This window comes from Chenopodium album, chromosome 1 (assembly GCF_948465745.1).
Source record: "Chenopodium album chromosome 1, dcCheAlbu1.1, whole genome shotgun sequence".
NCBI lineage: Eukaryota > Viridiplantae > Streptophyta > Magnoliopsida > Caryophyllales > Amaranthaceae > Chenopodium > Chenopodium album.
In genome coordinates, this window is record NC_137834.1 from 67751872 (window position 1) to 67815800 (window position 63929).

Sequence of the window (63929 nt, forward strand, 5' to 3'; positions counted from 1 at the left end):
ACTCAAGTAAATCATTTGACTATAGGAGGATTATTAACAACATAAGTCTCGATTCAAGGTTTAGGTATCGATTGCTCAACCAATAGCCAAGAAGTATTGCATGATCCTAACTATTAGGCGATTTACTCTAAGCTCGTTAAACAATATAGATCAAGTACATTATAATCAATTGGTATTTAGGGATCTATCAAGTGTCCCATTAAAATACAGAATGTTTTAGGTGATCAATTGAACGTTATTCAATTAAATCAATTGAACGTTAGTCAAGTTAATCAAGCGCCGTACATTTTAATCACTAATCACTTGCTAATTAAGGGTCTATAAGGTATCTCGTTCCCTTGACTATGTTGTAGGTGATCATCTGAACGTTAATCAAGTTCAGATATAATAAGTTAAAATCAGATCCAAGCAAGCGGTTTTAGTAGTACTATTATGAAATCGGCAAGAGACCTTTAATTTTATTTTTGGTAACATAATATTATTATATTTAAATTGATTTTTGTAACATAATATTATTTATGACATTTTTTTGTTAAAATACGTTATTAATGGTTTATTTATTAACAAGTACTCAATTAATAAACAAATCAGTTTTGTATTTTTTAACAAATATAATTTTCAATTTTAAATTAAAAAAGCACAAATTCTGAATAATCGTGATTTATATGACATCGAAGGTTAATCTTAATTGAATAGTCGGTAAATACGCATTTTTCTTTGAATACATATGAAATTATGAAGTTTCGGCATAAAATTAATTATCATTTTTTAATAAACATTTATTAACTAATTTTTATATATTTTTTTAGGATAACATCTTGCTTATGTTCTTCTATTTTGTCTTTTCTGGTTAGCTAAATATTTGGACTACCACTTTGAAAACATAAGCAACTTTTACGTCAATTTATACAGCTCCATACCTGTTACTTTTACGTCCATTCATACTGACACACGCTTTATAGGTTGTAATAGGTATTTCCATCGGATATACCTTTGTTTACAACAAAATTGATTTGATATTACCAACAAAATTGTGCATGTTTACAGTATTTTTCAAGATGGGGTATTTTTTGCTCCAACTATTCGTTGACTATTTAAATGTCTTGAAGAATTATTTTATGATAATTGTGAATTGTCAACATCATATTTTAAGATACTTTAACAAATTTATGAATATTTTTTGCATTAAATATGATGTGATTATATCTTTTTTTCGAATTGTCAACATCATATTGTAAGATAATTTTATAAGATATTTATTTAGATTTATGAATATCTTTTTAAATTTATAAGATTGAATGCTATTTTCAATTTTATAAGATTGAATCAGGATTATTTTGAATTTTCAATTTTATAAGATTGAATTTTATCATAACTAAATAATTACATCACCAAAACATTTTAAGAGTTATAACTGATAACTAAAAAAACAGTAATTACATATCTTTATTTTTAAAAAAATAACTGTTTACGTTACTCGTACAAGGCAAAAATTGCAAAACTTGCATACCTTGCTAAATTTTTGAGAAGAATTTGAAAAAAAAAAATACCCTAAATGATTATCTTCATGTATTGGTAAATGGTTATCCAATATGATTTGGTAAATGATTTTTCTTCAGACTTTGAAAATATAAACTTACTTTTACAACCTCAAGAAATTCAACTTTGTGACAAGTCATAGTTATAGTAGCAAGTTAGATGAAGGATGAAGTAGGTGGAAAATACCATCAGTTTTGTGTTCATTACATCAAGAAATCAAAATTGCACCATCAAAACGAAATATACACGATTGCAAATGTTACTTTATACACATATATAAGTACTTTGACAATGACAATTCAGCGTTTTTTTTTCTTTTTAATAACCTTAACTATAATTTCATTCAGTGTATTTCAGGACGCATGCGGACTATTTGTGGTGCTTATAAACTAATTCAAATTAACAGTTATAAATTGCCCAATTTTGCTTACTGTAACGTCTCCACTGCAAACGGCGCATGCGCAAATATTAGCTGATAATAATAGGTTTGAGAGAGGTTTGAGACTAGTGACATGGATAACTTTATAAATTTGGATTTTTCGTAATTGTTTAAAAAAAAAATAATGATTTTTTCTAATTGTTTAAAAAAATAATGTTTTTTTCTAATTCTTTAAAAAATAAAATAATGATTTTTTGAGGCTAATGACAATGTTGCACTCCAAATTGTAATTTTTTTTAAAAAAATAATATAAAATTCGGGTGATAACTAACAAATAATGATTTGGTTATAAGTTTAGAGAATACCTTATCTAAAAAAGTAGCGTTAATTTATAGAGGTCCATTTACTTATCTTTTTTAAAATAAATTAATACATTGCTTAAATCTATATTAATTATTTCAAATCACAACTCGAATTTCTATTTCATTTCCTTTGTATGGTTTTACTTTAAATTTCTTCAATTACCATTTAGTAGTACATAATTTAATCACCTTAATTTATAGAGGTGTCAGTAGCTTATCTTTTTTTAAAATAAATTAATACATTGCTTAAATCTATATTAATTATTTCAAATCACAACTCTAATACCTTATAGTAGTAAATAATTTAATCACTTTTAGATAACACTTATATTAATCGAATAGTACTAATTAGATCGTCTGTCATACACATATCTGTAAGGTGTCTTAATATAATATTTGTATAATATAACACCACACCTAATGAAATGATGACACGTATGCACTAAAGAGGGTACAAGTTCGAATACTCTTCGTATTAGGGTTTTTGGTTTTCTCAGTGAACCAAAAAATCTTATAAATAAGTCCATTGATCACAACAGGTTCCTTATCCCTGTTCTATAGCAAACTCATCACCTCAACACCTTTTACTCATCTTTTACTCAGGTCGGTGGTGGAGACAAAAGCGACGCCACTTCACCCCCCAAAAAATGCTTAAAAACCCCTGACAACAAAAAAAAACCATGAAAAAGAAACATCACAACAAAAGCCAAACTCCTCAGGAGAAATGCTCTTTTCTTCACTACTACAAAAATGCTCAAAGAGACCCGACATAAGAGACCCGTTAACTAAATAACCGGTCTCTTTGCTTCAAGAGACCCAATGTCACAAATAACCGGTCTCTTTGATATTGTGTTATGAGGTAAAAATTTAAGAGAGACCATTTATCATTGATAACAGGTCTCTCGTAGTTTTTTTTATTTGAAATTTAATAGGGGAGAGATCTGTCTACAACTTAACCGGTCTCTCCTAAGTTTTTTTATTTGAAAATTAAAAAGGGAGATACCTATATGGAACTTAACTGGTCTCTCTTATTTTTTTTTTATTTGAAATTAAAAAAGGTAGAGACCCGTATGCAAGTTAACCGGTCTCCCTTACTCACAACAATAAAATAAATGAAACCCTAATACTTCACTATTCTTTGATCCGCCTCCAACATTCCATCTCCTTCATCTTCCTTTACCTTTCATTCTCTCTCATCCCTTTCCTCTTAATCAGATTTCCTCTCCTTCACCTTTGAATTCTCTTGTTCGGATCCTCGAAATTGTTTGATATGGATGTGTGGTTAAAGGGGAGTCACGTTTTGATTTTGCGATGAGTCTCTATGTTATTGCAGTGATTTATTGAAGTTTCAGAGGTTTGATAATGAAGCGATTCCAGTTCTCGAACGAGCGAATTAAGTTCTAGATGTTTCGAAAGGAGTTTTATCGTGGTTTAGCAGCTTTTTATGGGTTTATGCAGTTAGATGATACTCATTCTATGTTGGGTCATCTTGATAAATCGAACGATTGTTATAAATTAAGATGGGTTGAAGATCTAGATTCAAATTCTTGGGGATCTGATCCCAAATTTGCCTAAACTACTTGTAGGTCTCTTCTCCTTTGATTTTGTTTTTTTAATTGATTATTATTTATGTATTTTGGTTTATATTTCATCTTTTGTTTTGGTTTTAATGTTAGTTGATATTTGATCTGTTTGATGTATTTTGTTCTATAGCTTTTGCGGTTAGACTTTTTGGGTTGTGCGGTATTATCATTGTTTTCATTAGCAAATAAATGTGTTCATGAACAGTAGACTTGTAGAGTAGTGGATCTGTATTTAATTTACATGGATGGAAATATATTAGATTTGTTTTAGCAAATTTCATGTTCATCATTCGTTTAATTGCTACCATGAATTTACAGATTCTTGTTTTTGGATCAGTTGATCTTTTATTTTATTAGTTCATTTTTCAGTTAAGTTTTCTAAACGAATATTTAATTTTGTGGTTATTCTCAATTATTATGATTGATTCATTGTCGGCCTTTTGCTTTGACAGATTTGCTTGTTTTCACACAAGAATCTCAAAACAAAGGAGAGAGGAAGAAATTGGAGTACTCAAGCTACATGTTTGGAATAGTTATACGTATAGATCATATTACAATAATTCATGTATATATTTTTATTGGAATTTAATTAAAGTTTGTTAAAATTCTTTGTATCATAGTATAACATTAATGTGGCAATGTTATTCTCTTTTAATGTTATCGATTTAAATATAGCATAAATCAAATTAAATTAGCTATTTTTTTTAATTTTGAATGCGCCCAAAGAGACCTGTTAAGTGAAATAAGTGGTCTCAGTTTACTAAAAAAAGAGACTGCCTATCTTTAAGAGGTCGTCTCTTTTTTCCCAAAAAAAGAAACTGTCTATCTTAGATAGGCGGTCTCAGTTTTCTCAATATGGAGACCGCCTTAAATAAAGCAGTCTCTTTGCCAAAGAGACCGCTTAGCTAGAAACCGCCTCTAAGGCAGTCTCTTTGGATAATTTGGACGGGTCTCTTTGGCCATTTTTGTAGTAGTGCTTGTTAAGATATTCCTATTCATACAATTGCTCGACGTCTGCAGAAACGGATGGGTTTCCATGTCAACATACCAGGCGTCGAACGACCTATTGGTTCTACTTCTGCAACTAGTACCACTTCTGCAGCACAAATTGTTCCATATGAGAATCTTGATGCAGTCCATGAGGTGAACAACAACGTCAAACAGGAACAACCACAAGAGGGAAGGTCTGTTGATCAAGACAATGAGCAAAGTGATGGGGTTATTGACCTTAATGTTCAAGAGCAATCCACCTTTAACACCATCTTCTTCCTAGAAGGGAACGAGGATGACATGGACATCAATGCTGGTGATGATGTGCATAAGGTCATGGTCGACCTGGACATCAATGGAGCATACGAACCTCCTGCTAATGGTGAGGCTGTATTCGTTGTTACAGTCAAGAGCTAGAACAGCACAGACCACGGGGTCAAATATGCTATAAAGGAGTCCCAGAGTTTCAGAGTTATCTACAAAGACTACGCCAACAAAGTTGACTACAAAGTGGAAACGGATCTGACCATTAAGAAGAGCGGTGTTGTCAAACCACCTCATGCAACTGCATCCAAGGTAGGGATTGTTGGTGGGGATGTCTTGATCGTTCATGGGAAGGTAAACAATCATTTATGATATTTTTGCACGTGTATTATACTATTATCTTTATTATTATTTTTTTTTAAAATGCTCCAAAATAATACCACACATTGACTTTAGTTTTGTTCATTTGGCAATGTACATTTTTTAAAAAATAATTTTGGCAGAACCCCGAAGATAATATGAACACCCGTCGCAAGCTATTTTGGGTAATGGATGTGAAGACTGAACCAAGGAAGCGTAAAGTTTCTGCCAAGCTGAAGACTAAGCTTTGGAGGTTGTATGAGATGTGGGGTGCAATGACTGATGTCAAGCCAACCAAACTCATTCTCATGCACGAGAATTTCATGCTCACAGATAATCACACCGTTGGATCGGCAAAAATTAAGAATGAAGATGAGGTTTTGCATACCCAATGGCTGTGGAGATACCCCCAGAGATATGGGGTGAATTAAGTGCTTAGGTTACCATGAATCTCGTAAACCATGAAATATTTTGGATGATTTTCATGTCTACTATTATCTTGGGTATGATTTCATGGTTTAGTTGCAGTTATCTAGTCTAATTCGTGCTTATTGTGGATCGTTCATGTTTACTATCTGCACTTTAAGGTGCATATTTTGTACTCAGAACCTTGTTGTTAAATATTTGTAGTGGTTTTAGTTGTCTTTTGAAGCATCAATGGAGGTATGAAGGTATGAGATGCAATCGATGTAGTTGTTTGTTTACTGTAAGTATTGCCACATGAGGAGGTTATAATTCCCGCTTTTGTGTAATATATGAAAATCATTATGGTGGCAGATTGTTATTTTTTTTAGGGAAATTTCCATTGGTACACCCGTGGTTTTGACTTTTCCCATTGATACACACCAAAAATTTTGCCTTCCCATCGGTACACCCATAGTTTAGTCTTTTTCCCAACCGTGACTAACACCGTTAAAAAGTATTTCATTAAGTTAAAATAATTAAGCAAAAGACTATAATACCCCTTTTAAATATCTTATGTCTCGATTTGCGTGTCAAAATGAGTCCTAGTCGTTAAGGATCCAAATTAACCTCGAAATTAGCAAAAAAAAAATAACCACAAATGTCTCATATGCGTGTCAAAAAATGTCTCAATTTGCGTGTCATTATTTTTTTGTGATAATAATTGTTCGGTTAAATTTTTAGGAGTCATTTTGACCCTTTATGGATCTAAATCGAACTCGAAATTGTCAAAAAATTAACAAAAATATCTCATTTTGCACGTCATGATATTTCTTTTTTGTTTTGTCATGACACGCAAAACGAGACATTTTTGTTAATTTTTTTTTTTAGATTTTCGAGTTCGATTTAGACCCTTAAGGGCTCAAAATGACCCCTAAAACATTAACGGAACAATTACTATCACAAAAAAGTAATGGCACGCAAACCGAGACATTTTTGACACGCACATGAGACATTTGCTCTATTTTTTTTTTGCTAATTTCGAGGTTTAGATCTTTAAAGACTAACATGACTTCCAAAACTTTAACCGAACAATTTTCGTCACGCAAATCAAGACATTAGATATTTAAAAGGGGTATTATAGTCTTTTCCTTAATTATTTTAACTTAATGAAATACTTTTTAACGGTGTTAGTCACGGTTGGGAAAAAGACTAAACCTTGGGTGTACCGATGGCAAGGCAAAAATTTTGGAGTGTATCAATGGGAAAAGTCAAAACCACGGGTGTACCAATGGGAATTTCCCTTTTTTTATTTAGCTTACAATTATTTTTTCGTTGCATCTTAAAAATAAAAAAATAAAAAAATAAAAAAAAAACGAAAACATCAATTGAATAAATGCATTTGAACAAATAGAAAATTAATTTCAATTGCTTAATGTAGCCTAATATTGGGAAAAGTAAAAAAAAAAAATTCATTCGATTCCACTTTAAATTTTATGCAATTATAAATTCATAAATTCAATCTCCCAAACTTGTAAGTTAGTCAATTTAAATCATACAATTAATTAAGTATTGATCTTGCAAAACCGTGGACAAAAAGACCTCATGTTTCCTTTAATGTTAAACTATAATCCGTCTCGACCATAAAATAGTAGAAATTAACCTAACAATAGGTAATTATTTTTATGATAAATCAACAATTTTATGTGGCTAGAACTAAGCAATGTGACCGTCTAAATATAATGTATTAAGTAGTAAATAGTAGCACTGAAGGCGTGCCTGCCAATTTAGGTATGTTGAGTATGGACCTTGTGATAATGTAAGTGTTATTGTGTGTTGAATTCTGTATTTATGTGATTATAACAATCCATATAGCAACGATAACAACTTAATAAAAATAGAACAATCCAAACAAGAATTTTAATACAATAAGTAGAGTTACAAATTAATAAAAATAACAAGTCCAAGGATCATGTATTCAAAATACACAAACATAAGTCAATGATCCATAGAGTTACTAATTAATAATAATAAGAAGTCCAAGGATCATGTATTCAAAATACACAAACAAAAGTCAATGATCCATAGAGTTACTAATTATTAATAAAAACAAGTCCAAGGATTATGTATTCAAAATACACAAACAAAAGTCAATGATCCATAAAGTTACTAATTATTAATAAAAACAAGTCCAAGGATCATGCATTCAAAATACACAAACAAAAGTCAATGATCCATAGAGTTACTAATTATTAATAATAACAAGTCCAAGGATCATGTATTCAAAATACACAAACAAAAGTCAGTGATCCATATAGTCATATATTTGCAACTACACAAGCAATTGATTAAAACCACAACCACGTCACTTTGCTAACTTGAAAGGATCAAGTGAATGTAATGTTTAATAGCGGTGGTTCTATAACTTCTAATTCAACAAGAACCTTTTTACTGAGTTCAATCTCTTCACCCGCATACATTTCTGAAACTCCTTTTCGGATAGAGCACTCTACAATCTTCTTTTTGTTGTCGAACTTAAAGCGCATTGTTGCATGCCATTTCCGATGGACATACAGTACAACAGCAGTGGGGTCTTTAAGACCTTGGAAAGGTTCTCGAGCAAAGGGTACCGGAATGTTCAGTACCACATTCAACATCAAAATAAGATAGAATAGTTATACACCAACAAATAAGATATGATAAACAAAAATAATAAGATAGCATAAACATTATTAACCAAGATATGAAAAACATTGATAATCCATAACAAATAATAATAATTTCCTATAAACAGTGATGATATGAGTATCACAACCGATATGAATAATATTTATGAACTTACGATCTTTGGTTTGTCAATGTAACCTTTGGTGAATGTGAATTTGAAGGAGGGTGGCTTAAAAAAAAGCTCCGTGGGCACATACTCTGTTGAGTCGGCATCACTTATTGCATCGTCATTCTCTATGATTACACGAGGATCAACAACTGTAATTTCTTTTTCGGAACCCTAAATCCTAACCCGATACAACATTTCATCCTTGTCCTCTAACAGTAACTCAATGTGGTCGAGAACGCGTAACTTGTTAGAGGTGACAAACTCACTCCAGCCTTCACCTAAAAAACCCTTGAACTTCCCAGGACCCTTAAAGACATGTCTCAACCGCACGGGTACACTTTGTTCTCAGTACCGCGGTGAAGGTGTAACACACCTTTTGCACCATATTTCTTAGCCCATATATCTTGTAGTTCCTTATTCATTCGGTTTGGAATAGGCTGGTAACATATAAAATTGCCCCGGTTTAGTATTAGCAATCAAATAGCCATCGCGGTAATCTTATAATTGCATGGCAAACTCACCTCAATGTTAAACAATCGATGAGTATCGATTGTGAATTCAAATGTCCAAGCTGACATTCCTTTCCTATAGCACTTGCATTGTGTAGGAACATTAAGACAAGGTCAAATATTATTGAACTTATACTGTAATCGATAATGAATTGTAAATAGCCAAACAATAGGTACATTACATCATGAAAGAGATACTTAATATGGAGTGCATATAGCCAAAGTAATCCTAAACTAGGACAAAAATCACCCCTGGACTTTTATACTCACGAACAAAAAGACTGACTTGTTCTTTTTCCTGACATATGATTAATTTATACAATTCATTTCCATATTCAGATTAGTATGTACTCAAGGTTCTTGAATAGCTAGCCAACACACTTCTTATTGAGCTAGGGTTGTCAGAATTTAGATTTTTTACTTTTGTGGTAGATCTAAAACAATAACACCCCTTTCTTACTCGTTTAAATGGAGTTAAGGGTAACTAGGAGATGATTATACAAAATTGAGTAACACAAACAAACCCCGCAACCCAAAACCCGCTAAAAATAGAGTAAATACTACCCCCAATTTGCAATTAACAGTAATTCTCAACCATCATAAGTTAATGGGCACTTGAAACAACTGATTAGTGCACTAACTTTGGATAATTCGACAATCAATTGACAAATATAATTGTTAACAAGTTGCATGTATAGTTAAAGCATTTTCGAACAAGAGAGCAACCCTCTTTCACTATGAACATAAAAACCAAAATACTATCAAATTTCAACTGAATTATGTTATCAAATAGCAGAATAATACATTCTAGGAACAACCATAACGGAAGTGAAAGGAAATGTAAGGGAAACATACCTGATCAGAGCTGATAGTAATCAAATTTGAGCTGGGCAGGCAAAAGGGGAAGTGGAGAAAGTGCTTTTAGTAGATATTTGGGGTAAATTTGGTGGAGTTAGGGTTAGTTTAAAGTGAATCTAATAAATTAATAAAGAAAATTGCAAATTTATAAATAAAGATTAAAATTGGAACTTACTAGTGTAACTGATAAATTGTTTAATATATACAATACTAATATTGAGGATAAAAATTATTACCTTTAAATATTAATAAAGTGCATATTTAATCCTTCAAAATGTTAAAACATATTTTAACTCTTTAAGGATATAAATAATATTAGATAAGTATGAAGCAAGTAAAATAAGGAACTCAATAATATTTCTTCATGCTTAACTCACCAAATACACAAGCCAGATATAGAGGCTACCAAACAACAAATAATAAGCCTAAAAAAATTTAAATAAATGTCGTGATAAAACCCAGTAACAAACCCGTTAACTGCTAAATTCATTTGACTTAACGTAACATAATGTAACATAATACTCCTAAAATTACTGGACCAACTATGGACATTAGGGGTGAAAGTTCGGTTTGCGGTTTGGATTATAGCCAAAACCGAATCTAACCCAAATTAATTTAATTTCGGAAATCTTAATTCAATTCCAAACCGATTTAAGATTCAATCCAATCCAAACCAAACCGAATTAATTTGGTTTTTCAAATTAGGATCCAATCCAAACCGAAATTTGTTCCCTTCTTTTGCAACATTCAAACCCGAAACCCAAATTTCACCCACAAAATTCCTACAATTTTTTCTTGTTAACTACATTCTTTGTGACAGAGTAAGATATTGAGAAAGGAGAATTGAAAATTAGGTTTTTTTTATTTTTTTTATTTTTTTTATTTTTTTATTTTAAGTTTATATATTTGAAAGGATAAAATGGTTGGATACTTTGAAAAAAAAAATAATTGGCTTAAAGTAATGGGTCAAATTTGGTATGTAATTCGGATTTCGGTTTTTTAAACCCCAAATCAAATCCAATCCGTAGTCCATACTTTTAATTTATCCAAACCGATCCAATCCGAATTCTAAAAATATCCAAACCTCATTACTAGTTCGGTTTGGTTTTCGGTTGGATTCAGTTTTAATCCGAATTACTTACACCCCTAATGGACATACTCACGAAAAACAACATAAGAAATCGAAAGTAGTAAAAAAAAAATCATAACCAAAAAAATTAAAAAAACAAAACACAAGGCATGAAAAATGTGGTCAGGTGGTCTCGAACCCAAGATCCAAGAGAGGAGCCTCGTGCTCTATTAAACACTCCCTTACTTTGTTTGATAAAAAATTGTTGTCTAACTTAAATCACTAACAGCAGAAAAACCTCAAATAACTGTGTTTTATACCAAAATAATAATGATTTACTTTAAAAACAAACAATAATTAACTAAATCATGATCTGTTACTTGTTCACTATAGACACCCATTTGTGTCTCCCCAAAACCAAACCCAGTGATGAATACCTTTTGCGTCGAATCATAATCGAATGAAGTGAAAGTGTGAAAAGTCTAATGTTGCGGTTATTAGTTTTTATAAAAAATCTTTCTTTCTGTTTTCGAAAAACTACTCTATTTTATGAAAATAGCAGTTCAGTTTGGTCCATGACGAGGGTCGAATAATGGTGTAGTTGGATGGGGCTCGAAAAGAGCTTTCCAACGATATATTATAAGCCTAATTCCGATGATTAATGAGGAAATTATGGCCAAAATACTAAACTGGGCCCAGTTTAGTTCTTATATACGGCCCAATGATCTAGAGGAGGGCCTATTATTAATTATCATTCCTAAAACTATTAGGATTGATTATAGTCTTCTAGAATTGTCTAGAAAGTTCTTTTTTTTTTTTATCCTAGTAGGATTAGGATTGATAATTATGTATATGAGTTTTACTTGGAATAAATTAAGTGTTTTATGTGAAAATACGATTTTATCCTTCGTACGGATTTTACGACTCAATTTTATCGAGAAGTGGATTTCGCGTTGAAAACGCGTTGAAACCTCTTGCACCGCCTAACAACAGGTTCGTCGCCTGGCGCTGGTGACAAGTTTGTCGCCTAGCGATGAGCTCTGTCGTCGGCGACAGGATGTAATTTTATTCCTTTTCGAACTCTTGCTCTTTTCTATCAATTTCGGACTATTTTCTTATAAATAGGGTCCTTGGACCTCCGTTTTGAATCATCAATTCTCAACCAGAATTCTCTAATTCTTCTCTCTCTCTAAGCTAAAGCTTATTCTCTCCCTCTTTCTAACCAACCCTTTTACAAACACAATACCGCACTCATTAGCACTAGATACACCTAGCCAAGTTCGAAGTTGCATTCTCCCTAGACGTGAAAGGTTTGATATTTCTGAGGATCTGGTCCCAAATCCCTATTTTAATTATTTAATTTAATTGTTTGATTTATTATTTTCCTTGAAGTTACTAACGTGTGTATTTTGTTATTAGAAAGAGGTACGAGACACCGAAGTAAGTACTTTAATTGATTTATTGATCTTTAGATATAGCAAATCATATTTAGATTATTATTTTGATTCCTAGTATCATGTTAGGATGTTTTAATTTGTTGCTTCCTAGTATCATGTTTAGGGTAATAATTAAGTTTCTTATATCAATTATGATTTCTATGATGCTTCCTATTTTCTTTCCTAATTTCATGTCAGTATCATGTTAGGGCTAAAGCTTTGATTTTTATTGTTTAGTGACATGCTAGGGTTTGTTATTAATCTTGTTAGTATCATGCCTAGGATCTTGCCAATATTATGCTTTAACATGATTATTTTAATTATGATTATTATGTTGCTTGATATATATTTGTTGTTATTGCTTGATCACGCCTTTTATGCATGTTTAAAGGGAATTTTTACTTGTAATCACGCTTAATAAGATAATTAATAATCTTGTTTAGACTAACTTGATTATAATTCAAGTGATCGCCAATAATTGGTTTATTTGTACATTAAATTCAACCAACATAGATAAACAGGTTTAGGGTTAACTTATTGATTGCATGTTAGTCAGAAAGCGCACATGAATACGAGAAGAATAAAGTAGAGGCCTATTATTAGGGCAGGTTTAATCTCATTTAGGTTGGATTTGTACCTTCATTCCCGAACTTCCAGTCATGGTTCCAGACCTATTGAAGTTAACGATCTCCTGGATCGTTAAGGGGTGTAACCTTCACCCTGTGAACGGTTTACAAGTTCCTAAAACTTGTTGGCGACTCTTTTGCTCTAGCTTTTTTCTCTTTGGACGCCACCATGCTTAAGTGTATGATCACAGTGGGGTTCAACTTTGGGGTAATGCTTGAAATATTCTCTACATTCACTGATCAATGTTACATGAGTTTTCATGGCATAATTGTTTTATCTTTTAAATTAAAAAAATATAACAATATGATTTTTTAAAAAAGTAAAAAAAAAAATACATTTACTTTAAATTGGCGCCAAACATATTTATTTACTAATTAGTGGAGTTGGCGCCAAACCAATTCACTATTCCCGCCCATGTACAGACAACAATAATAAATGTTGTTATAAAAGGCAACATGCAACCCAGCACATACTCCATCAAACACAACCCTTTCATTAAGTAAAAATTCTCCCTTAAATTTCAGTATCTACTCATCAATTCTCAATATGGATCATACCTCCCACATACAAATAAATCCATCTTCCATCAAGCCTATCAAACACAAGTCAAATTTGCTCGAAACATCTAACAGCCAATGCACCAACAAAAAGCTTCGGGTCATTGCAGTACCAATTGTTTGATGTTAGCAACTAGAGCAAAGAGCACCTAATCAAGTGTTTGGTGTTAGCCAAATGGGGCGTGGTCTGGCAGGCGTGTTGCAGTCTAGAAGGGTAGGTCTTTGCTGGGGCCATAGATGTCAAGATTGTTGATAGCCAAACTGCAACATCTTGGATCGTAGAGGGAAAACATCCTACATCAGATGTCGTGGTTATCATGAAATCAAACAAAATCTGCCCGTGTTACATCCCCGATTTATCGGATTTGGCACTTCTACCATCTCCTCTAAAGATCGTTGTTCGTAGCATATTAAGGAATGAAGGGGGAATGCATGTAATTGGTATTTAACACACTATACAAAAGTCCATCATGTCCATTATTGATCCTCCTTTTGTGCTCCCAACTTGTACAGAAACCTGCAGCCTGGTTAAAGGAGAGAACATCATCTCTTTCAACAGTTACAGTAACGCGTTGAAGTTGTTCGTTACTAGCAAAGGGTGTTAGTTGTCGGTGGTCAAACATCGTTCTACACCGTTAACAAAAAAATGAGATGGATGGTAGAAACATACAAATAGCATTCAACGTCAAGAATGAGTACAAGTCTGATAGAGGGGAAAGATATGTTTTTATAGAATTGTAGGCACATGGCTCGCCAATCTTTTCTTCAAAACTTATGCAAGCTTATTGAGATGAATATGCCTGATACTATATTTCTAACAGAAACACGAGTCTCGGTTGAAATGGCTAGGGTGATTAGCCAAGATCTGAATCCATTCTGGATTTACGAAAAATCCATTGTAGGGTTGATTAAAGGTGTCGTGATAATAACTTTTACAAAGTCTCTGAAGTTCCAAATTTCAGAAGACGGTGGACTGAACCGTATATCTTGGCTTGTAGTCCATGAAGACAATGGCCAGTAAACCGAAAAAGAGCAAGGTCGCACAATTATCCCAATGTAGTATATCTATAAGCCTACTTGTAGACACCCATTTGTGTCTCCCCAAAACCAAACCCAGTGATGAATACCTTTCATGTCATTTAATTATCGAACGAGGTGAAAGTGTGAAAAGTCTAGTGATGAGGATGTTTTTATTAAAATATCTCTTCTTTTTGTTTTTGAAAATATTTCTTTTCTTACCCTATTTATGAAAAATGTGCATTCCAGTTTAGTTTGGTCCATGAAAAGGTCCAATAATAGTGTAGTTGGATAGAGATTGAAAAGAGTTTTCCAACGATATATTATAAGCCCAATTCAGATGAATAATGAGGAAGTTATGGCCAAAATACTAAACTATGCCCGGTTTGGTTCTTACATACGACCCAATGATCTAGAGGAGGGCCTATTATTAATTATCATTCCTAAAGCTATTAGGATTGATTATAGTCTTCTAGAATACTAGAAGGTTATCTTAAATCCTAATGGAGTTAGGATTGATAATTATGTTTCAAAGAGTTTGAAATTGAATAAAACTACTCCTTTTGAGAATCCTTGTTTTGTACAAAATGGAATATATTCAGATATTATTTTCGTGCCACATAATCTTTATCCAAATTTTATATGTCTGGATATATCTTGAAATTATCTTTCCAATGATATATTATAATATTAAATCTGAGCTATAACAAAAAAAATATGAATGGAATATGAAACTCTATCCAAAACTGACACCCATCCACTATTTTGGCCATATCTTTTTATCTACAAAGTTTTTTAATCTGATTCTAATTAGGTTGGAAAGTAGACTTCACGAGCTTTCCAAATACATATTATATGCCTTATTTGGACTTCTGGATCAAAAGATATGATAAAAACAAAATCCGCAAAAACTGTCTTGCAGCGCCGGACGACAGTCCTGTCGCGCAGCGAAAGAGGCAGTTGCGGCGACAGAGTCGTGTTTTATTCCTCTTCAAACTCAGATTCTTTTTTTTTTTTTTTATCAAATCCGGAATATTTTCATTATAAATAGCGTCATTAGACCTCCGTTTTTTAATCAACTCTCAACCAAAACTCTCTAATTCTCTTCTCTCTCTCCCTTTTTCTAAGCTTAGCCTTTTACAAACACAATTCCTCATACATTAGCACTAGACACATCTAGCCAAGTTTAAAGTTGCCTTCGCCCTAGACGTGAAAGGTTTGATATTTCTGAGGGTTTGGTCCCAAATCTAGTCTAAACTTTCTTAATCTCTATTTCAATTATTTAATTTAATTCTTTGATTTTATATTTTCCTTGAAGTTACTAACGTGTGTATTTTGTTATTAGAAAGAGGTACGAGACATCCAAGTAAGTGCTTTAGTTGATTTTTTGATATTATGATATAGAAATCATGTTAGGATTGTTGTTTTGATTCCTAATATCATGTTTAGGATGTTTTCCCTAGAAATCATGTTAGGATGCTTTCCTTAGTATGATGTTTAGGGTAAAGAATATAATGTCGATTATAATTATTAAGAATGCTTCCTATTTTCTTTCCTAATAGCATGTTAGTATCATGTTAGGGCTAAAGCTTAGATTTTTAATGTTTAGTGACATGCTAGGGTTTGTTATTAATCTTGTTAGTATCATGCCTAGTATCTTGCTATTGTTATGCTTTAACATAATTATTTTTATAATTATTATGATTGTTATTGTTATAATAATAATCATTATTATTATTATTATTATTATTATTTTTTTTTTTTTTATGTTGCTTGATAATTGTTATTGCTTGATCACGCCTTTTATGCATGTTTAAAGGGAATTGGTACTTGTAATCACACTTAATAAGATAATTAATAATCTTGTTTAGGGTTAATTTGATTATAATTCAAGTGATCGCCAATAATAGATTTATTTGTGCATTAATATTCAACCAACATAGATAAACAGGTTTAGGGTTAACCTAATGATTGCATGCTAGTCAAAAAGCGCACATGAATACGAGAAGAATAAAGTAGAGGCCTATTATTAGGGCAGGTTCGGTCTCTTTTAGATTGGATTTGTACCTTCATCCCCGAACTTCTAGTTTTGGTTCCAGTCCTATTGGAGTTAACGATCTCTTGGATCGTTAAGGGGTGTAACCTTCACCCTGTGAACGGTTTACAAGTTAACTTGTTGGCAACTCTTTTGCTCTAGCTTCTTTCCCTTTGGACGCCACCATGCTTAAGTGTATGATCACAGTGAGGTTTAAGTTTGGGGTAATGCTTGAAATATTCCCTACACTACTAAATGTATGAGTTTAAGAGTTTAGCTTAAACAAACATTGCAGGAAACGTTGAGCAGTTTGACCAATGTATTCAAACTTTTGTTTTTAATTTTTTAATTAAGTAGCGTTTTTTTAGGGTGTTTTAAACTTTTAGGCTATTAAAATAATCATGAACTATGGTACAATGTTGTTGTACCTTTTGTAAGGCCCGGTCCAGTTGTCCACCCGCCCATTTATGTAATATCAACAACTTCAGGTAAGAATGTGAAATTAATACCAAAGGCCCAAATGAATTCGTAGGCCCATTTCAATAATGTTGTAAATTTTGTAAGGATTAGGTTCATTAGCCCAAAAACTTGAAGAAAAATGCCCAAATTAAAACCAGGGCCCAAATGATTTCATAGGCCCAATTCAACACATGGGCCTTGCAAAGGTCTCAATCCATCTTATTTGAACGGTAAAAACATATCGTCATAAATTGTTCATACAGTTCTGGTTTAAAATAAAGCGAAACTCTTCAAATTTAAGATAGAAATGCATTAAAATTACAACAGATAAAGAACACTGACAATTCGTAAGGTTCTTACATATCGACTGACACTCTCTTTGAAATTCCTTGATTTATTGTCGTTTGAGCTACTGTGGTTTAAGGACAAGGTTGTTATTGAGTATCTTCACACTCCATCCTAGCGTAGTAGAAATGGATTGTAGTACTCCAACATTTAGCATCCCACACAATTCACCTAGTGTAGGGAATATTTTCAAGCCTTAATCCCACTAGCTTGAACCCCACTGTGATCATACACTAAAGTACGGTGGCTTCCAAAAGGGAAGAAGATAGAGCAAAAGAGTCGCCAACAAGTTTTTTAAGGAACTTGTAAACCATTCATGAGGTGAAGGTTACACCCCTTAACGATCCAAGAGATCGTCAACTCCATAAGATCTATAATCAAATAAGGGTTCAGGGATGAAGGTACAAATCCAACCTAAAAGAGATTGAATCTGCCCTAATAATAGGCCTCTACTTTATTCTGATCGTATTCATGTGCGCTTTTTAATTAACATGCAATCAATAGGATTAACCCTAAACCTGTTTAATCTATGTTGGTTGAATTTAATGCACAAACAAACTATTATTGGCGATCACTTGAATTATAATCATAATTAACCCTAAACAAGATTATTAATTATCTTATTAAGCATGATTACATGTATTAAATTCCCTTTAAACATGCATAAAGGTGTGATCAAGCAATAACAATAAATAAGCATCAAGCAACATAATAATCATGAATAATAATTATAATAATCATAATAATAAATTATAATAATGATAATATCATCATAAATAAAATAATCATCATCAAAATAATAATAATAATAATAATAATAATAATAATAATAATAATAATAATAATAATAATAATAATAATAATAATAATAATATTCATAATCATCATAAATTATAACAATTATAATCATAATCATGTTCATGTTAATATTAAAGCACAATAAAAATAGCAAGATCCTAGGCATGATACTAACAAGATTAATAACAAACCCTAGCATGTCACTAAGCAATAAAAATCAAATCTTTAATCCTAACATGATACTAACAATCATAAATATTAGGAAGAGAATAGGAAGCATCATAGCAATCATATTTAATATTAAAATTACCCTAGACATGATACTAGGAATATCATAATAACAATCTAAACATGATGTCTACATCATAACATCAATTAAAACCATTAAAGTACTTACTTTGATGTCTCGTACCTCTTTCTAATAACAAAATACACACGTTAGTAACTTCAAGGAAAATAATAAACAACAATCAAATTAAATAATTGAAAGAGAGATTTGGGACCAAACCCTCAGAAATTAAACCTTTCACGTCTAGGGCGAAGGCAACTTCGAATATGGCTAGGTGTTTCTAGATCTTGTGAATGCGGAATTTTGTATGAAAAAGCAAAGTTTGAAGAACGATGAATTAAGAATTAAGAGAATGCTAATTAAAACTAATTGTAGGTGAATGATCGTGAGAATTGGTGAATGAAAACGGAGTTTTTAATACAATATTTATAGAGAAAATCAGCCAAAAAGATAAATTAATCAAAACAGAGTCTGACGCAAAGAAAACAGAGCTGGCGCCAACCCTGGCTAGCTGGCGCCAGGCACCAACACTAGCGCCAGGCGCCAAGGCCTGGGGTTAGGTGCCAAGCCTGATTTTAACACGTTTTCGAAAATCAGATAAATTTGCCGTACTGGAGGATAAAATCATATAATTTCCTCAAAAATGCTATTTGATTTTGATTAAAACTCTGAAAAGTCAACAAAAGTCAATTTATCAATGCTAATTGAATTAGGAATGAAAAGAACCTTCTAGAAGAATCTAGAAGACTAAAACCATTCATAATTGCATTAGGAATGATAAATCATATTAGGCCCTCCCCAAGATCATTGGGCCGTACATAAAGCTTAAACCGGGCCCAGTTTAGTAAATTGGCCATAACTTCCTCAATATTCATCGGAATTGGGCTTATAATATATCGTTGGAAAGGTCTTTGCAAGCCCCATCCAACTACAATACTATTGGACCCATATCATGAACCAACCAAACTGGATTGGTTGTTTTCTTAAAAATAAGTTTTCAAAAACAAAGAGAAGAGAAAAGAAATTAAAACTTTCCGCAACACTATACTTTCCACACTTTCGCTTCATTCGATTATGATTCGACGTGAAAGGTACTCATCACTGGGTTTGGTTTTGGGGAGACACAAATGGGTGTCTACACCTAGTTGTGACAAGAATGATGTTAATGACAATAATGAAATGTAAAGTTGAAAATATTAACACAGAATAGACGAAATGCTTGAAGAAGAAGTGAAAATACCAAATTGTTTATTGCCTTCCAAGTTAAACATGGCATCCCCAAATGAAGGACAATAATCTGAAACCGTTGCAGTGAAATAAACAGGGCAGAACAATGGCTGCTTGGCGTTTTCCGAGTGAAGGTCGTGAATTGTAAAGGAAAAGACCATTGCGATTTTGAGTGGTTTAAAAAAATAGTAACCTCACACACTGGTAACAATGGGGAAACATATGGGGTAAAAAATTGAGAGTTTCCACCATAATTTCACCTCAAAGGATTTGCAGAAAGCTTCACCCTTACACTCCTATCATTACGAGCAAATGGTTTTTTATCCTTTCTTGCTATCCTCCTCTTTTTCAAAGTTGTTGTACGACTACTGCCAAATCCCTCTACAACCTATAAACCAAATTAAATAAAAATCAGATCATATATATGAAGACATTGCCACTACATAAATATATAGTATTGTGATATACCTCGGCAGAGTCAACTGGGCCATTACTATCCCTAGCCATAACAGGGTGCTGCTCACCATACACAATGTCTAACATCTGCATCATTTACCATATAATAGATGATGAGGTTATTAAACTCACAAATCATTCATCACGTATAAGAAGATCCTCACCCAAGGTGTCCAAAGTCTCCATTAGCTGTAATTTTGTCTTCTTTAGCAGCAGCTCTAATGTGCTTCATACTCCATACCTTAATACGGGGAAAGGTTCCCCATGACACCGGATCCTTATTTAACTTGTCCAAGTAGAAAATTTATAGTAGATGTAAGAAACGGAGTAATTAAGTGTATAACTCAAACCAACAACACAATATAACAAGAATTACCACTAAGAACATGGTACAACCACCACAACCCCTTGCAAAGCCAGATGCATAAACCCCCTAGCAAAACTCACGACACTTTTCATCAATCTATCCAACACAAGTTCACACCAATAAAAATTAGAACAATTTGAAGCACAAGTCAAGGCAGGAACAAGATCAGCAGCTAATCGTGGTGACTGAGTGGGGCATAGCAGCATTTGCAATACAAGCAAAAGAAACAAGGTCTTAAACTCTTCTTTGTCGTGTGCCTCCCAATAACCCTCCAACCTATCCATCATGCTAGAACTGATAGGAATTCCTGTAGACGTATAAGTGCGGCCAAGAAACTTTCTTGACTTACCCTCCCATGATTTTCCATACTGTCCCAATATCTCGTAGGTCTTTGCACGCATTTCAGTGTTCAATGATTTCTTGGTGGGCACAGGAAGTCCTCCATTTGGAATTCCAAAAACCCAATGGACTTGGTTCTTTGAAAATTTGAACTCTTTTCCATCAGTGCCTATCAATTTTCGACTTATTGGATCAACGCGGCTCAATAGCCAATAGCTAAGTTTCCTCGGAAGTTGCAAATTAGGTGGTAAATCAAGAAGGCCTCCAAATCCCATCTCCTTCACCCACTAGTTGTTCTCTCATCAAATGTTTGACATATCCTTGTAAAGGATTCAATCCGACACGTCAAATTAGGCGGTTGTCATGAATAGGGGAATCAAATATTAGTACCATATAATATCAAAAAGTAGAATCATTAAGCTCTTACTCTACCATCAAACAATTTAACACCTCTTACCCGAGAGCTTCTCCTGTCATGTTCCTCAACACATGCCTTTGGGCCTTCACTTTACCACCAACATTCATACAATTATCCTATTAAACAAGACAACAATGAGTATCCAATAATACAAAAATACACCATTCATAAGCCCCTCTACATAATTATTATTACCTTGAATATTGCAGGTTCAATCTAATTTTTCTTAAGCCTATAATCGCAATTGCCAACATCATCCTACATAATTCATGAATTTACTAAAACTCTAAATTTACACTTTTGAAAATTTGCATTTATCAAAGAAGGTTGTTTCTAACTCACTGTATCCAAGTCAGATACAGAATTACATGGACTTCGGTCATGCTTACTCCCCATAATATCAATCTGAAGGTCAGCCAAATGACATTAAACCAACACAATTCAATGATTGATAGAATGACATATGGCAGTGATTTTGTAATGTATGAAAAACATTATTATGAAACACAATTCAATGACACCTAACCATTAAATTCAAATGGTTGGTACCCATTTTTCAAACCAAATACCTCTTTGATTTTTCTCAATTGATTGATAAACCGGCAATATGAAAGAATATTATTTCTTACAGTACACAGTTACAAATTAATTATTTGTATTTACCTCCAACAAATGATTGATAGAAAGGCAATATGAATGAATGTTATTCCTTACAGTAAACAACTAACCAAATTCCCTAACAACATGCATAATTAAGTAAAACAAACCCTAGAACATGGTTTCTATCTCAAAACTAAGCCTTATTCCAACAAAAATCCACACAAGGAGTAATATTACCTGTCAAATTAAGATCTATTAGGGCCACTACCGTCTTCGTAACCGCAAATCGCCAACAACCACCGTCTTCGTAACTGCAAATCGCCTACCAGCGCCACCGCTGTCAAAGTAATCGCACTACCGTCTTAAAAACCGCAAAGCAACTTGCCCGCCACCACCGTCTTTGAAAGCGTCAATCTGAAACCGTAAATCGCCTTCCAGCCACCACAGTCTTCGGCACCACCGTCTTAAAAAAATTCGCCTTCACAATCAAAGTGTTTACCTTGGGTTACTTGTTGGTTAACAAAAGGTTGAGTTTACCCGAGTTACTTTTTGGTTAACAGAAGGTAACTAGAGTCAAATCTTCCAACATAACGACTGTTAAATCTTCCCCGCCCACTTGACTTTTATACCCTTACTCAGATACGCGAAATGACGCGAATACCCCTAGAGTTTACCCGATTTACTTTTTGGTTAACAGAAGGTAATTAGAGTCAAATCTTCCAACATAACGGCTGTTAAATCTTCCCCGCCCACTTGACTTTTATACCCTTACTCAGATACGCGAAATGACGCGAATACCCCTAGAGTTTACCCGATTTACTTTTTGGTTAACAGAAGGTAATTAGAGTCAAATCTTCCAACATAACGGCTGTTAAATCTTCCCCGCCCACTTGACTTTTATACCCTTACTCAGATACGCGAAATTACGCGAATACCCCCGGATAAACACTTCAAGTTTATCGAGGAGATAAATTTGAATTTCCTCCTAGATAAGCTTGGTCTCTACTTATACTAATCGTATATTCGGAACTTGTAACTTTAAAGAGAGGTCACAGTTATCAATTTACAGAAAACTCCTTAGTATTTTTCCAATAACAAATGCATGCTCACTTTCATTATATTTCCGAATTCCAATAACGAATGCATGCATCCGCAACTTCCCAAAAACAGAAAAACAGAGTTCAAAAATATGACCAAACCTCACACTACACAATTATCTCCTGCTTTCTTCCTCTTATTAATCTTCAACCCCTTTGTTCATCGTAAAATCCCCAATTTGATTACATAAATCATTCGCCCTAATATTTCCGATCAACAATGTCGATATACAAACTAGCTGTGATCATCAAAAACCCTTTAACCGAGGAGGAATTCCTTATAGTCAAGCAAAATAGGCCCCGTAAATTCGGAATTGAAGAGTATGATTCTTACATTGATTCTGATCTTTGGGATTTTCCTTCTGTTCAATTGAAATTGTTACAAGGTGAATCGGAAATTCATGTTGAAGGAGATGAATTATGCTCTGCTAAACTTGATTTGAAGAAATTTGACCTGGGTTTGGCTTTAAACCAGGTATAATTGATAATTTTATTTTAATTATTTGCTTAAAGTATAGTTGATCATTTATATGAAAATTGTTGGTATATTATGGTAGGTTGAATTTTGGGTGAAATTGAATGATTAAATTTTATGTATGGTTTGTGTTTTTAGGTTTCAGAGCAGGTTGGAATTGAGAGGTTGAATCAAGGGCAGTGGAAGTTCTGGAAATTTGTGGAAGAACCTGAATTTGGACCAGCACCTCCGATTCATACGGTTTTTATCTCTGCATACTATAGCTTTGATGATAAAAGTAGTGATGGTTAGTCCTGACCCCCTTTTTTTTTGTTGGAATATAATAAGAACATTTTGTAGTTGGAAGTTATTCTATGCCGTGGTCCGAAATAAGTCGATTTTGCGATTTGAACTCGCAATGTGACAACTAAATTTGGATGTTAAAAGTATCAAAGTAGTAGTCACTAGTCACTGTATTGCAAAGTACTAAACAGAAGTGATCGGGATTAATAAAATCCGGATGTAGTATCGTTCATCTTCTTTATATGGTTCATTTGAAAAAAACAAAAACAAAAAAACAGTCCATGATTGCATAAATTTGGGGATATTATTAATTAATGGCCAGCTTGATATAATAATAAAGCATTTTTGCTATATCTGGAGCTCTTATAACCTTCTTATATTGTAACTCCATATGCAGTGGCATGCCAGTGGATTTCCTGGTCTAATTGCTCAAAATGGCTCTCTGAGGTAACACCGGACAGTTATCGTATGGGGCCGTTGGTGGTTAATGGTTTTCCACATGACTCTAAATACTCTAAGTGGGATGTACCACGTTATTTGAATTACCAGGTTGAATCTATTTTATACTAGAATTTATTTTGCTGTTTATTTGTTTTGATGCAGCAGTTATGTTTTTAGCTATGCTTTCTTTTCTTGAGGGATACAGCTACAAAGAGAGATGCAACTCATGCACATATTTGATCATTTTGTCTGAATTTGCGTTGGCTCTTTAAACCATCAACTCTCTTATTGTGGCTGATTTCAATTGATGTTGTAAACCTGTAGAAATCATTCTCTGATGAGGTTTTGTCAATTACTTTGTCTCTTGTACAGGAATATCCGCTGGGTGTTAGACTTGTACCGATGAGAAGTAGAACTGGCAGGCCTTTCTCCACTACGAACTTGGTAGTCATTGCGCCACAGATTGTTGCCAATAGTGAAAGCGATAAAAATGTTATTGCTCATGGAGATGCACTAATAATAGATCCAGGATGCAGAGCTGAGTCCCATCAGGAGGTATATTTTTAGACAACTTAATTCTGAATGAACTCAGTTCACTGCACATATGCCAAAATGGTATTTTACTTGTACATATATAGCATAAAATGAAGCCCACTCTTTTCAAGTGTGTGGAACTTTATACTAAAAGCAACTGTGTCATATGTATGTATGTGTATCACATGAATTTTGAGAGTTGGGGGATAATTTTCATAAGCTTAAATATTCTATATTGCTATGAGAGTTTAATTTTTAGAATCCTAATAACCATAGTTTTTGGTTAGAGGTAGTGTTCGTAAGCTCAGGAATAATCGACGTTTGTAGGGATGTCAGGTGCTTGTCTGCTTGGTAGGAAAGTGCACATTACTTTCTTCAGTTGTAGATATCTTCTCTGAAAATGACTGAATGCTGTCACTAGTTGCATATATGGTTTTTCTGTTTGTATCTTTGCAGTGTACTCATCATTTAAGAAATTGAAGTAATTACAATCTTAAGGTGATGGAATTGGTGAAAGACCTGATGCATTTATATTTTTAATTAAACTAAAGACCATGCAGGGTAGTTCTTTCCATAAATGGAAATCATTCATCAACACCACCAGTGGAAGATAATTAGAAATTATCATAGTAAATAAGGAAAACTATTATTAAGTTTCAGGGAAGATCCAATATGTTAATTCTCTCAACAGATTCTGTTTTTGGGGGCGGTGAGGGAGTTTGTTTGTTTTTTTTTTTTTAAATAAATAAATAAACCCCAATACTGGCCACTAAGCTACTTTGATTGCTTCTCATCAATTGCAAGGCTTTGCAGATAAGCTTACTAGAGGAGGTTTATGAGATATATCATGCCTCTCTATTGCTTCACAGTTTTAAGGGGTAGCTATTTCCCCAACCATGTATTGTTGGTTGATCTCTATCTGTTTCTCTTCCTATTAGAAGATGAGATATCAAAGTTTTAGTCACATCTCACCCTCCCAGAAATAAAAATGGGTACATGTACTATGGCAGTATGGCTTGTATTAGTTGTATGGTCTCATAGGATGTCAAATATCTTATTTATTCATGAAGTTATTGACTTCATTTTTTGTCTAAATTTTCACATCAAGGATCTTCCTTACTATTATCGGCAATGGTTGAAACTCTAGGTGTTCATAATTAGAAGTGGAACTTTTTTCCTTTGAATACAAGTTGTCAAAATATTACCATGTGGGTTGTAGAGCTTTGTACAACCACTATTCTCTGTTGCTATCTCTTTTACTTTCAGGTATATTAACAGAAAAATCTGAACTTTGAGATATTTGATGTAACTTTTGAAGGTGGTGAGGTGCATAAAACCTCTGTTTAAAGACTTTTTCAACTTATGTGTTCTCACTCCTATCTACTCAATGTAGATGTTGTTTCATTATAATATAGTAACAAGTCAATCTGCAGTTCCTTTAAATAGATGATCCGTCTTGGATGGGGTTTTATATTGATCTGTACAATATGGCTCTATTGTTTAGCTTTAGAATTGACAAGAATAATGTACTTAGTATTTTTGTTTCCTACTGTCATATTATACTCAGATATGTCTCATTGTTCTATCAGCTTGCGGATATTATTGCAGCTTTACCAAGAAAGTTGATCGTGTTTGTTACACATCATCATGCTGATCATGTGGATGGTAAGTCATTTTCAATGTTTTTCATAATTTTTTTTTTCCAGTAATGTTGGTTCTTATTGGAGAAAATTATTTTGAGTTGCCTTACATGGCCAACGTTGATGAAACTCATGATTCATGAAAGTGCTATTGCATGTGGCCTAAATTATTGATTGCTTGAGATATAAATATATAATGTTGATCCATTATCAAAACCTGTTATGTTTCCTGTTCCTTGGCCTTGTTTGTTGTCTTCACTGAGCTGAGAGCATAATAATGTTGGTGCAGTGGCCATTATTGCCACTCCCCTTAGCAGTTTTCTTGGCTAGCATATGAGTCACTTAAGTTAACTAATTCATTGTGTGATCTGAATGTGCTATAGTAGCAATTGATTTGTTTTTATGCCGGGATGTTCATTCTGGCACCTCTTTTTGTGAATCGTGCATGCTTTTTATACTGTTGTTCTGTGGTCTATTTTCTCCTGTCAGAGGTTTTTTCCAGTGAACTTTTAATGTCATTATCTCATTGCGGACAAGGCTTGTTGAGGTTCAAATGTGTTTCAATGTACCTCTAAGTCTGTGTCCAACATGTCTGTAGCAAAGCATTTCCTGAAAGCTGCAATGGTCTGCAAATCACGTCTCTCGTATTTGACTTACTGCTTTTGTGGATTTTTTCAGGTTTGTCAGCTGTTCAAAAATGCAACCCTGATGCAATTTTATTGGCTCACAAAAGCACAATGCATCGTATTGTAAAAGGTATTCTTGTATACCCAAGTCGAGGTTTCATAAATTATTGAAGATGTATTATAGTTGTATCAAGCCTGAACAGGTCTGCTATCTCCAGTTTGACTGTGGCTTAGACCGAATTTGGATCTGGCATCGATGACGAGGGACTTTATGAAGTTTTTTGAAGTTATACGAGGGTAGATTTTAAGCTTGGTTTTCAGAAGGTATATGACAGGGAAACCTACAGTTCTAAGATAAGGCGAGGCGATAGGGTGCTAAGGGTTTGAATTAGGTGGAGGAAGTGGATCTAGGGCATTGTTTAAAAAAGACTTACAGTGCACAAGCGTGAAGTGTGCGCATCATCAAAGTCTAGCACATTTCTTATATTAAAAAAAAAAAAAAAAATCTGACTGTAAAAACAGTTGCAGACATGAAGTTAATGCTAACACTACACGGCTTTGTGCTTATGTGTTCATCGAAAGTATATCACCTGGGCCTTTCTAAGATTTTGTGTAGCAGCACCTTGGGCGTCAGCACAACTTTTCCAAATAATGATCTGGAGGAGTTTATTGTAAGCTGCTTATTTTGGTAAGCCTGGAGGAGGTCACTAGGTTATAGCAGTGGGGCCACAGGGGGTTTGTAGTAAGCTGCTCTTCTCTTCAGAGATTTACGGTGAAAAAGTTTCTGTTTCTCATTCACAATTGATAGTATCTTGTGTGTCTATGCTTATCATGCTGGCTGTAAGAATGTGCTTAATGCAGTCCAGGTGTATGTATCTGGTAGTTTCTGGCTTTTAGATCATTATAGAAAAGTACTTAGAGGGATTGTTTTGGACCTGTTTTCTCTTGCTCCTTGTGACATCATTTCAGAGCTTAGCTGGAATGACAGGTCTATTCCATGAAGGGATTAGGAAATTTTTTTTGCTTTGTACTGTCTTTTCATTGCTCTCCGAACATGACTCCTATTAAGTAGCCAAGAATCCGAATTGACTTTGTGATTTTGTGCCTCCGGAGTCCAGATGTACCATAATAAAAGGGGACTGACTTCTGCACCCTTCCACTTCAAATAGGTGGGACCAAAAGAAGTAGCAAGCTCACAATATGTTGATAGGAGGCATCCTGTCGACCTGTCTCACCATTCTTAAAACACATAAAATGTATCAAGAGAAACATACATATTCTTAGTCTGCATAAGAGACTGTCTGTGAGCTATATAAGGCATCATGTTCAATTCCTACGTTAACAATACATTAGCATTGTTATACGAGGTACACTGACTATTACATAGGGCTTCCACATTTTGGGTTTTGGACTTTTGGGTTGGTACATTTTTGAAGGTTTTTACACCCTTACAGCTCTTCATCATAATAGTGTTGTTTTCTAGAATCAAGATCAAGCCCATATAAAGTGAAGAATATATATATTAATGAATGAGCTTATTGGTTAGTTATTTATAAATCATGCATTCCAAATTTAAGACAAGTGTATGTTTGAAGTAAATAAAACAAATGATTAGTGCTAAGAACTTCTAAGTAATAATAGTGTAATACAATATGCTGGACCATCAGAAATCCATTCACTAAATTTTGGTCTTGCCAGCTCACATAGCTCTCTGAAAGTTGTTTATGATACCGAAAATTAGTAAGTTATTATCTCATAGAGGTGCATCTATATTTAGGGTCCAAGCAAATGTTTATTCATCAATAACTACTTTCATGGAGATCAATTTTTTTATAACAACTTTGTTTTACTGCAGATGACTGGTCTCTTGGGTATACATCAGTTGTAGGAGGGGAAGAAATTATTGTTGGGGACCAGCGACTCCAAGTCATTTCTGCCCCGGTATTGTATCGGCTAACTTACACATCCTTACATTATTGGATTTTTTGTTCAAGATAATATTTAGTTTCTTTTAATCAAATATCTCTCACCAGTACCTGAGTGTCACTAAAGGAGAAATTCATGGACACTCCTTGAATCCTTTTATCTATTACTCAGGATTATTTTTGGTATACTCTTAGTAACCTGTGTGGCTGGCCTCCTGGATCTGATCCTTCACAGTTCCATAATAGATAACCTACAAATTGTCTTATGCATTACAGTTTTATTGGACTTTGTAATGGGCTTAAATTTCAAAACTTCATTATTCGAATAAATTATAGGCTTATGACTCTCTTCTACTCAATGAGACTCATGGAATGAGAAATTTATGCAGAACAATTAAATTTACCCATAGGTGTGTGAAAATAAAAAGTGTGTATGATTTATTGGACACAATTTATTTGATGTTATGCTATCTGTATTTTTTGTACTATATTTGTTTACCCGCATTCTTCTAGTCCTTATGGAGGTTTGATAGTTTTAAGTCTTTCAATAACAGGGCCACACAGATGGTCATATGGCATTGCTCCATATCAATACTCATACACTGATTGTTGGTGATCACTGTGTTGGGTAAGGTCCTCTTAAAGTATAAACATATACAAATATTGCTCTATGATATCTTACATATAGGTACTAAGCAGAGCTAAAAAATTTCTGTGTGAAATCTTTGCTATTCAATTCAATTTCATTTTTGATGAAGAATATATGTGCTAAAATATTCATATCTTGGTACTCTGTACTTGGTAGTCACATGTGCAATGTTTTCCTTGGAATTTAGAGACTGTATTCACAAGATCTCAGTTCTAAAATTGTTGGACGGGAATATGCTTCTGTTACATTTTTACTTGAGTCAGAGCACTTGCTTCTGGAAAACCCTCCAGCTTATACATTCGTAGTTTCTATGATTAGTTTGTGGAAATGTGTTTTGGTAGTACATGAAAAAAGAAAGATTTTTCTCAAATTTTCTGATCATAGGTGCATCTTGTTATATTCTGTTATTATGCTTGAACCATTGATGTATTAACAGATTTATTGATTAACTGATGTTGCAGGCAAGGTAGTGCGGTTCTAGATGCTTTTTCTGGTGGAAATATGGGAGTAAGCTGATTGTGTATTTTTACCCATTTAATTTTTTTTTTAGATCATTTTATGTTATCCACACCATCTTATTATTTTTGCTGAGTATTCTGCCCATTTTTAAAGACCCTGAAACAAATGCCCCCATTATAATTTTGAATGAAATAAAGATAATTGGAAAAAAATTATCAGGCTTGGACTCAACTAGCAGGAACTAATTATGGGCGTAGCTAATTTTGTCTTTTTTCCATGCTTCCCTACATTGAATTGCTGGAAGAGATTGTTCATCTTGAAAGGCTATAGCCGCTATACTTTGATCTAATCACCTCACCAATCTTACTTTTCTTGCAGGAATATTTAAATACGACATTCAAATTCTTGGAGCTTTCTCCAAATGCTTTGATTCCTATGCACGGAAGAGTCAATTTGTGGCCAAAACACATGCTTTGTCGATATCTCAAGTATGAACTGCATTTAATGATTCTCTTCTTTCTCTGTTTCACATATAAAGCATTTACCATATGTTTTGCCAGAAGAGCTATTGCCGTGGCAATTTTATGTGGGTAGTTTTCTTTGTCATGGTTTGTTCGTAGTTGTGTGTGATTTTCTATATATCCAGCCTCATATGTCTTGTATAGTTTATATTCACAGCAGCTTGTGGATGTAATATTGTGGTAAATAACTGCAACTGTAGTCAGAAAATATGTTACAATGCATAGTCTGATTTCATGCAGGAATCGCAGAGATAGAGAATCTTCAATCTTGAATGCCATAGAAAATGGCAGTACTACTTTATTTGACATAGTTTCCACTCTATACAAAGACATCGATCGTGCCCTGTGGTATATTGCTGCATCTAACGTGAGGCTCCATGTTGAGCATTTAGCTCAACAACACAAGTTACCTGAGGTAATGTCCACAGTGCTATTTACCGCTGTCAATGCCAATCCAATGTTCATTTGTGTATTCATATTAATTCATTCTCATCATATAGATATAGCCCTAGAATGCATCTGGTCAATAGTTGGTTTGCATTTGTATATCAAAGCAACACTACCCACTCCTGTGAGGTTTTTGCCAAGATTGGGCCTGGTATTGGATGATGTAAGATTTATGAGCTAGAGCAACCCCAGAATTATGGCAATAAATCCATGCCATGGATTGTTGAATTCATTTTAAGGTCAGGTATTACTTATTTCATGCTATGAGGCACTAACCAATACCAAATTCACACATCACTCTTTTTACCTGTTCAACAGGTAAAAAAAATTGAAACTATTTTGAGAAGGGTCACCCATTAGTTGGGATTGTTCTAGATTAAACTATAGATGGAATTAAAATGGGAAGGATGTCAAAAGTTGGGATTATTCTTGTTAATTGTTCCAAAAAAAGAAATCTAAAATACTTGTAGTACATAGTAGATGTTAATTGTTACTTCACTTTCTGTCTTTATGTAAGGAGCAGAAAAGCTTGCCAATGATTATCTCTTCAATCATGATAATTATATTATCATAAGATCTGTGGGTTATTTGGTTAGTATTTTTAAGACTAACATGTGTATCTTACTAATAAAGATTATAATCTGAAAGAAAATTTGTTTGAGGACTGCAGGCCTTTTCTTTAGAAACTCACAGTGTTGCTGCATTTGGTGACGAGTTGAGCAAGTTATAATTAAGAGATGCTGTTTTCTAGGCTCATTGACCTCTTTAGGTTAGAAGCACTGCTCTAACACTTGCTGAATTGTATGTCTGTATTAAAGGGTAACTATTTGCACACTGTTTCATCATATATGATGAATCTGATATTGTAGGCGTAAATTGCTTATTTAGATTCTGCTTTCTCTAAGACGAAAAGTTTCATATTATTTTTAGTGTAATTTTCTTCCTTTGATTATCCAGAGTTGTACAATTAATTTGGTTTCCTTGTTTCTGCTAGGGCATGTCCTTGTCAAAACTTGAACGGACTTATGGATTACATTTTGCACTCAATTGGATCTGGGCATATGCATGCAATTGGATTTCATCAAAGATTGTGAAGATTAGACCTAAACTCATTGTTTCAGTAGTTATTGCTTGCTTTGCTGCATTGTATATTTATATTGTGTGATAATCATGCCTACTTTATATCTATCGTTAGTTTTAAATGTTTAATTCTCATGACTGTGGAAACTTGGTGAAATAATTATCTGGTTGATGACAAGCTTAATCAAGCAATATAACTATACTATGTTTGCTGTTGTAATCTGATCATCTCTAGGCTACACCTCATGTTTCGGTTCATCTTGTGTAAATTTGGCTGATGAGCGATATCATGTTCAGTTCGGTTTTGTTTGGTTTGTTTATCTCAGTGATGATGCACCTCATTCCTCCATTTTTGTTCAGTTTACTCCATTTTTTACAATAACTAATTTACGAATGCTTTCAAACTAGATAAAATTTGTCACACATAAAGTAATATATATGAGCAAAACAGTGGATCCAAAATACGTGTATAAAAAATGTTCAAAACAGAAAGTGTTTCGGGGTTAGTATAACAATAAACCATATTAAATAAAGAACAAAAAAAATGAAAATAATCTGTTGTTGAGTCGTCAGACACAGAAATACACACGAGAAAGGTTCTCTAATTGCTTCTCCCTGTGTTTTTTCACATTATTTTAAATGTGTGCTTTATCAGTTTTTGTTCATTGTGTGAAATTAATGTGGCTTATAATGTGACATTAATCACTTTTCTACTGTATTTTGGCACCTTTCATGCATGTCTATCTTGTTCTAAAAACGTGTATAGTCTTGCTAGTAATCTCTTTTCCCTCCTCTTCCCTTAAGTCTAAAACCACCCGAAAAACAAATTTTGTTCTTAGAGGACAATGGAGCAACAAAAGGTTGATGTTTATGTGAAAGGCTCATGGCTAAGAAAAATGGTCAAGGAAAGCAGCTCTCAGTTTGCAGCAATTCAAGTTACCACCACCATAATCATCACTGTTACAATTGCATTCTTTGTTATAGTCCTTGGGATCTTTGTCAATGGTCGCATCAGGAATTTCCTCGTTTCTGAAGACTTCATACCAGTACAAAGCACGCCAGCTTCTGGCATCAAATTGTCAGGTAATGGATTCAGAGACTTTGGTGATTGGATAGCTCCGAGGGGGTTATGGCACACAATGTCTGATCAGGAGCTCTTGTGGCGTGCTTCTATGGTACCTCATATTAAGGATTATCCTTATAATAGGACACCTAAGGTAGCGTTTATGTTCTTGACCAGGAAGACGTTGCCACTAGCACCATTGTGGGAATTGTTCTTCAAGGGACATCAAGGCCTGTACTCAATTTACCTCCACACATCATCTGAGTCCATTGAGGAGCCTATTGAATCATCCGTGTTCTACCAGCGTAGAATACCTAGCAAGGTCTATATTTTTTGCACCTAATTAGTTCTTTTATTTGATGCATGTCTCATTGCTAGGTTATGGTTCGTAGAATTTTGTTTCCCTTTCATAGTATGTTTAAGACCACCCAGGGTTTAAAAACATTCCTTTTCGTATTTCGTTTCTAGCTATTACTAGCTAGCAGATAACATATGAATATATGATAATCATGTACGGAGTAAAGATAACAAAATCATCAAACGTCACATTAATGATCTGTTGTTGATTATGGGCGAAGAGGTATGGAATTTGTGTTAAAAAAAAAAAGAATTAAAGTCCTCTAGTTCCTGTTTTTCATTCTTTTTATCACTTTTTTCTTTTGTTATAGACATCACAAAAGGCAATCATGTCCAAACATAAAACTTGCATTTTGCTTCCTTCAAGCAATACTTGTAAGTATCATATACTACACGTTATTGGCATGTAACAAACTAACAATATCTTATGCGGTTTGGTGCTCACAGCCAGTGGAATGGGGAAGGGCAACCATGGTAGATGCAGAAAGAAGATTACTAGCTAATGCCCTGCTTGACTTCTCTAATGAAAGATTCATATTACTGTCTGAATCCTGCATTCCTCTATTCAACTTCAGTACTATTTACGACTACCTCATCAAGTCGAAGCACAGCTTTGTGGGATCGTTTGATGACCCTAGAAAAGTAGGACGAGGTAGGTACAACAAGCGTATGGCACCTGCAATACAGTTATCAGATTGGAGAAAAGGAAATCAGTGGTTTGAACTTAACCGAGACCTTGGCATTGCAGTAGTATCAGATGAGGCATTCTACCCTGTTTTTCGAGATCATTGCAGGCCTCCATGTTACATGGATGAGCACTACTTAGCTACCCTTCTGGTTAAAATTGGAAAGGGCTCGAATTCTAACAGAAGTATTACTTGGGTTGATTGGAGTAAGCCTGGTTCTCATCCCACGACGTTTGTTAGAAAGGATGTTTCTGAGAGGTTCTTGAGTCGAGTTAGAGATCAATCTGATTGTATATATAACAATGTGCCAGGCTCGTACTGTTTCCTTTTTGCAAGAAAATTTCATCCTAATACACTTGAGCCGTTGCTTAAAATAGCACCTGTTTTATTTGGGTTTAAACTATAAAATTATAACTAGAATGGTCTTCTCATCTGTCTTTCACTCTTTGTATCTCCCTTTGAGGTTTTTGTCTTATGGGGCACTCTAAATATGACAAATACAAGAATGATGTTCATAAATTAAAATTCAAAGTTGAGGAATATCTTAATATTGCAACTTGTTTGTATTGTGATTTAAGGCGAGAAACCAAGTTGCTCGCAGTTGACACACACAATCATCAACGAAGTAAGGATGTTAATGGAGCGGGGTAGGACAGGGCGGATATTGGCCTTCGTATCCCCATCCTCATCCCAGCCTAACATTTTCATCCCCATCCCTATCCCCGGTTTCCCACAGTGGGTCCAAAATTCATCCCATCTTCGCCCCGGCGGGTACAATTCTAAAATCATCTACTTCCCAACCCTCACTTGGATATCCACCCCACTTAATCCCACCCAAGATCCGTCTAATTCTCGTCTTTTAGATACAACAATACTGCATAACATGGATTACAATAAATAAAAAAAAATCATTGTTAATATTGCACTTTTTTTTTGTTTATAATATAAGTCTATTACAAAGTATTGTTTTACTACTTTAATAGATTAGACCCATACTATTGAAAATTTTACAGTAGTCATTTGAAATATGACTATCATAATGGTTTAAAGATTATATAGTCCATAAGTGACATATGTAGTATTTTTTTTCAAGTAATTAGTTATATTACTTTATAAATGGTATCAAATAGTATTATCAACATTTTTTATTTATCAAATTTTAGTTTCATTTTATGTAAGTTTTTTCTTATTTTATAATTTCTCAAATAATATTTATTTTATGTAGACAAAATTTATATTTACATTGTAAATATTATAAAACTAATTGTGGTCATTTTATAACGTGAAAAAAAATGAACCAATCATATTATATATCATTAAAATAATGTGGTAGTCATTTTTCAAATAACCGATGTAAAATCATCTCCCGTGCTATGCACGAATATAAAAAATTATTGAAATGAAATAGCTTAATTCTATTATTTATTTTCCCGTATATACTTATAAATTAGATCATAAAAGATATGTATCTATCATCATAAATTACATGCGTACGTAACAAATATTAAACAGTGTGTCTTGTGTGTGGCTAACCACACCATGTTCCCACTTATAAAAGAACAAAGTAATCCTTATAACACTGACTCAGTAACTCCTGTAAAACTGACCAAATAACTCCTATAACAAAAATGAAGTGACCCCTATAAAACTGAACGAGTAACTCATATAACACTAACGAAATAACCCTCGTAATTGATGGCCACACCGTGTGGCCAACCACGTATAAGTCTTTGTGAATATAAAAATGAAAGCCAATCTGATCTAATCAAACCATATGCATACCAATTTATATACTCCATCCGTTTTTTATTTATTTGCATCATTTGGGATTGCACGGAGTTTTAAAGAGTAATATAATATTGTGAGTGAGTAAATAATTAAATATAGTAAAAGTAAGATGGGGATAATGAAAGAGAGAGTATGTGAGAGAGGATATATATTATTATTATTTAAGTAGGGACCATGGTAGAGAGAGAATTGATAAAATAATTTGTGTGGGGTTTAAAGTAAGAGAGAGAAATGATAAAATATAGTATAAAGTTATCAAAAATAGAAATGATGCATTTTTTAAAAAAAGAATACCCATAAAAGGGAAGTGATACAAATAAAAAAAAAAAGGGGGAGTATACCATATTTCAGAGCATCTCCAATGGTTCAATTAAAAAGACTTGCTTGCAATTTAAATTAAGTTCCTAGTTACATGCTTACCATTGGAGAACAAAAAACTGAGCAACATGCAAGCAACTGTAGCCCAAACAAGGTACATGCTTGATTGAAAAAAAGACAAATAAACTCCACTCATATTGTAACATGTGTATAATTATGTATTTATTTTTTAAAATTTTATTTTTTGCAAACTACAATATGTTGTGGCTTACCATTGGAACAATTTGTAGCTTAAAAGTGTTGTAACTTAGAAATTGATGTGGAAAAGCAAGCTACAATGGATTGTAGCTTGCCATTAGAGACGCTTTAAGAGTTCAAAATACAAAAGAAAAATACTTGTAATTTAAAGATCCTAATTTAAATAAATAGAAGCACCTTGGAAATACCAAACAATGCTAACATTTACTCGCTACTTCATAGCATCCTTAAAAAAAAAAAATTATAATAATAACATTAAAACCTTAAAAAAAACTTTGTAGTTACCTTAAAAATTTAAGCTCCATATCAATTTATTTATTCCAACAAAAAAAAATTATTTATTTATTTATTGACACAGTCAAAAGATTGAATTGAAAATGATTAAAAATATAAAAACAATTGGCGGGAAATTTTTTTATGAGAAAGCGACAAATATACAGTTTGGGAGAGAGGATGATGTCAACAATTTTATGTTTTAACAGTTAATAGAATAGATTTTACTTAATTATTTTAAAATATAAAAGTGTAGTTTTATTTTTTTAAAAATATGAATGTGGGTATGAGATGAGTACAAAATAGGCCACGTAGGGTGAGGCGAGTATGAAGTAGGGCGGGTACGATAAGGCGGGTACAACCTAAAATCCACACTGCCCCATCGTCCCATGATGAATACGACTTTTATCCCCAGCTATGCCCAACATTCACCAAAACGGGACTCATCCTCGCTCGAGGGGCCATGGGGTGGGTCTCCTACTTACCCGCCCCACTAACATTCTTACAACGAACAAGCAAGTATGTGCAAGAACCAAGAAAAGAAAGTGTTGTATAGATTACAATAATCACATGTTTGGGGATAAAAATTAAAAGGTAAAAGACAATTTTACCTAATTTGATTATTATCTCAATTTAATTCCCAACTTATACTAAACAACGAATAACATCATTCTTATTCCTATAATAGATACTAATTTTCTATCCTTATTATACTATTTCATTTTCATTATCTTTATCTTTATCTCTATCCCTCTTGCCAAATATATCAAAACGATCATTTTCTTTTCACGTAGGAGAATTTGCCACGTTAAATTCACATCATTGAAGATTACTCATTACAAGTAGATATACTAAAGAGACAAATTTACCGTGAGAAACCCGAAAGCCGGAGAAAAACCCGATATACAGAATTCTATTTCTGAATTCACTTAGATGTCCTCCTCATGCTCCCTTTCATTTTTAACCTTCCCAATTCTTTTTTTTTTTAAAAAAAAAAACAGTTGAAAAATCTACCAAACCTATAAAAGCACGCCATTAATTACCTGCTCACCAACCTCGCTCTACACTATCCCATACTACTCTCTTCCTCAACTACTCTCTTTAACTTCAACAAATTTGTTCATCGTAAAATACCCAATTTAATTACACTAAATCATTCGCCCTAATATTTGTAATCAACAATGTCGATATACAAACTAGCTGTGATCATAAAAAACCCTTTAAATGATGAGGAATTTCTCGCAGTCAAGCAAATTAGACCTCGCAAATTCGGAATTGAAGAGTATGATTCTTACATTGATTCTGATCTTTGGGATTTTCCTTCTGTTCAATTGAGTATTTTACAAGGTGAATCGGAAATTCAAGTTGAAGGAGCTGAATTATGCGCTAGAAAGCTTGATTTGAAGAAATTTGACCTGGGTTTGGCTTTAAATCAGGTATTAATGATCATTTAAGTGGAAAATTGGAAATTGTTGATTTATTATTGGTATGCTAAATTTTGATTGAAATTGAATGGTTAATTTTTATGAGTGGTTTGTGTTTTTAGGTTTCAGAGCAGGTTGGAATTGAGAGGTTGGTTGAAGGGCAGTGGAAGTTCTGGAAGTTTGTGGAAGAGCCTGAATTCGGACCAGGACCTCCGATTCATACAGTTCTTATAACGGGCTATTATGGAGTTGATGATAAAAGTTGTGATGGTTAGTCCTAACCCTTTTTTGTTTGCATGTAATTAGAATGTTTGAGGTTAGAAGTAGGGGTGAACATGGTCTGGTTTGGTGCGGTTTGAGTCTAAATCAAACCAAACCGCAAAATACGGTTTGATCAATTTTCCAAACCAAACCAAACCATATTAGTATTGAAACCAAACCAAACCGTAATAATGCGGTTTGGTTTGCGGTTTACGAGGAGACGACATTTTTTTTAAAAAATTGTCAAATATTAATAAAATTATAATAAAGTTCAAATAATTAGCCCAAAGGGATTGAATTATACTACAAATTTTTAATAAAAATAACAATCAACTAATCAAGTGCTCAGTGCTAACACAATAACCCATAATAAAAATAATACATAACAAATTAACAATGGAAAAAAAACATAATACATTTGTCCAAAAAAATAATTCATACTACATTATAGTTATATGACCTATTGAATTTTAAGTATTGATATTTGAGATTGAGTATAGTAGTATACTGACTTTATAGTCTTCTAATGATTTTTCATTTTTTTATTTTATTTTTTCATAATATATAATAACTATTTTAATTTATTTAAAAATTATATAAATATTAAAATGCGGTTTACTGGTTTACGGTTTGGTTTGGTTTATAATTTTTGAAAAACCAAACCAAACCGCAAACCGTATTTCCCAAAAAATCGAAACCAAACCGTATTTTTCCAAACCGTAAACCAAACCAAACCGCTAAAATGCGGTTTGGTCTGGTTTGGTTACGGTCCAGACCAAACTGTGTACAGCCCTAGTTAGAAGTTATGCCATATTTATGTCGATTTTGTGATTTGGACTAGCTATGTGACAACTAAACTGGGATGTTGGGGTAACAGTTTCTGTATTGCAAAGTAAACCAGGACAATGGAATAATTTGTGATTGATAATGTAGGTATTGAGCTTAGTGTGGTGCAATGTGGAGTATTTTCGTGGTTTTCATAGTTCTTTTTTAATGTTTTATGTGGATTATTTAGTTTGTCATGCCAGGGGTTGTGTGTTGATGGTATGAGTATGGTGGATTGGTGGTCATGCTTAGATAGTTAGATCCTCCATGCCTCCACTTTGTGTGTATTTATTACCCGAAAGTGAAATAAACTTAACAAAAACTGATATGTTGGTTCAATTGGATGATGTACTGATGAATGACATTACATAATTTTTTTTTTGGGTTTTTCTATATAGTAACCCTGTTTTTTTCACTTTTCTACATTGTGCCCTAACATATATCACTTTCTACACTGTAACCCCAATATATTTTTTGTTTCCATACGGTAACCTTGCTATTATCCTGCCGTTAAAAAATTCCGTTAGTGGGGCCCATTCTCCATTATTAGTATTTTTTTAATCGATTTGCGCGTTGAAAAATACTCCGTCAAAGGTTTTGGGGGCTATTTTGGGGGCTATTGAGCTCAGATTTGACAAAAAAATAACGTCAATGCCTCGTTTTGTTTATTAAGAAATGTCTCGATTTACGTGTTCACATTTTAACACACAAAACGAGGCATTTATGTTATTTTTTTGCTAAATATGGGCTCAATTTGGACCCCTAAGCACCAAAATAGCCCTTGAAACCTTTGACGGAGTATTTTTCAACGCGTAAATCAATAAAAAAAATATTAATAATGGAGAGTGGGCCCCACTAACGGAATTTTTTAACGGCAAGGTTACCGTATGAAAACAAAAAATATATTGGGGTTACAGTGTAGAAAGTGATATATGTTGGGGCACAATGTAGAAAAGTGAAAAAAACAGAAGGAACACTAAATTTCATTAATTAAAGCCATACGACATTTACAATTGACAATTAACAATAATGAAAATGAATTTAACAAAATCAAACAAGAATTAATTGGGGAAGGCCTAAGAATCCAAATACATGAATATAACAATTTGGCACATTCTCGATTCGTTGTCTCATACAACTTTTTGAGTTGTCGTTCGTCGCTCGCAATTTTGGGAGAAAGTAAATTCTTGTGCTGATTTCGTGACCCGAATCCGAGTCATAATCAATCGTAGCCCCGCACAATCGGAGGCCAAATTAAACACTAATAAAACCTTGTCTTTCGAAGGAGTCTGAAAAACTGTCTTTCAAAGGAGATTGAAAAAACTTTGTCTTTCGAAGGAGATAAACCCTTTCTTTCGAATGAGGTAAACCCTTTCTTTCGAGGGAGACATTATTGTAACCTAAGAAACAAAAAACTTAGAACAAAATAAAGTTTGGGGCTTTCCACTGAAAGCCCCTTCAAAATTGACAATGGAGGCTAGGGTTTATAAGAGAGAAGAGAGAAGGCTGGCATTACATTATTGAGATTGGAAAAACATTATATAAATTTAAGTTACACATTGTTTGGATAGAAGGAAATAAAAAGGAACGAAAAGAAGGGAAGAGATTGGGGGGAGGACAATATCTCTTGTTTAGGTAATGGATTGGGTGGAGGAAGGGGAAGGAAAGGGTGGGATTGATATAAATCTAGACCCAAATATATGAATCTTGATTCTAAAATAAACGAAATCGATAGAAAATACGCTCGATCACCCGTGAAAGAACGAATTGGTTTTTGAATCACTTTAACCACTCTTGAATGAGGTATTCAATTAATAATCTTAATCTATCCTAAAATAAGATTAAAGGTTTATGTATTACTCCTAAAACACAAGAAATTAGATTAAAAGAATAAACTTAATTTTAATAACCTTAATTATTATTCTGAATAATAAAGTAGTACAATTCCCCTTATATATTGTTACTCCCTCTGTCCCAATAATACTTGGGACGTTGGGGTGGACACGTAGTTTAAGAAAACTACAAGTGGGTCCATTTAAAACACTTGTTTATTATATAAAGGATTCTCTTTTGTATTTTTATACTGTAAGAAAACAAAAAGTAGGGGAGGTGAGGGTAATGAGGAGAAAGAAAGTGTAGGATTTAATTGGATTTTGGGGTTTGTGGTCCCAAAGAGAGTATTGGAAAATATTTTTTTTATTATTGGGATTTTTTTTTTTTTTTAGTAACATATCAAGTATTATGGGACGGAGGGAGTATTAGACTAACATGAAACCCTAACCGGAATGACATAATTTCTAGCAACCCATAAGCCCTATGTTACATGGACTCGGGTACGTGTGTCGGACACGGACACGTGTCCGAGTGTCCAATTTGTCGATTTCCAAAATTTTAAGACACGGGGACTCGGATGTGCGGGGATACGACACTTTCATTTGTTATAGTTTTATAATTTTATACTCGTATGTTTTTATCAATAGTGAACAAAAAATAAAATTATTTGTAGTGTAATCGGACACAAGGAATACCAGTATTACAATGAGTGAATGAGGGAGTACATTAAAAATAAAAAATTGAATTGAGATAGTGGAGCGTGGGTCCACAGGCTAAAGAAAAAAAAAGAAAGAAAGTTATTTGGGGTCTAGTGTCAGTCAAACATTTAAATTCAACCATAAATTTCTGATTTCTCTCTCCTCTCTCCTCTCTTAAATGGTGTAAATTTGAACGGTCTTTTTGCTCAAGCTTGCTGCCATTTTTGAAGCTTCAAGAACATGAAGCTCTAGTTGTCAACTGTCTGAGTGCAATCAGGTGAGTCGGACCCGAATTTCGCACCCGTGTCCGTGTCGTGTCGTGTCGTGTCGACACGGGTACGTGATGATTTTTGCCGAGTCCATGTAACAGAGCATAAGCCACATAACATTTCTAAACCCACAATATTATAATACTAATTAACACACAATGTACATTTGAGGTCAATTTTACCTACAAAATAAACCACAACCAATAATTAAAAAGATTAATTGGAGTAATTATCAGGGACCTTTTCAAATTCACATCAGGGACCCATTTTCCCTCTCTCTTCATAAGCACATTTCCCTCAAAATTGGCGAGATTTGGAAGGATAATGGAGCTCACCTTTCTTCTCCCTCCCCTTCCTTTTCCTTCCTTCTTTTCTATTTTAACAAAGCATTAATGTTGAATTTGCTTGTGCAAGTGATGGGAGCATATTAATATGGCTGGCTTCATATAGTATTAAATTGAGAGAATAATGCTGATGACTCATTCTTCTTTATAATGGGGTTTTGTATGAACTAATGGCTTGTATTCAATATAGTTTAGTTGTCTTGGGGATCATGGTAATACTTTTGAACACTAACTAGGTTTGTCCCGTGCGATGCACGGTTTTAGCAATAAAAATAATTCTACTCTTATGTGCCTGATATAAATAATTTAAGTAAAAATATAATAAATAATGATCTCTTTTGTTAAATAAATAGAGTTCAAATTAAAAAAAAAATGATGTTAAATATTCTAATTAACTTCATAATTAAAAAAAAAATATATATGAAATGTTTGCATTATATCATTTTAGTGGTTTTTGTTTCATTATAAAAAAAATAGAAGAATTAATAAAGAGTAGAAAATTCAAACTCATACCATCACCAATAAAATGTAGGAAATATTGGAGAAAAGAAGGAAAACGAAGGAGACCAACCACCACTTTGATTATTTTTTCCCCTCAATAAGAAATTTTGTGGTTTTAAATTTAGTCATAAAAGCTTTTTTTTTTTTTTCAAACATTAGCTTTATTTTGAAGGGGATTTTTTTTTGTAAGAAGCTGGCACATGGCAATGGTGATGTCAGCGGTAATTAGTTTAGTATTAGTTTTAGAAGTAGTCGGGTAGGAGTGTAGGACTAGGAACAAATTCTTGAAACAATAAAAAAATATAGTGCTATTACTTGATTAGATACAAGAGTTAACTACCTCATTTATCAATTTATATTTTTATTTGTTCTTCTAATTGTAGATACGTACACAAATCAAAGTAAATTTTGAAAATGGTGAGGTAGTGGAAGAAAAATATGGATAAAGTAATAGAGATGTGCTAAAAAGTTGGGTAAAGATAATATAAGAAAGAGGTTGATAAGGGAAGATGGAGAGAATAGAAAGGTGTAAAGATATTGTGGGGAAAGATAGTAAAGAAGGTTTTCCATAAAATGGAATCAAGTACGGAGCAGAACTAGACAAATAAAAATTGGATGTAATACTGACGTGTTCATCTTCATTTTGCTCTTATTTTCTATAGCTACAAATATGATTGTGAATTATGATATTATACTCAACTGTTCCCTCTAGTGCATGGATTTACGTGAGGATGAAGTTTTGGATCGTAAGGGATGGAGGAGAAAGATTTATGTTGATGACTACACGGAATAATCAAATTTGGTTCATGTTAGCCGACCCCACTTTTGGGATTAAGGCTTTGATTGATTGATTGATTGATTGTTCCCTCTGTTCCGCTTTGCTGTGGGATGGAAAGAGTATTTAAGAAAAAAAGCTAATGAGTGCATGAATTATGGGAATATTATTAATTTATGGCCAGCTTGATAGAATAATAAAACACTTTTGTTGTATCTAAAGCTCATATAACTTTCTCATAAGTAACTTTTTCCTTCTTTTCTATTGAGCAAATCCATATGCAGTGGCTTGCCAGTGGATGTCCTGGTCTAATTGCTCCAAATGGCTCTCCGAAGTAACACAGGATAGTTATCGTATGGGGCCCTTGGTGGTTAATGGTTTTCCACATGACTCTAAATACTCTAAGTGGCATGTTCCGCGTAATTTGAATTACCAGGTTGAATCTAATTTATACTAGTATATATTTTGTTATTTATTTATTTTGATGAAGCAGTTTATTTTGCTATGTTTTCTTTTATTGCGGAATACAATCTCAAACAGAGATCAACTCATGCAAGTATTCGATCATTATTCTGTAATAGTGTTGGTTCTTTTAATATCGTCGACTCTCTTATCATGAATTCCAATTGATGTTGTAGATTTGTAGAAATCATTCTCTGATGACCTTTTGTCAATTACTTTGTCTCTTTTACAGGAATATCCTCTGGGTGTTACACTTGTACCGATGGAAAGTAGAACTGGCAAGCCTTTCTCCACTACGAACTTGGTAGTCATTGCTCCACAGCTTGCTGCCAATAGGGAAAGCGGTAAAGGTTTTATTGCTCATGGAGATGCACTAATAATAGATCCAGGATGTAAATCTCGGTTGCATCAAGAGGTATACTTTTAGCCTACTTAGCTTAAGACACCTTAATTCTGAAAGAACTTTCATTAATTCACTGCACGTATGCCAACATGGTATATTTCTTATAAATATATACCATAAGATGAAGCTCACTCTTGTAAAGTGTGTATGACTTTATACTATAAGCAATTGTGTTAGTTGAGACAAACACTACAAGAAGAGGGGGGGGGGGGGTGAATTGTATGTGAGTTCCTAATGACTACTTTTGCAGAATGTATAACAAAATATAAAAGGAACTTGCAATGCACACAAGATTTTCCGAGGAAACCTTCCAGGGCCCAACTGGAAGTAAAACCTCGACCTTTTAAGGGATTTCAAACGCCAAACCAATTCACTATATAATCAGACCTAGACTCACAAGTTCAAGACTGAACTTGCTACACAGTAGAACCCTATTCTGCCTAACCTAAGTCCATTCGCTGGAACTCCCTCACTCAGCTTCAACCTGGTTGAAGCTTACAACATTGTATGCAATGATATAATTCACTCACCCAAATCCTAACCAATAAAAAGACCTCTAGTATATGAAAGGAAAGCTATACATGAAATCTGAAACTAATATGACAAAGTATGAACTTGGCAAACTTACACAATTAAGCACTCTTTGATTTCTTCACGCGTAAACTCACAAGTTATGTGAAATGTAAATTCTACTATTTATACAAGATTAACTCATATAGAAAGTAGGGTTTTCAAAAGATAACTTTAGTAAAATTACCAAATTTCACAAAACACGTTTTAAGTAAATCTTTTGTAAAGAAAATATTTTTAGAAAAACTTATAAAAGATAAATTATGAAAAGAATAATACTACCTCCGGTCCAAATTACTCGCAACTTTGGAATATTTTATATCTCACAAATAATACTCCAAAGTTGCGAGTAATTTGGACCAGAGGTAGTATCTTTTGACATAATCGGATTGTATGAAATAAAATCTTTTCATAAAAAGTTATCTCTTTTAAACTTTTTTAATTTAAGTTTGCCAAGCTTTGTCACGTTTCTAATAGATTTCATATATAATCTTGCCAATCATATTTACAGCAATCTTAAAAACATAAACTTAACAAAAATAAATTGCCTCGTCAAATATTGTAAGTCAGGATACTTGTACTTCACGCAGCCTAGGACTAATTTCCTACTGTCACGAACCTTGCAGGCCAAGTTCTTATGGAACTTGCTGTCTTCAACGCGACAAGTTAAGCTTCTCAACTTGTTGTCTTCAAGTTCCCTTGCTAGTTCTAGTAAAAGAACACTTCTTCTATCTTCTTTAACTTTCCTTGGAATCTCCTCGAGTCTTCATAGGGCCTGGTCTCATACGTTTATTTTTAGTTCAGCTCAGCTCCTAATTTCCGTCTCTTATAAAATATTCATTTCAGTTCACCTCAGCTCTTGTTCAGTCAATGAGAACAGGCTCATAGTCAGGTTACTCTTCCACTTTCAAAGTCTAATTCACCTATTCTAATTACAACACTTAGAGAATTCTTATTAGTTGAAGTTTGCTCTTTGTGTTCATCATCATCAAAACTCTTAAGCTTCAACAAATTGCTTTATATGAATGTGATTTACATGAATCTTGAGACTTGAAAATGGTGATATATTTCATAGAATATTCTATATTACTATGAGAGTTTTTAGAATCCTCGTAATCGTTGTCTTTGGTTGGAGGTAGTGTGACAAAAGGGATTGTCGACAAAAGGGATGTCTAGTGCTTGATAGCAAATTCACAATATTTTATTCAGTTCTAGATATCTTCTCTCCAAATGACTAAACGTTATCTTCAGTTGTATATAAGGTTCTTTTAATTGTATATTTGTATTGCATATGTTGCTTCATTTGAAAGTCTTGATGAATTTATATATTACTTTCATTTTTTTTAGTTGACACGTTTTGACTTTAGTAATATTCACATACTCCACTTTGACCGTGTTTTGTGCTTTATATGTAATGAAATATATAGTCATATGAGATCTTGTTAGATTCGTGACGGTTTATATTTTCAAAATATAAACTTTTCATAATTTTTTTTATTGGTAATTAAAGATATGAATGGTTGAAGTTGTACATTAGCAAATGTGACTAAAAAAACGTGTCAACTAAAAAAAAAGCGGAGGAAGTATTTAATAATTCTAAAGACCACGTAGGGTAGTTCTTTTTATGGATGGAAATTATCCACTAAAACCAACGGTGGAAGCTAATAAAAATTTTGTTAGAGTAAATAAGAAAAACTATTATGTATAAAGTGCATTAAGGTTATGTGTAGTTTACCTTATATAATTAATATAAGTACCTTATTACTTATTTCAGACTACATCAGAGAAAAACAAAGAAGTTTTGTTCAGATCTAGAAAAATAAGTTCATATAAGACCTTATCGTTTTATTTGCTATTTTTTTTGTCATTATACATTGTTAATTCCATATAGAAAATTTATGGAAATTATATATTTGGAATATACACATTAATACAAAACTTTTACGACCTCATTTGATATATTATTCCCTTATGGATTAACAATTCAAATCAAATCAGAAAAAATAAGTTCACCTTAGAAAAATAATTTTTGACAACTTAATTTAAAATAAGTTTTGCATTGACAAACGTGACTAAAGAAACGTGTCAAACTAAAAAGAAACGGAAGAAATATTTAATAAAACTAAAGACCATGTAGGGTAGTTCTTTTTGTAGACAGAAATCATCCATCAAAACCACCGGTGGAAGTTAATAAAAAAAAATTGTTAGAGTAATTAAGAAAAACTATTATGTATAAAGTGCATTAAGGCCATGCACGGTTTTTCACTTATTGTTGCGGAGTATTAATTTAAAATTATATTTAAATGTAATAAATTATTTGGTCCAAACTCTATTTCTTATTTTATCCCGAATCAAGCAACTTTAAAAGTTTAAATATTAATTTTAGCTTATGCTTTCTTCTATTTTGAACCTTAATGGCATATTTCTCCCTCCATTTTTAAATACTTGCTCCATTTCTCCATGTGCGGAGTTTTAAGAGAAATTGGATAAAGTAATAAAATATGGAAGTAGTGGGGTAGGTGAAAGAATAACAAATTGTAAAAAACAAAGTAGTTGAGAGAATCAGAGGAAAGAGAATATGAAATTAGTAAAATATTTTTTATGTTAGGTGCATAAGTTGAGAGATGAATTCCACTAAAAAAAAAAGAAAAGAAAAGTTGAGAGATGAATTAAATATAGTAAAAGCTTTCTAAATAAGGAAATAGAGCAAGTATTTGAAAACGACCAGAAATGAAAAGTGGAGCAAGTATTTAAAAACAGAGGGATTTTTTTATTTTATATTTGATAATTTTTCATTCACTAACTACGGAGTATGTTACTTTGAAAGATGAGGACATAGGAGACAGAGTGATAGTTAGTCCTTCCATCCTTCCCCCAAGTGATTGGGGTTCGATGCTCATCCCACTCATTCATGTGATAGGATGAGAGACCCCCCTATCTAACCGTAAAAAAAAAATGTTACTTTGAAAGATATATCATATATATTCATGCTTTTTTTTGCTATAAATAATCATTATACATTAAAAGGTAATTGCTTATATAGGAGTTTATACAAAGATATGGTTAGATATCTAAGTCGGTAAATATATTATTTTATAATTTTTTTCCTAAATTTTGAAAGAAAAAAATTGCGTATATTCTCTATGAATTTTTTTTAAAAGATAAGGTTTTTTTTTTATTTTTTTTTTAATTTATTTATTTTAAATATACTAAGGATACACCAGGTGTGTCTTTAATTATATAGTTATAGATAGATAGATAGATTTCAGATAACAAAAAAAAAGGTGAAAAAATACCCAAAGTTTTGGGGAAGATCAGTATGTTATTCTCTCAATCTCACATATTCTGTATTGAAGAGTTGTCAGCGAGTTCATATTCCTTTTATTCGTAAACCCTAATATTATCTTCTTTTTGATAGCTTCTCATAGATTGCAAAGCTTTGTAAATAAGTTTACTAGTAGAGGATTTATGAGAAATTTGAGAAATATCATGCCTCCCTCTTGCTTCACAGTTTTAAGGGGTAGCTATTCCCATCTATATAATTTTTCTTTAGTTGGTTGATCTCTATCTACTTGTTTTCTCTTTCTATTAGAAGATATGGTATCCACGGTTTTAGTCACGTCATGGTGGAAGACTAAAATTATCAACAACCACCCCCCCTCTAAAAAAAAAGTAATAAAAAAAAAGGAATATGTAACACGACTATGTGACTTGTATTGGTTGCATGGTCTCATAGGATGTTCAAAATCTTCAAATATCATACTTATTCATGAAGTTATTGACTTCATTTTATGTCTGATTCTTCACATCACGGATCTTCCTTACTCTCATCGACAATGGTTGCAAACTTTAGCTGTTTTCAATTTAATGGATAAGGAGAAGTTTTTTGTGAAGATCCTTCACTTTCTGTCAAGATATATTTTTTTTTTTTAAGGTTTGATTAAATTTTGAATTGTGTAAAAGTAGAACGTTATTAGTTTGAACATAGATCTAAGTTGTCAAGATATTACCATGTGGGTTGTAGAGCCTATTTTCTGTTGCTATCTCTCTTTCACTTTCAAGTATGCAAAGAGAAATACAATACTTCGTATATGAAAACCATCTGTAACTTGAAGATGTGAGGTAATTTTTGAAGGAGGTGAAGTGGATAAAACTACCTTGGTTTAAAGGCTTTCAATTTCAACTTATGTGTTCTTAGTCATGTCTACTCAATATAGATGTTTCATTAGACAACCATCAGAATCTGTACAATATGGCTCGATTATTTAGCTGTAGGTATGAGAAGAATAATCTGTAATTTTTTCTACAGTCATAAACTTATAATATACTCAAACATGTCTCATTGTTTTTATCAGCTTGCAGATATAATTGCAGCTTTACCAAGAAAGCTGGTCGTGTTTGTTACCCATCATCATCCTGATCATGTTGATGGTAAGTCATTTTCAATGTTTTTCCAAATTTTATTTCAGAGAAGTTGGTTCTGATAGAAGAAAATAATTTAGTTGCCTTACATGGCCACCATTGATGAAATTCATGAAAGTGCTATTGCATGTGGTCTACATCCATGAGTGGTTGATTGCTGGAGGTATAGTGTTGATCTAGGATAAAAACATTTTTTTTTTCCTTGGCCTTGTTTGTTGTTTGAGCGCATCAAATTTGTTGGAGCAGTGGCCATTATTACTACTTTACTTAGCAGTTCCCCTTGGTGTTATATGAGTCACATAAGTTTACTCATTCATCGTGTGGTCTGAATGGTGTTATAAAAGCATCTGATTTTTTTTTTTTTTTTTTTTACCCGGATGCTTGGTTGTACCGTTTCCAAAACATCTGTAGCAAAGCATTTCCTGAAAGCTGTAGTGATCAGCATTTTCATGTCTTTTGTATTTGACTTGCTGCTTTTGTGGATATATTCAGGTTTGTCAGCTATTCAAAAATGCAACCCTGATGCAATTCTCTTGGCTCACGAAAACACAATGCATCGTATTGGAAAAGGTATTCTCCGCTACCTATGTCATGGTTTCAAAAATTATTGAAGAGGTATAGTACTTTAATTGTATCAAGCCTGAACCGGGTCTATTATCTCTGTCACCCAGTTTGCTTTTGTGGTGACGTTTCTTGAAGCTAAATTAAGGGTCAAATTAAGCTTGGTTTGTTCTATGATAAGGTGATAGGGTGGGAAGGGTTTATATTAGGTGAAGGAAGTGGATCTGGCCATCTGGGGCATTGTTTGAAAAGGCTGAAAGTGCATTAAGCTGATAGGGGTCTAAACCTAGGAACAAAGCGCGAATATGAAGTGCGTGCATCATAAAGGCGCGGCACAATTTCTTAAAAAAAAACTATGTAGAAACTGTTGTAGACATGAAGTTAATGCTAACACTATACGGCCTTGTACTTAAGTGTTCATTGAAAACTCGTCGCCTAGGCCTTTTCTAAGATTTTGGGCAGCAGCATGCCGTCAGCACACCTTGTAAATACTTATCTGGAGAATTTTTTTGTAAGCTGCTTATTTTGGTTAGCCTTTGAAGTGGTTAGGGCTTAGGGGCCACAAGGGGTTTGTAGTAAGCTGATCTTCTCTTGCTTTTTTTTTGTTAGTGAAATTTTTATTTGTCTTCAAGTAAGGGTGAAAATGTTATGTCCTTTTCAGGGATTTGCACTCTAAAGGGGTTTCTGTTTCTCATTCACAGTTAGCAATATACGTAGTAGATGTTATCATGTTTATCTATGCTTATCTTGCTGGATGTAAGAATGTGCTTACTGCTATTCAGGTGTATCTGGTAGTTTCTTGCTTTAAGATTATTTTAGAGAAGTACTCAGTTAGTCAGTTAGTGGGATTGATTTGGACCTGTTTTCTCTTGCCCCTGCAACATCAGTTTAGAGTTTTACTGGAGTGACAATATTACATGAAAGGATTTGGAGAAAATCTTGTTCTAAGCTGTCTTCTCATTGCTATTTGAACATGATGCCTACAAAGTAGCTAAGAGCCTAAGAATCCTAAATTACTACTTGTATGTGATTTTTTGCCCTCCTGATGTCCATAGTCAACATAGATATCTTTCATTGCACTATAAAAAGGGGGACCAACTTCTCCATTTATTCACTTCAAACAGGCGGGACCCAAAAAGTAGTAGGAAGCTCACATTATGTAAATAAGAGGCATCCTGTCTCACTACTTTTTAAACACATACTTCCTCCGTTCTTTTTTACTTGACCTGTTTCATTTTTCATGCTTGCCAGTGCAGAACTTTAACCATAAATCTCCATGAGTAAAAATTATAAAAGGTATACAATATGATAGTACTTATTATTTATTAAAATGATTCTAACAAGATCCCACATGATTATGTTTTTTCTTACACTTAATTCACAAAAGTCGGTCAAAGGAGGAGTGGTGAATAGTGTAAAAGTCAAAGCGGGTCAAGTAATAAAAGAACGGAGGAAGTAACATGTATTAGAAGAAAGAGTTTTATACAGATTCTGAATCTGCATAGCAGACTGACTGTAACTATATAAAGCTTCATGGAGCGCAAGACCTTTCAATTCCTGTGCTAACATTACCTTAGCTTTATTATAAGTTGTAGGCTGACTATTACTCGGGCTCTCACCTTTTTGGGTTTTGGGTTGGTACATTTTTTGCAGGTTTTTGCACCCCTACAGCTCTACATGTTAATAGTGTTGTTTTCTAGATTCAAGATCAAGCCCATATAAAATTTAGAATATTTGTAGCAATGACTTATTTGCTAGTTATTTATGGATCATGCATTCCAAATTTAAGTTAAATCTATGATTGAAGTGAATAAAACACATGTGTAGAGATATTGGAAAATTAGTAATATATTGTTTTATAGAGGTGCTTCTATTTTTAGGGTCTATGCAAATGTAACTACTTTCATTTGCAAATGTTAAGAGTTATAAGTTTATAACAACTTTGTTTGACTGCAGATGACTGGTCTCTTGGGTATACATCAGTTGCAGGTGGGGAAGAAATAAATATTGGGGGCCAGCGACTTCAAGTCATTTTTGCCCCGGTATTGTATTGGATAACTAACACCTCCTTATGTTATTGAACCTGAATGTCATTGAACAAGAAATTCATGGACACTCCTTGGTCCTCTCTACTACTAAGGATTATATTTGGTATACTTTTAGTAACCTGTGTGGCATGCATCTTGGACATTATTGTACTCCTTGGTCTTCTGAATCTTATCCTTCACATTTTACATATAATAAATAACCTACAAAAATTCTTAAGCATTTACGAACACCTTACTTTAATGTAATTTTTCATTTATGAGGAAGTTATCGTTGCATGCTTTTAACAGGAAACATTTACCTGTCATTTTATAATCTTTGGGGGAGCATCTATTATCCAAATCCACCTGTAAAACCCACCATGCTGGATCAGGTGGGTCATGGACTGGGTAATATTGGGTTTTAGTTCCAAATATTCTTCTTTATTTTCCCTGTTGCATCCTGACTCAAAACTGGCCCGGGTAGAACCCAGTCATGTGCACTGTAATTTTTTGATGTAAATTGAAAATCCTTGTTGGAAAAGCTTGAAAAATATGGGCTCCAGACCGTCATGCTTAAGTCTTGTACTGTTCAGACAAAGTGAGTCATGGTCTAGGTGGTTTAGGGTTTTAGATCCAAATTTTTGTTCGGAGTATCCTGACACTAAACTGGCCCTGAGGAAACCCAAAAACTTGAACTGTATTTTAATGATGTAAATTTTATGATTTTGTCGAAAAAGTTGGAAAAGTTGGCTCAAACAAGGAGAGAATGCCGACATGTTTAGGTCTTGTATCCTTCAGATTCTGGTTCATGCCCTGCTGAAGCTGCCTATAGCACAGCATGACCTGGGGCCAGTCTATTCAAGGCCAGACTGACCATCTCCAACACTTCAATTTGGTGCCTGTACTGGCTCAAAATCGGCCTTGCCCAGCCCATTTTCACTTTTAGTAAGAAGTAATAGGCTCAGAAAGGTTGATTGAACTTATCTTGTTTGCTAATTTTTGAGGTAAATATTGTAATTAGTCCTTTTGCTAACTTATGACTAATTTGTTTTAACTACTGGTAATTTGTAGTGAATTGTTGGCATGACTAATCTTCTTCATGATTGTCATTGATAATATAAAATGCAAAGATTGAAGTCATTGGACTTTGTTATGGGTTCAAAGCTTCATTATTCAAACAAACTATAGGCCCCTGACTCTCTTCTACTCAATGAGACATATGGAATGAGAAATTTATGTCGAACAATTGGATTTACCCATAGGTGCACGATAATATAAATAAATTAGTGCTCATGATTTATTAGATACAATTCAATATGCTATCTGTATTCTTTGTAGTTAGTGCTTTAGTTCTTTTTCTGGGTAATTTTCAAGTTTGATATTGATAATTCTTCCAATAACAGGGCCACACAGATGGTCATATGGCATTGCTCCATATCAATACTCATTCACTGATTGTTGGTGATCATTGTGTTGGGTAAGGTCCTCTCAAAGTAGATACTTTTAGAAATATTGCTCTAGATCCCTTACATATAGGTAATAAACTGAACTAAATATATTCTTTGTGAAATCTTTGGTATTTAATTTTGAAAAATTTATGTGTAAAATATCATATTTTCGGTCCTTGGTAGTCACTTGTGCAGTGTTTTCCTTGGAATTTAAAGAGACTATATTCACAAGATCTTTGTTTTAAATTTGTTCGACTGAAAAATATGTTTCTGTTACATGTTTATGTGAGTTAGAGCATTTGCTTCTGGAAAATCCTCCAGCGTATAGCTCAGACTAGCAAGGAAAAATTACCTCATATTCAAATGCATGTCGTACATATACTTTCTAGCACTCTATATAAAACAAACATTCGTAGATTCAATGATCAAGTTGTGGAAACTTTTCTTGATTTTTATTGGAAAAAAGAAAGATTTTTCTTGAACTTTTCATGATGATAGCTGGTGCATCTTGTTATATTCTGTTATTATGTTTGAACCATCTGATGTAGTAAGAGTTTTTTTGTTTCATCGATGTTGCAGGCAAGGTAGTGCAGTTCTGGATGCTTTTTCTGGTGGAAATATGGGAGTAAGCTAATTACGTATTGTACCCTTTTTTGTTTTTGTTCTCATTATTTGTGCTGAGTGTTCTGCCCACTTTTGCTGCAGCATAAAAATCTCTTCTAATGATTGTTGTGGGTTTATTTTAATTTTATTTTAAATACTTGCATTAAAACAAATGTTTTATTTCAGTTACTCTTTCCAAGGTGTCTAAAAGGAAAAAGAGGATTAAGTTGTAACAAAGATTAGTCAAGCTTTAAGCGATTTATGTTTTGAGGCTATTGGACTAGCTACAAAATGACGAAGAAGTATGGGAAAGGGAAGAAGAGGAGTGAGAATACATTTTTGTATCAGATGATGTCAACAGAAGACATCACAGAAGATGTGTGCACTAATTAAACAAGGGATTGAGACTTTTAATGATGCATCCTTTGCTTATATCCTTTCATTCCTTCATTAAATGTGGAGTGATGTTTAATTGTTGATGCTACAGAGGTTGCTTTTGAAAGTTTTGGTTAGCCGCCCTCCCCCCCCCACCCCCCCCCCCCCCCCCCCGCCCTAACAACTTCGTTTACGCGACACTCATATTTCCATCACTCCTGATCAGTCGACCATCTCATCCGGAGCTTCATGTCATATTTTCCAGAATCACTTCAGAAATATTAAGTGTACAGATGACAAGAAGTATAAGAATTTTCTCAAAGCTGTACTGATTCCGTTTACTTATGTAAGGCAGTATATGTTCCCCAATAACAAGCTTAACGCTTCTGTTATATAGGGGAATGTGAGTGTTTGGAGGTATGTGGTTGTTTGAACTAGGTTTTAAGGAAGCTTAGACTTGAAAAAATTCTAGCCAAAGTGCCAAACTGAATATCTTTTAGAATTAGCATAAAATCTATTGCATGTCCTGCTTTTTGGCATGCTCTCTGCACCACTCCATTTGTGTCTTTTTAATTTTTAATATGGATGTCATATCCTCAATCAAAAGCTTTAGACTTATGACTGTCTTGTTGCATCACGTAATACTTCTTAAAATTGATCGGCAAAACTATTACCATGTGCATTTTGGAAAATAGACACAAAGTAATTATTGCATTGATTCTCGGAACCCAAACAAGAATTATCTGTTTTCACCCTGAGTTCTATAAGAATTTACTTGGTTGTCATGCACAGTGCACCTTCAATAGTCTCACATTCTCACAAGTTACAACCATCTATCCTGAGCAAAATAGGGAATCAAATGTTTATTGTCCTTTACTGAAAGCCCTTAAATTTTGCCAAGGATGAAAAAACTAAAGATTATTTCGAATAAAAATATCAGGTTGATCTCAACTAGCAGGAACTAACTATGGAAGTCCCTCTACATATATAGCTATTTTTTTTTTGCTTTTCCATGCTTTCTTGCATTGCATTGCAGGAATAAATTGTTCATCTTGAAAGGGTACACTATTTTGATCTCATCACCTCACCATTGCTTATTTTTCTTGCAGGAATACTTTAATACAACATACAAATTCTTGGAGCTTTCTCCGAACACTTTGATTCCTATGCATGGGAGAGTCAATCTGTGGCCAAAACACATGCTTTGTCGATATCTCAAGTATGAACTGCATTTAATATTCTCTTCTTTCACATATAAAGCATTTACCATATTTTTTGCTAGATGATGTATTGCTGCGGCATATTTCTGCATGTAATTTTCTTTGTCATGGCTTGTTCGTAGCTGTGTGTGATTTTCTGTATAATTTGCCTTATGTGCATGTAATTTTCTTTGTCATGGCTTGTTCATAGTTGTGTGTGATATTGTGGTAAATATCTGAAAGTTTAGTCATAAATTTTCTCACAATGTATAGTCTGATTTCAGGAATCGCAGAGATAGAGAATCTTCAATCTTGAGTGCCATAGAAAATGGCAGTACTACTTTATTTGGCATAGTTTCCACTATATATAAAGACGTTGATCGTGTCCTGTGGTTTGTTGCTGCATCAAATGTGAGGCTCCACGTTGAGCATCTAGCTCAACAGCACAAATTACCTGAGGTAATGTCCACAGTGCTATTTACTGTTGTCCATGCCATTCCACTGTTCATTTATGTACTTATCCCAGAATTACAGAAATTAATTTATGCCATGAATTGTAGACTTTGTATACTTCTTTTTTCATGTTATGATGTAAACATTATTATTATTATTTAAAAAAAAAAGAGAAATTATTTTAAAAAATTGGAAAATAAAAGAAAAATCTAAAATAAAAATACAAATGTTGTAATTTATTGTTTCATTATTAGTATTTTATATGAGGAACAGAAAAGGTTTAAAAATATGATGGTGGAGGTGTATGCACAGTTCTCATTGTGCGTCCACTGTACATCAAGCCAAAAACCAAAGAACATGAAGACGAATTCCATTGAATTTAAGCTCCAATGAACATAAGAGCAACTAAGATGATAATTGGAGATTATGTTTATTGGATTATATGTTATTTTGTTTTACCTAGTAGTTTTCATGTTCTTTGGTTTTATGTTTGATGATCATCAGATGTGCAGTGTGCACATGCATACACCTTCACCATTCAATTATTGGAAAAGGCTGCAACATGATAAACTTTACAATTATAATTGTCATCTTTCTTCAGATCAATAAGAAACTTAGCCAGATGTAAAAGGAAAATATATGTCTATCTGGCTGATGAAGATTTTACTCATTTGAACAAAATATGTTTTGAGGGTATGCAGGTCTTTTCTGTAGAAACTTTCAACCAAAGTATCTCAGCATTCTGTGACGAGTTGAGCAAATTATAATAAAGGGATGCCATTTTCTAGGTCCATTGACCTCTCTAGGTTAGAAGCAATGCTCTTACACTTGCTGAATAGTACGTCTGTATTAGAGGAAAATAATCACATTGTTTCATCATATGACTCTAAAATCTAATGATTCTGATATAGTGTACAACTAAATTGCATAACTGTATTCTGTTTCCTTTTAGACTATAAATTCGTTTTCTTACAAATATAGTTTTCTTTTCTTTGATTGTCCGTAGTTGTAGAATTGATATTGGTTATCTTGTTTCTCCTAGGGCATGTCCTTGACAAAATTTCATCGAACTTTTGGATTCCATTTTGCAATCAACTGGATCTGGGCATACACATGCAATTGGATATCATCAAAGGTTATGAAGATTAGACGACCTAAACTCATTGTTTCGGCAGTTGTTGCATGCTTTGTTGCATTGTATTGTGTAAGAACCATGCCTACTTTAAATCATTAGTTTTATTATGCCATCACTATGGATACTTGATAAATAAACTGTCAGGCTGATAAGGTTAATAAACTGTCAGGCTGATAAGGTTAAACAAGCCACACCTCATAGTTATCGTGTATCTATCTGATTCTAGAACTTGTGCTATCTATTAAGTATCTTATTCTAGCCATTTGCATTGGGTTCATCTTGTGTAAATTTGGCTGATGAACAAGTTGGTTTGTTTAATCTTAAATGTATCGTTGCACCTTATTATATACTTCATATTTCCTTCTTTTTAATTTTACACACTTCAATTTTTACTGTTACCAATCTTGGAGATAGGAAGTTAAGTTGTGGACTTGTGGTTCTGGAGATTATAGTATTTTGCTGGTTCTAGAAATGGCAGATTTGTACTCATATTTGCACTTAAGACAGGTCCAGAATTCAAGTCAAATGTTAAGTGTATATTAACGTCATTTTAAATTTTAATTAGCTAGTAATTCTGGCAATTTTATTCTTAATTTCTCTTCTATATTGCGAGTAGATGTGAATTATTAAAACTTCACCCTCTGTTTTTTTTTTTATTTAAGAATAAATTTGCGGAATATTGCTGTTATATTGCCAGATACAGAAGCTACACACGACAAAGGTTCTCTGATTACAGATTGCCTCTCCTTGTGTTCATTCACACTATTTTAAAGGCCATCTGTGCTTTACCAATATTTTTTGTTTATTGTTTACAATTAATGTGTCTCAAAGTGTGACATTAATCACTTTTCTACTCTTATCTTTGGCACTTTTCAAGCCTGTACTCTGCCTTGTTCCGAAAAGTTCGTAAACGTACATGATCTGCTAAACAATCTCTCCTCCCTCTTCTCTCCTAAAGCCACCCGAAAATTTAACTTAGTTCATAGAGAATGGAGGAGCAGCAAAAGGTGGATGTTTATGTGAGAGGCTCATGGCTAAAGAAAATGGAGAAGGAAAGCAGTTGTCAGTTTGTAGTCATCCAAGTTACCGCCAGTCCGCCACCATAATCTTTACTTTACGATTGCATTCTTTGTTATAGTCCTTGGGATCTTTGTCAATGTTCGCATCAGGAAATTCCTCGTTTCTGGAAGACTTCACCGTAATACAAATCTCTGTAGCTTCTAGCATCAAATTATCAGGCTATGGATAGCTCCGGCGGGATCATAGCACACAATGTTTGATCAGGAGCTCATGTGGCGTGCTCCATTGGTACCTCATATTGAATTATCCTTAAAATATTGGATACCTAAGGTGGCGTTTATGTTCTTTTTTTTTTTAGTCAAGGTGGCGTTTATGTTCTTGACCACAAAGACATTGCAACTAGAGCCATTATGGGAGTTGTTCTTTAAGGTACATCAAGGCCTCTACTCAATTTACCTCCACACATCATCTGAGTCCATTGACGAGCTTATTGAATCATCCGTGTTCTACCAGCGTAGAATACCTAGCAAGGTATGTATATATATGGTCAAATGAGAAGGACCTTATAACGAGAAGGATGAGAAGCAATCTCATACGTTCAAATAAGATGATCTAATGACTCTAATCACATGTCTCATTAATGACAAAACTGTAAATAATATTAAATACTTCTTTTCCCCAATTCTCTTTCACGAGCACTACTTCTCCCTATCTTTCCTCATTCATAACTGTTTTGGCCAAAATCTGCTCGCTAGATTCGATCAGGTTCTATAGGTCAACATCTAGACTAATAAGGATATGATTGATAGCGTAGGTTCAAAGAATGGGGGTGAATAACCTACGAAAGATGAACAACAAAGGGGAAAGGGAAGAAGAGACACAAGATGATGACGCAAAAAACCCCAGGAATAAGGGTAAAAACTGCGGGTGGCGTTGAGTCCACCAATCTACTAGTTTGATAATAAATTACAGGTACAATACAGGTTGTTTTGTGACTAAGAATGAATCTGTAATTTAGTACTAATTGCTAATACCTATGAAATATGATGTCTAGGGCTCGTATCTTGTGTTTTTACATTGTCTTCCATCCTATTTATAATAGGGGAGTCTTTTGAAGTCTTGTAACAACTTCTTTGATGATTCCTTGAAGTAGGAGTTAGCTGTTAGGTTCAGCTCCGAGATTCATGCCATGTTCTCTTTGTGTTTATCCTTTGCCTTTTGACTTGTTCTTTGCTGCTGGTTAGTTGGAGAATAGTGGGAGTGTCCTCCATGAAAATAAGAGAAGTAGTTTGACTCCTTGATTTGGTCTTCAACGAATATGGACTTATTTGTGGTGCAGATACATTTAACATTTCTAATTGACTTATTCCTGGTGGGAAATATCTCCTTCTTGATTGTAGGAAAGCTTATAACAAGTTTGACTTCGTTCAAACTTGGATTCTCTTAGAATATTCCTTTGAAATATCTTTGTTTGATTTCGTTTAATACATGGAACCAGGTAGCTGATCATGTAGCAATCTGTAACCTATAATCTAGCAACCTGTGACCTGCCATCTAGCAACCTGCAGAAATCTGAACCTGTAGTAAAAACTTAGGCACAACAGCTTGCCCCCAGCTTGTCTCTTGGATGTACCTGTTGCATCTATGAGGCAAGCTTAATGATTTCGAAAGATAAACCTTGACATAAGTAACGGAAAGATAAAATTTTACCAAGATAATTCTTTAGATTCGAAAAGTTACAACAGTTTCTTAATATTAAAATGTTGATCTTAGCTTTTGAAAATATGCTTTACTTTGCTCATGGGGAAAGGTTTTCATTCGTTAGTATATCTTTAGACTTTGAACATTCAATGCTAGGTTCTTTGGAATAAAATAGACTTTGATTTGACTTTCGTTGTTCTGCGATTATGCTTTTGCTTTGAATATCTTTGGTATCTGGCGCATTGGCCATTAGTACGTCGTAGCTTTGGACGTCATTGATGTCTGGTGCATTGACCCTTAGTGCATTCGTAGCTTCGAAAGTTATTGATATCTGGCACATTGGCCCTTGGTACATTCGTAGCTTTATTTGGCAGGTTATAGCTATACCTAGAACTCAAATTGTATCTCTAGGATTCAGGTTGTCCAATTGAATCTGTAAGCAAGTAGGTTAGAGATGATCGTTGGTGTTCGCTAATGGCCCTCAGATGCTTATATTATTACTGATTTGACGGAATTAAAGCAATATACATACATATACATATATATATATATACATATATATATATATATATATATATATATATATACATATATATACATATATATATATATATACATATATATAATATATATATACATACATATATATATATATATATATATATATATATATATATATATATATATATATATATATACATATATATATATATACATATATATATATATATATATATATATATATATATATATATACATATATATACATATATATATATACATATATATAATATATATAATATATATATACATACATATATATATATACATATATATAATATATATATACATACATATATATATATATATACATACATATATATATATATATACATACATATATATATATATATACATATATATATATATATATATATATATATATATATATATTAGAAACTAACTTAGAAAGAAGATGTATGCAACCTGAGAATAACTTAGAAGTAGTAAATAGGTTAGAAATAATGCGTAGATAACTTGAAAATAACTTAGAAATAATTTAAAGAAAACATATATATGTATATATATATATATATATATATATATATATATATATATATATATATATATATATATATATATATATATATATATATATATATATATATATATATATTAGAAACTAACTTAGAAAGAAGATGTATGCAACCTGAGAATAACTTAGAAGTAGTAAATAGGTTAGAAATAATGCGTAGATAACTTGAAAATAACTTAGAAATAATTTAAAGAAAACTTAGAAGAAACCTGGAGACAACCTAGAAGGTTCTTAGAAATAGCAAGCTTTTAGATGTGCTACATTCCAGCTTCCAGGTACTAGCTTGCCTTCTGGCGTAGCTAACCTGTAAGTGCTTTGTCAACCTGGTATGGACCTTCCAAGGTTGCCCCCAGCTACCTGCGGGTACTCCAAAATGAGAACTTAGATGGATTCATCTTCCTCTGCACAAACTTCAGCCATTGCTCTGGTCCTAACTTCTTCAAAAGAAGCACAAGGATACCTGGTCAACTCCTAATACAACCTAGATTGATAAATGAGGCCTTGGCAGAATGTTTCCATGGCAGTTGAATGATCGCAGTTCTTGATGTTGACCATTTCTTTGTTGAACCTGCTCCAATATTCTCTAGTTGTCTCATTCTGCTTCTGGACGACGCGGTATAGGTCACTACTCTGCCTCTCTAGCTCCCTGTTAGTTGCAAATTGTTGATAGAACATGTTTGCCAAGTTAGAGAAGTTGTTGATAGATCCTGGCTTCAGGTTGATTAGCCAGTGGAGTGCAGGTCCAGATAGAGTAGCGCCAAAGGACTTGCACATGGTAGGCTCAATAAGCTCCCACGGGATTGATAGCTGCCACATCCTCTGCTTGTACTGAGCTACATGATCTTGAGGGTCAGTGGTCCCATCGTACAACTTGGGGAATACTGGTATGTTCATCTTTTTGGGAAATCTGAACTCACGCAATCTCCTCCACAAAGGGAGACTCATTAAATCCACCGGGAGATTCATAAGTGTAGGGAATATTTCAAGCATTACCCCTAGCTTGAACCCCACTGTGATCATACACTAAAGTACAGTGGCGTCCAAAGGGAAAGAAGATAGAGCAAAAGAGTCGCCAACAAGTTTTAGGAACTTGTAAACTGTTCATAAGGTGAAGGTTACATCCCTTAACGATCCAAGAGATCGTTAACTCCAATAGGTCTTGAACCATGACTGGTAGTTCGGGGATGAAGGTACAAATCCAACCTAAAAGAGATTGAACCTTCCCTAATAATAGGCCTCTACTTTATTCTGATCGTATTCATGTGCGCTTTCTGACTAACATGCAATCAATAGGATTAACTCTAAACCTGTTTAATATATGTTGGTTGAATATTAATGCACAAACAAATCTATTATTGGTGATCACTTGAATTATAATCAAATTGACCCTAAACAAGATTATTAATTATCTTATTAAGCGTGATTACAAGTACAAATTCCCTTTAGACATACTGTAGACACCCATTTGTGTCTCCCCAAAACCAAACCCAGTGATGAGTACCTTTCACGTCGAATCATAATCGAATGAAGCGAAAGTGTGGAAAGGTCTAGTGTTGCGGAAAGTTTTTATTTCTTTTCTCTTCTCTTTGTTTTTGAAAACTTATTTTAAGAAAACAACCAATCCAGTTTGGTTGGTCCATTATATGGGTCCAATAGTAGTGTAGTTGGATGGGGCTTGCAAAGACCTTTTCAACGATATATTATAAGCCAAATTCCGATGAATATTGAGGAAGTTATGGCCAATTTACTAAACTGGGCCCGGTTTGAGCTTTATGTACGGCCCAATGATCTAGGGGAGGGCCTAAAATGATTTATCATTCCTAATTCAATTAGGAATGGTTTTAGTCTTCTAGAATCTTCTAGAAGGTTCTTTTCATTCCTAATTCAATTAGCATTGATAAATTGACTTTTGTTGACTTTTCAGAGTTTTAATCAAAATCAAATAGCATTTTCGAAGAAATTATATTATTTTATCCTCCAGTACGGTAAACTTATCGGATTTTTGAAGACGCGTTGGAATCAGGCTTGGCGCCTAACCCCAGGCCTTGGCGCCTGGAACCAGGCCTGGCGCCAGCCACTGGCGCCTGGCGCTAGTTTTGGTGCCTGGCGCCAGCTAGCCAGGGTTGGTGCCAGTTCTGTTTTTAATGCGTCAGACTCTGTTTTGTTTAATTTATCTTTTTGGCTGATTTTCTCTATAAATATCGTATTTAAAACTCCGTTTTCATTCACCAATTATCATCATCTACATTCATTCACCAATTGATTTCATTCATCTCTCTTAAAACATTCTTTCTTTCTTTCTTAAAACTTTGCTTTCTTAAATACAAAATTCCGCATTCACAAGATCTAGAAACACCTAGCCATATTCGAAGTTGCCTTCGCCCTAGATGTGAAAGGTTTAATTTATGAGGGTTTGGTCCCAAATCTCTCTTTCAATTATTTAATTTAATTGTTTTGTTTATTATTTTCCTTAAAGTTACTAAC

General features: G+C 33.5%; 4 protein-coding genes and 2 long non-coding RNA genes across 9 annotated transcripts; 4 read left to right on the forward strand and 2 right to left on the reverse strand.

Annotated features, from left to right (window-relative positions):
* The first annotated feature begins 3256 nt into the window (after positions 1-3256).
* On the forward strand, positions 3257-4569 carry LOC145598955 (uncharacterized). Its single transcript, XR_014103669.1, has 2 exons — positions 3257-3862; positions 4316-4569. It is a non-coding gene; the product is annotated as an uncharacterized LOC145598955 (long non-coding RNA).
* Positions 4570-19934: 15365 nt separating this feature from the next.
* On the reverse strand, positions 19935-22699 carry LOC145599009 (uncharacterized). 2 transcript variants are annotated; one of them, XR_014103689.1, is made up of 4 exons: positions 22359-22699; positions 20562-21637; positions 20410-20484; positions 19935-20322 (listed from the first exon to the last, which is right to left on the reverse strand). It is a non-coding gene; the product is annotated as an uncharacterized LOC145599009 (long non-coding RNA). The 2 variants fall into 2 exon arrangements; XR_014103693.1 differs by having other exon boundaries at positions 19935-20329.
* A 1689-nt stretch (positions 22700-24388) lies between these two features.
* LOC145599098 (uncharacterized) lies at positions 24389-32481 on the forward strand. Of its 2 annotated transcripts, XM_081655598.1 has the most exons (11): positions 24389-24524; positions 24789-24971; positions 26540-26615; positions 27269-27346; positions 29072-29157; positions 29696-29769; positions 30252-30297; positions 30628-30737; positions 31011-31185; positions 31888-31986; positions 32212-32329. In XM_081655598.1, exons 1-10 carry the CDS (start codon positions 24444-24446, stop codon positions 31945-31947), a joined length of 969 nt encoding a protein of 322 aa, XP_081511724.1. In that variant the 5' UTR covers positions 24389-24443; the 3' UTR covers positions 31948-31986; positions 32212-32329. The 2 variants fall into 2 exon arrangements, with proteins under 2 accessions (XP_081511724.1, XP_081511669.1); XM_081655543.1 differs by lacking the exon at positions 31888-31986 and having other exon boundaries at positions 32212-32481.
* A 661-nt stretch (positions 32482-33142) lies between these two features.
* On the forward strand, positions 33143-34809 carry LOC145634775 (glycosyltransferase BC10-like). The gene is made up of 2 exons (XM_081686161.1): positions 33143-33682; positions 34165-34809. The coding sequence occupies exons 1-2, from the start codon at positions 33143-33145 to the stop codon at positions 34807-34809; spliced, it is 1185 nt and encodes a 394-aa protein (XP_081542287.1).
* A 3278-nt stretch (positions 34810-38087) lies between these two features.
* Positions 38088-57790, forward strand: LOC145599254 (uncharacterized). 2 transcript variants are annotated; one of them, XM_081655746.1, is made up of 13 exons: positions 38089-38476; positions 38587-38734; positions 44255-44406; positions 44665-44847; positions 49761-49836; positions 50320-50397; positions 52345-52430; positions 53819-53892; positions 54443-54488; positions 55951-56060; positions 56325-56499; positions 57195-57299; positions 57536-57671. In XM_081655746.1, exons 1-12 carry the CDS (start codon positions 38222-38224, stop codon positions 57258-57260), a joined length of 1449 nt encoding a protein of 482 aa, XP_081511872.1. In that variant the 5' UTR covers positions 38089-38221; the 3' UTR covers positions 57261-57299; positions 57536-57671. The 2 variants fall into 2 exon arrangements, with proteins under 2 accessions (XP_081511811.1, XP_081511872.1); XM_081655685.1 differs by lacking the exon at positions 57195-57299 and having other exon boundaries at positions 38088-38476; positions 57536-57790.
* A 4126-nt stretch (positions 57791-61916) lies between these two features.
* On the reverse strand, positions 61917-62339 carry LOC145634781 (uncharacterized). Its single transcript, XM_081686170.1, has one exon. The coding sequence runs from the start codon at positions 62337-62339 to the stop codon at positions 61917-61919; it is 423 nt and encodes a 140-aa protein (XP_081542296.1).
* Positions 62340-63929: the final 1590 nt, after the last annotated feature.

Excerpts from the sequence above, each read along its gene's own strand:
- LOC145634775 (XM_081686161.1), top strand. The coding sequence starts at position 33,143 with ATGGAGCAACAAAAGGTTGATGTTTATGTGAAAGGCTCATGGCTAAGA. Across the intron at positions 33,683-34,164 it reads AGCGTAGAATACCTAGCAAG|CCAGTGGAATGGGGAAGGGC; the intron begins GTCTATATTTTT and ends TGGTGCTCACAG.
- LOC145599098 (XM_081655543.1), top strand. The coding sequence starts at position 24,444 with ATGGGGCCGTTGGTGGTTAATGGTTTTCCACATGACTCTAAATACTCT. Across the intron at positions 27,347-29,071 it reads AATGCATCGTATTGTAAAAG|ATGACTGGTCTCTTGGGTAT; the intron begins GTATTCTTGTAT and ends GTTTTACTGCAG. Across the intron at positions 30,738-31,010 it reads ATGCTTTGTCGATATCTCAA|GAATCGCAGAGATAGAGAAT; the intron begins GTATGAACTGCA and ends GATTTCATGCAG.
- LOC145634781 (XM_081686170.1), bottom strand. The coding sequence starts at position 62,339 with ATGAACATACCAGTATTCCCCAAGTTGTACGATGGGACCACTGACCCT.
- LOC145599254 (XM_081655685.1), top strand. The coding sequence starts at position 38,222 with ATGTCGATATACAAACTAGCTGTGATCATAAAAAACCCTTTAAATGAT. Across the intron at positions 56,061-56,324 it reads ATGCTTTGTCGATATCTCAA|GAATCGCAGAGATAGAGAAT; the intron begins GTATGAACTGCA and ends GTCTGATTTCAG. Across the intron at positions 56,500-57,535 it reads AACAGCACAAATTACCTGAG|GGCATGTCCTTGACAAAATT; the intron begins GTAATGTCCACA and ends TGTTTCTCCTAG.